Source organism: Lolium rigidum, chromosome 2, assembly GCF_022539505.1.
Source record: "Lolium rigidum isolate FL_2022 chromosome 2, APGP_CSIRO_Lrig_0.1, whole genome shotgun sequence".
NCBI lineage: Eukaryota > Viridiplantae > Streptophyta > Magnoliopsida > Poales > Poaceae > Lolium > Lolium rigidum.
This window is the reverse complement of record NC_061509.1, coordinates 272,326,750-272,398,838: the sequence shown is the minus strand read 5'-3', so window position 1 is coordinate 272,398,838 and position 72,089 is coordinate 272,326,750. Positions and strand designations below refer to the sequence as shown.

General features: G+C 45.3%; 1 pseudogene; it reads right to left on the bottom strand.

Moving 5' to 3' along the window:
* Positions 1-40,540: 40,540 nt before the first annotated feature.
* On the bottom strand, positions 40,541-66,622 carry LOC124693448 (annotated as a pseudogene).
* Between the last annotated feature and the right edge of the window lie 5,467 nt (positions 66,623-72,089).

The window sequence follows — 72,089 nt, the reverse complement described above, 5'->3', positions numbered from 1 at the left end:
CGAGTTGGTGAAGGCGGACGTCGAGGCGCCAAGGTTCGACGCTCATGTTGAGGCCGATAACTCGGGACTTGGCGCGTCGTCCTGCCCCCAGCTCGCGTCGGCGATGTACGTGGCGCCCTTGATCACGAAGCCGCCGTTGGATGTTGTCCATTTGGTCCTGCAGCTGGCGAAATTCTCGCCGCAGGTCCTCGTTGCGTGGCGCGAGTGCCTCGCTCCGAAGAACGGAGAACCTATTGTCATTGGGAAGTGACCTCCCGTCCACCGTCGACGTGTGGAGGCACGTTGCCCACGTGCCCCGCCTATAGTCTTCAAGGTTGATGGAGACCGTAGGACCTGGAAGAATGGGCTCTTTGCGTGAGCGCCGTTTCCAAAATTCCTTCATGATGGTTCGCCGCACCATCTCCTTGACCTTCAACGGCTCGTTCGCCCATTCATCGGGGAACAAGTTGTAGGGTGGGGTCAAGGTATTCGCGTAGGTGAACACCTTGTCAGCAAGGTCCTTCGCATCGAGGGACCAATCTTCCTCCGGCACCGCGCATTGAGCGATGCGGGAGCTTATCTGTTGTTGGAGGTTTTGTACCTTACAGTACTTCCTCCTGTAGTTGCGAAGCAGGTGCGGGCTATCGGACAACCGTGCGCTCGCCATAAGCCTCCGCAGGTTGTAGGATGCCGCTTCCAAGCCCTCGAGGAGCTCGACCTCAGTGCGCCTAGTTGTTGGTGCATGCAGCGCTGGAGGCGGTGTCGGGGTAGGCGCGCGCAGTGACGCCGCACCTGTTCTCCTGTTGATGGCCATGATGCGGAGGCGTTCGGCTGCCTCCACATCTCCTCGCATTTCGGCCCTTGTTGACTCCTTCAACAGGGCGCGGGCCTCAAGCATTAGCTCGCGGCGCTCCTTCTTTGCTTTGGCGGCCGCCCGCCTTTGCGCCTTCTTGGACTGCACGACTTGGAATTGTGCAGGGTCCTGCGCTTGGTGCATGTACACCTTGGCGCCAACCTCGAAGAACACAGTCGGAGGCCGCGTCCCGAAGTGGATCATCATCGGCTCCGTGTACTTGTATAGTCCTCCTGCATAAGATATCTTCAATCAGCGGAGCTCTATACCTTTACCTTGTCATGCAGCATGATGTGCAGATGGATGGACGGGCGAAGACGATTCCGACGACCACAGCGAGGCGAAGATGGGAGGAGAACCATGTCCCACCGGGCGTGCCAATTTGTTTGACACGAGAAAAACGTACGACACGACTCCCGCGAGTAGGGCGGAAGGGCGTGGTTTCTCTCATGCGCGCCGGGGATCGGTAAATGAAAGAAAGACGCGGGCGTGCCAGTGTATAATGATACACAAAGGAACAAAAGAGATGCGGGAACAGTATTTCATTAATCTTTGAGATAACAAATACAATTCCCATATGTGTGCGCTCCGTGGCCTACTAGCGCGGCCAGCCTGACTAGGGCGATTGCAGTCTCCTGATTCCCGGGGCCTCGGAAGGCTCCCGGTTAATTACTCCCGCGGGTTACGCCGCGAGACACCTCCGATTAAGCCGTGTGGTCATCTTCGTCGTCTTCGCTTCACGTCCTGCACGCATGATGGTGGTGAAGATGTGTGTGGGCAGCGGCAGAGCCCGTGTCCTCGTCGGTACACGCGCCGCTGTAAGCGTGGCCTGTGCTGCGGCCTCGCCCGCCCTCGGCGTCGCGCCTCGTCGGTCTTGAGCGGCGATGATGAGTGTTGTTGAAGTAGCATGATGCAGTCCGTTTAGCTAGGACTTCTTGACGACTTAGCGGCATCGTCGGGGTGCGCAAGGGGTACGCCTCGAGGGAGTAAATTATCGGGAGACCGGCGTTGGTGTAAAACCAACGCACGCTCTGTCAGCATGGCCGGTGTGGTCGGCGCCGTGACCGGGTCCGACGCCGAGTACACGGCAGTCAGCGCAGCTTGGGCGCCGTCTCACGAAGCCACGATGGAGTGGTATCAGAGTTGCCATCTGCCGCGGAGCAGCACCACAGCAACCTGTACGTCGTGAGCAACCTGTACGTCGCGAGCACAGAAGCTCATGGCTGGTTTGTCTCGTATTAGCCACGCGCGCACTGCCCATGTGCATGGGACCTGCATGGCTAGCTCTGCACCAGGTCAGCCGAACCTGTACGCCGGGTTGCTCCTGTACGTCAACTGCGTCGTGGTTGAGCATGTACACCGCTGAACATCGTGACCGCGGCAAGGTCCGGTGAAGTCGGCGGCAAAGGGTTGCACATCCGTAGCACCTCAACATCATCACCGAGTCGCCCAGCCGCACTTGTATGGAGGACTTCGGGCTGGCCTTGTAGATAACCTGTACGCCGGTCTGTGCGGCACCCAGATACGTCGCTTGACGGGGTCGCTCCTGTTGGTCGAGATGCGCCTGTCCGCCGGGCTTCATGGCCAGCTCCGGTACCTGTAAACCCACGTGCACATGTACGCCCATCTGCATCGACGACCGAGCCGCACCTGTACGCCATCGCTGGGTTGATCCTGTCCGTCAAAGTCCTTGGGCTGCACCTGCCCATCGAGGTCTTGGGGTTGCACCTGTACGCCAAACTCCTGGGGCTCATGGTACGGCTGACGGAGTGCACACCAACGCGAGCCGTCGCGCGTTGGCTTCTCTATGGTGTTGTCCTCCGGCTCGCAGCGAACGGATAGGCAGCGGAGAGCTTCATGGCCCAACGGTCACGCTGGCCGGCGGGCTGCACGATGGCGACCGCCATGGCGATGACGTCCGAGTCTCCTTCCGCCATGCTAGCTGGGAGAGGTAGAGAGAGGAGAGAGATGCAATTTAAGCGTGGTTCTCACCGTTGGGAAAACTCAGCTTCACCTCCATTGATCTCCTCTGATCTTGCTCCTAACCTGTACGTCAAGTGCTGCTCTTGGTTTGATGGATGGATGTATGGAGACTAGATATGCTTGCCGCCGTGTACAAGAGCTGACTGGGTGCAATCTCCCTCGACCAACTCCACCGTGCCTCCTTTGTCTCTGTCCCTTCCCGATGCCAGGTCCCTTGTATTTATAGGCGGCAGCGAGAGCAGATAAGGCCGCGTCCGTGACCTCCGGAACAACTTCCTGGTCGTTCAGTTTTCTTAAGGAGCATGTATATTATCCGCCGTTTAAAACTCTATCTGTTATGCTTCTAGAACCTCCGCGTGATACCCCGAACTCTTCTCTAGTTGAAGTTGCCACGTACAGGGTTCCATGCCGGCTGATCGATTCGTCGCGTGCGCGAGGAGCTGCCGAGCCAGACTTCGTATACGTGCCAAATCCATCAGCCTAAACTAAAGGACTCCTTGGCTGTCGGGTGGACCTGGGACACATGACGAGCCAACTCATGTAATTGTACCCAACTGATAACTTGCCTGGAGGTGGACCTCTCCGGCCGTCCGCCCAGCATGTACCGTATACGTTGTATTTAACGTCTATACATACAGCTTACAAACAATGTGAAGATTGGTTTCCATCAGCTGACGTCCACGTCGCACAGACGTTAGCTTGTATCTGTGTCTATGCTAACTACAAAATCATGTCGAACACGAACAAATGCCCCTCACCAAGTTGAGTTTGCGAGCTGAGGGAAGCGCAGAAGAGCAGACTCAACTTGGTGGACGAGGAGGACCAAAATCGCAGCTAGTGGTTCAGCCTTGGTATTCTGCTTTTCATTTTATTTGCAATAAGATGACGGCTTCTTCCATGTTTCTTGTTACTACAACTCTGATGCTGTTGTGCTACTGAGAAATTCGTGCCACATGGTTGTGGCATATGCGCAATTGTTTCCTCCAGCAATCATCCATCAGCACCTGTCATGAAAACAAGAAGGAAAAGGAAAACACCAAATTTACTTGTATCTTGTGTAATCTTCCCGATCATTATAACATGACAAGGAGTCACGTCCTTGCTTTTTTTTTTTACCCGTATCTTCAGAAACGCCAATCCGTGTCTCATCATTAGAACAAGGAACAGCCGTGAGATATGAGAGCACGACTTGCGTAAACATGTAGTCACACCATTGAGATAGTGCCCACTGTGACCTGAGCGTGCCGCGCGCGACTGGCACCACTCGCCAGTCGGCGGCTGGCCAGCCCGCAACTCTGTTGATGGGGAACGCCATTGTTTGCCACCGCCGCTTCGCTGACCGGCATGCGCTGATGGTGCGTCCGCCATGTGCCGCGCAGGCGCGCACGATCGGTGATATCATCATATGTTTGGCGCCATGGTAATGGAGTTGGAACCTGCATAAACATACAAAATTACATGCACGTCCCAGCGCCCCTTCAAGTCTTCACGCATGCCTTTGCGCCTAGGAAGGTACAAGCGAGACGGCGCACGCTTATACTCTAGGACCTTTGTGCAAGGGGCCTTGTTTCGGCGATGGTGCCGCTTAACCTCTGAGCACACTTAACACCGGCGCTGGAGCCAGCTGGTTGTGGTGGATTCCTTCTGCGCGAAAGAATGTGTCGAGGATGGTAGTCTAATCGGCATAGTGTAGGTATGTACATCTGCACTTGCATTCAACGGAGCTGGTTGGGACCATGTATGGTGCCAGCCAACCAGCTATATTTTCTTCATCTTCACTCCACGGCGAAATACCTTGCCATGTCTTGAAGAAACTTTTATGAATCTAGTCGCGACCGCCTAGCCATGCGGTGCCAGCCGACCAGGTTGAAGGGTTTCACAGCTTCACGCTAGCCGCACTGGCGCGCTGCACTGCTCCCGTAGCTTGGTGTGTTGATGTAGATGAGACACCGGTAAGCCGTCGGTCATGAACCTCGTTGCATGGAGACACCACCTGCAAGACAAAAAGAAACGTCCTGCAGCCGGTGATGTCGTAGACGAGGTGCCTCAGCGAGGAAGGCTGACCAGAGATGGAAATGCCTCTGGTGTTGTTGATGTAGGTCGGCGTAGAGACCTAAAGGCCGATAAGCTCGCCGCTGGCCCCATGGATGACTCATTGATGTTTTTTCCTGCAAAAGCTAGGATGTACCTGCGCGGGCTTATGGTGCGAAGCAACCAAGAGCGATAAAGCATGCAAAAGGCAAAAGACAAGGAGAAAAAAAAGTTTTGGGGATGTGTTTTTAAAATGTTGGCTTTCCCGTTATACACTAGCTATATGTGTGATATCCGAGAAGGCCGCCGAAAGACTTGTCATTGGGAACCGTCGAAAGACCATGACGGTCATAATCTATCCTTCTGTGTATGTGTGTGGAGACGCCGTCTTCGGAGATGCTTCCGAGAGGCAGTAGAATGTCATACCCTAGCCCATCATGATACCGAGGAGTCCCACAGCCGGACCATGCCCCTGCCTGATGCCCCACAAACCCAGAGACTTGGGCGTGGTAGGTTGAGGCTGAATGGTTTTAGGACGATGGCTTGTGGATTTCCATGCCTTGTTGAGGGGTGGTGAACGGTTACCTTCCGCCTTCTTTCCGAGTGGTCCCTTTGATGCTTCGGGCTATTGGACTTCTTCATATTTGGATATTTGCCATCTTGTGAGGACGCTTTGTACAGGCCACTTGAACGGCCATGGACTTCATGAGACTTCTTGTACTTGTTTGTGATTTTCTTGGATTGCTTGAACTTCTTTGGGATTCTTCGTTTCTTGGACTTTTTCGAGATTCTTCGTTGCTTGATGGGGGACCCACCTTGAGAACTTGGAAGGCAACCACTCACCTTGGTGGACTAAAGAACCCTCCGGCACTTTATTTGGAGCTTATGGTGGCACACCCCAGGGTTGTCACGCGGCTTCGCACCCAGTCCAACTTGCGTCGGTCAGGCGGCCGTTCAATGATCTTTTTCCTAGGGGCTTCCCTGGGGCGTGAGCCTCTGTGAGCGAGTGGCCCGCCGGGAAGCATAGGGGCGCGGAGCCTCGGTACGATGAAGTGCCCAAGTAATCTTCTCCACTGCCTCCGGAAGCATACACTTGGTACGTGTCGTGATTTGCGGGTGTGTTGGTTGCCTTGTTTGCAACACCTTGTGCTGCCCTCCGACGAGTCCTAAGGCAGCCCAATCTTCAATCACCAGCATGGGGTATGTTGAGGGAAAGCCTTTTTTTTTGAAAATGGGGAAAATGAATATCCACGCAATGCATATGTGAATGCACCGTGGATTCGAGCCGACTGAAGAGTTCCCCATCGCAAGAAACGCCAAGGGCAAAAAAAAATGGCAACAGAAGAGGCAAATTTCAACAAAAATACTTCTTGAGGAACCTTCCGTTGATTGGCGGCATTGGCCGGGATCCTTGAGAATCAACCAGCTGGTATGCACCCCCGTCGTAGACTTGCTCGATGGCGTAGGGTCCTTCCCACTTTGGCTCGAACTTACCTTTCGTCTTATGTGTGACAACGATAGGGCGCCTTAGCACAAGGACTAGTTCACCTTTTCGGAAAACGCGATGCTTGACGAGCTTGTCGTAGGCTCTCACCATGTTCTGGCGATAAAGCTCCAAGTTCTGCAGGGCATAAAGGCGCTCCTCCTCGAGGGCATCGAGCTCCTGGAATCGCAGGTGTACCTGTTCGTCCTTGGTGAGTTCATCTTGAATGGCCACCCTTAGCGAGGGTAGCTGGACCTCCAATGGAAGTACGGCTTCACTTCCATAGACGAGGGAGTAGGGAGTAGACTGAGTTGGGGTATGGACCGTGACGCGGTACGCCCATAAAGACTCGAAGAGACGGTCATGCCAGTCTCTTCTATGTCTTGTCACCGTCTTCTTGAGTATCTTGTCGAGCGTCTTGTTGAAGGCTTCAATGGCTCCATTGGCTTGAGGGTAGTAGCCGGTGGAGTAGTTCCACTTGATCTTGTACTTCGCCATGAACCTGTACATCTTCTTGGACTTGAAGGCCTTGGCGTTGTCCGAGGTGATGCGGTGTGGAATCCCAAAGCGATATATAATATTTCGCTCTAGGAAGTTGATGACGTTGTCGCTCTTCACCTCTCGTAGCGGGACAGCTTCCGCCCATTTGGAGAAGTAGTCTGTCGCTGCAAGGATAAAACGAAGACGACGATGAAGACGACCACACGGCTTAATCGGAGGTGTCTCGCGGCGTAACCCGCGGGAGTAATTAACCGGGAGCCTTCCGAGGCCCCGGGAATCAGGAGACTGCAATCGCCCTAGTCAGGCTGGCCGCGCTAGTAGGCCACGGAGCGCACACATATGGGAATTGTATTTGTTATCTCAAAGATTAATGAAATACTGTTCCCGCATCTCTTTGTTCCTTCGTGTATCATTATACACTGGCACGCCCGCGTCTTTCTTTCATTTACCGATCCCCGGCGCGCATGAGAGAAACCACGCCCTTCCGCCCTACTCGCGGGAGTCGTGTCGTACGTTTTTCTCGTGTCAAACAGTTCGACATGATTTTGTAGTTAGCATAGACACAGATACAAGCTAACGTCTGTGCGACGTGGACGTCAGCTGATGGAAACCAATCTTCACATTGTTTGTAAGCTGTATGTATACACGTTAAATACAGCGTATATGGTACATGCTGGGCGGACGGCCGGAGAGGTCCACCTCCAGGCAAGTTATCAGTTGGGTACAATTACATGAGTTGGCTCGTCATGTGTCCCAGGTCCACCCGACAGCCAAGGAGTCCTTTAGTTTAGGCTGATGGATTTGGCACGTATACGAAGTCTGGCTCGGCAGCTCCTCGCGCACGCGACGAATCGATCAGCCGGCATGGAACCCTGTACGTGGCAACTTCAACTAGAGAAGAGTTCGGGGTATCACGCGGAGGTTCTAGAAGCATAACAGATAGAGTTTTAAACGGCAGATAATATACGTGCTCCTTAAGAAAACTGAACGACCAGGAAGTTGTTCCGGAGGTCACGGACGCGGCCTTATCTGCTCTCGCTGCCGCCTATAAATACAAGGGACCTGGCATCGGGAAGGGACAGAGACAAAGGAGGCACGGTGGAGTTGGTCGAGGGAGATTGCACCCAGCCAGCTCTTGTACACGGCGGCAAGCATATCTAGTCTCCATACATCCATCCATCAAACCAAGAGCAGCACTTGACGTACAGGTTAGGAGCAAGATCGGAGGAGATCAATGGAGGCGAAGCTGAGTTTTCCCAACGGTGAGAACCACGCTTAAATTGCATCTCTCTCCTCTCTCTACCTCTCCCAGCTAGCATGGCGGAAGGAGACTCGGACGTCATCGCCATGGCGCTCGCCATCGTGCAGCCCGCCGGCCAGCGTGACCGTTGGGCCATGAAGCTCTCCGCTGCCTATCCGTTCGCTGCGAGCCGGAGGACAACACCATAGAGAAGCCAACGCGCGACGGCTCGCGTTGGTGTGCACTCCGTCAGCCGTACCATGAGCCCCAGGAGTTTGGCGTACAGGTGCAACCCCAAGACCTCGATGGGCAGGTGCAGCCCAAAGACTTTGACGGACAGGATCAACCCAGCGATGGCGTACAGGTGCGGCTCGGTCGTCGATGCAGATGGGCGTACATGTGCACGTGGGTTTATAGGTACCGGAGCTGGCCATGAAGCCCGGCGGACAGGCGCATCTCGACCAACAGGAGCGACCCCGTCAAGCGACGGATCTGGGTGCCGCACAGACCGGCGTACAGGTTATCTACAAGGCCAGCCCGAAGTCCTCCATACAAGTGCGGCTGGGCGACTCGGTGATGATGTCGAGGCGCTACGGATGTGCAACCCTTTGCCGCCGACTTCACCGGACCTTGCCGTGGTCACGATGTTCAGCGGTGTACATGCTCAACCACGACGCAGTTGACGTACAGGAGCGACCCGGCGTACAGGTTCGGCTGACCTGGTGCAGAGCTAGCCATGCAGGTCCCATGCACATGGGCAGTGCGCGCGTGGCTAATACGAGACAAACCAGCCATGAGCTTCTGTGCTCGCGACGTACAGGTTGCTCACGACGTACAGGTTGCTGTGGTGCTGCTTGATGGCGTGTAACTCACACGTTCGTTGGGAACCCCAAGAGGAAGATATGATGTGCACAGCAGCAAGTTTTCCCTCAGAAAGAAACCAAGGTTTATCGAACCAGGAGGAGCCAAGAAGCACGTTGAAGGTTGATGGCGGCGGGATGTAGTGCGGCGCAACACCAGGGATTCCGGCGCCAACGTGGAACCTGCACAACACAACCAAAGTACTTTGTCCCAACGAAACAGTGAGGTTGTCAATCTCACCGGCTTGCTGTAACAAAGGATTAACCGTATTATGTGGAAGATGATTGTTTGCGAGAAAACAAGTAGAACAAGTATTGCAGTAGATTGTATTTCGAGTAAAGAGAATTGGACCGGGGTCCACAGTTCACTAGAGGTGTCTCTCCCATAAGATAAACAGCATGTTGGGTGAACAAATTACAGTTGGGCAATTGACAAATAAAGAGGGCATGACCATGCACATACATATCATGATGAGTATAGTGAGATTTAATTGGGCATTACGACAAAATACATAGACCGCCATCCAGCATGCATCTATGCCTAAAAAGTCCACCTTCAGGTTATCATCCGAACCCCTCCGGTATTAAGTTGCTAACAACGAGACAATTGCATTAAGTATTGCGCGTAATGTAACTAGTGACTACATCCTTGAACATAGCACCAATGTTTTATCCCTAGTGGCAACAACACATCCATAACCTTAGAGGTTCTTGTCACCCCTCCAGCATTCACAGAGACATGAACCCACTATCGAGCATAAATACTCCCTCTTGGAGTTACTAGCATCAACTTGGCCAGAGCATCTACTAATAACGGAGAGCATGCAAGATCATAAACAACACATAGACATAGCTTTGATAATCAACATAACAAGTATTCTCTATTCATCGGATCCCAACAAACGCAACATATAGAATTACAGATAGATGATCTTGATCATGTTAGGCAGCTCACAAGATCCGACAATGATAGCACAATGGGGAGAAGACAACCATCTAGCTACTGCTATGGACCCATAGTCCAGGGGTAGACTACTCACACATCACTCCGGAGGCGACCATGGCGGCGTAGAGTCCTCCGGGAGATGATTCCCCTCTCCGGCGGGGTGCCGGAGGCGATCTCCTGGATCCCCGAGATGGGATCGGCGTTGGCGGCGTCTCCGGAAGGTTTTCCGTATCGTGGCTCTCGGCATCGGGGGTTTCGTCACGGAGGCTTTAAGTAGGCGGAAGGGCAAGTCAGGAGGGGGCACAGGGGCCCCACACCATAGGTCGGCGCGGCCAGGGGGGGGCCGCGCCGCCCTAGGGTTTGGGCACCTTGTGGCCCCACTTCGTTTCGTCTTCGGTCTTCTGGAAGCTTCGTGGCAAAATAGGCCCCTGGGCGTTGATTTCGTCCAATTCCGAGAATATTTCCTTACTAGGATTTCTGAAACCAAAAACAGCAGAAAACAGCGAATCGGCACTTCGGCATCTTGTTAATAGGTTAGTTCCGTAAAATGCACGAATATGACATAAAGTGTGCATAAAACATGTAGATAACATCAATAATGTGGCATGGAACATAAGAAATTATCGATACGTTGGAGACGTATCAGCATCCCCAAGCTTAGTTCTGCTCGTCCCGAGCAGGTAAAACGATAACAAAGATAATTTATGGAGTGACATGCCATCATAATCTTGATCATACTATTTGTAAAGCATATGTAGTGAATGCAGCGATCAAAACAATGTATATGACATAAGTAAACAAGTGAATCATAAAGCAAAGACTTTTCATGAATAGCACTTCAAGACAAGCATCAATAAGTCTTGCATAAGAGTTAACTCATAAAGCAATAATTCAAAGTAAAGGCATTGAAGCAACACAAAAGAAGATTAAGTTTCAGCGGTTGCTTTCAACTTGTAACATGTATATCTCATGGATATTGTCAACATAGAGTAATATAATAAGTGCAATAAGCAAATATGTAGGAATCAATGCACAGTTCACACAAATGTTTGCTTCTTGAGGTGGAGAGAAATAGGTGAACTGACTCAACATTGAAAGTAAAAGAATGGTCCTCCATAGAGGAAAAGCATCGATTGCTATATTTGTGCTAGAGCTTTGATTTTGAAAACATGAAACAATTTTGTCAACGGTAGTAATAAAGCATATATATCATGTAAATTATATCTTATAAGTTGCAAGCCTCAAGCATAGTGTACTAATAGTGCCCGCACCTTGTCCTAATTAGCTTGGACTACCGGATCATCACAATGCACATGTTTTGACCAAGTGTCACAAAGGGGTACCTCTATGCCGCCTGTACAAAGGTCTAAGGAGAAAGCTCGCATTGGATTTCTCGCTATTGATTATTCTCAACTTAGACATCCATACCGGGACAACATAGACAACAGATAATGGACTCCTCTTTTATGCATAAGCATGTAACAATAATTAATAATTTTCTCATTTGAGATTGAGGATATATGTCCAAAACTGAAACTTCCACCATGGATCATGGCTTTAGTTAGCGGCCCAATGTTCTTCTCTAACAATGTGCATGCTTAACCATAGGGTGGTAGATCGCTCTTACTTCAGACAAGACGAACATGCATAGCAACTCACATGAAATTCAACAATGAATAGTTGATGGCGTCCCCAGTGAACATGGTTATCGCACAACAAGCAACTTAATAAGAGATAAAGTGCATAATTACATATTCAATACCACAATAGTTTTTAAGCTATTTGTCCCATGAGCTATATATTGCAAAGGTGAATGATGGAATTTTAAAGGCAGCACTCAAGCAATTTACTTTGGAATGGCGGAAAATACCATGTAGTGGGTAGGTATGGTGGACACAAATGGCATAGTGGTTGGCTCAAGTATTTTGGATGCATGAGAAGTATTCCCTCTCGATATAAGGTTTAGGCTAGCAAGGCTTATTTGAAACAAACACAAGGATGAACCGGTGCAGCAAAACTCACATAAAAGACATATTGAAAACATTATAAGACTCTACACCGTCTTCCTTGTTGTTCAAACTCAATACTAGAAATTATCTAGACCTTAGAGAAACCAAATATGCAAACCAAATTTTAGCATGCTCTATGTATTTCTTCATTAATGGGTGCAAAGCATATGATGCAAGAGCTTAAACATGAGCACAACAATTGCCAAGTATCACATTACCCAAGACATTTATAGCAATTACTACATGTATCATTTTTCAATTCCAACCATATAACAATTTAACGAAGGAGAAACTTCGCCATGAATACTATGAGTAGAAACCAAGGACATACTTGTCCATATGCTACAGCGGAGCGTGTCTCTCTCCCATAAAGTGAATGCTAGGATCCATTTTATTCAAACAAAACAAAAACAAAAACAAACCGACGCTCCAAGCAAAGCACATAAGATGTGACGGAATAAAAATATAGTTTCAGGGGAGGAACCTGATAATGTTGTCGATGAAGAAGGGGATGCCTTGGGCATCCCCAAGCTTAGACGCTTGAGTCTTCTTGATATATGCAGGGGTGAACCACCAGGGCATCCCCAAGCTTAGAGCTTTCACTCTCCTTGATCATGTTGCATCATACTCCTCTCTTGATCCTTGAAAACTTCCTCCACACCAAACTCGAAACAACTCATTAGAGGGTTAGTGCACAATAAAAATTAACATATTAAGAGGTGACACAATTATTCTTAACACTTCTGGACATTGCATAATACTACTGGACATTAATGGATCAAAGAAATTCATCCAACATAGCTAAAGAGGCAATGCGAAATAAAAGGCAGAATCTGTCAAAACAGAACAGTTCGTATTGACGAATTTTAAAATGGCACCAGACTTGCTCAAATGAAAATTCTCAAATTGAATGAAAGTTGCGTACATATCTGAGGATCATGCACGTAAATTGGCTTATTTTTCTGAGCTACCTACAGGGAGGTAGACCCAGATTCGTGACAGTAAAGAAATCTGGAACTGCGCAGTAATCCAAATCTAGTACTTACTTTACTATCAAAGACTTAACTTGGCACAATAAAACACTAAACTAAGATAAGGAGAGGTTGCTACAGTAGTAAACAACTTCCAAGATACAAAATAAAAACAAAGTACTGTAGGTAAAAACATGGGTTGTCTCCCATAAGCGCTTTTCTTTAACGCCTTTCAGCTAGGCGCAGAAAGTGTGCATCAAGTATTATCGAGAGACGAAGTGTCAACATCATAATTTGTTCTCATAATAGAATCAAAAGGTACCTTCATTCTCTTTCTAGGAAAGTGTTCCATACCTTTCTTGAGAGGAAATTAATATTTTATATTACCTTCCTTCATATCAATGATAGCACCAACAAGTTCAAGAAAAGGTCTTCCCAATATAATGGGACAAGATGCATTGCATTCAATATCCAAGACAACAAAATCAACGGGGACAAGGTTATTGTTAACGGTAATGCGAACATTATCAACTTTACCCAAAGGTTTCTTTGTAGAATGATCAGCAAGATTAACATCCAAATAACAATTTTTCAGCGGTGGCAAGTCAAGCATATCATAAATTTTCTTAGGCATAACGTAAATACTTGCACCAAGATCACATAAAGCATTACAATCAAAATCTTTAACCTTCATCTTAATGATGGGCTCCCAACCATCCTCTAGCTTTTTAGGAATAGAGGCTTCGCGCTCTAGTTTCTCTTCTCTAGCTTTTATGAGAGCATTTGTAATATGATGTGTAAAAGCCAAATTTATAGCACTAGCATTAGGACTTTTAGCAAGTTTTTGCAAGAACTTTATAACTTCAGAGATGTGGCAATCATCAAAATTCAAACCATTATAATCTAAAGCAATGGGATCATCATCCCCAATGTTGGAAAAAATTTCAGCAGCTTTATCACAGTGCAATTTCAGCAGTTTTAGCAGCTTCAGCAGTTCTCGCGCTTTGCATTAGAAGTGGAAACATTGCTAACACCAATTCTTTTATTAGTATTAGTAGGAGGTGCAGCAACATGTGTAGCATTAGCATTACAAGTGGTGATAATAGTCCAAACTTTAGCTACATTCTTCTCTTTAGCTAGTTTTTCATTTTCTTCTCTATCCCACCTAGCACGCAGTTTCAGCCATTAATCTTATATTCTCATTAATTCTAACTTGGATGGCATTTGCTGTAGTAACAATTTTATTATGATTATTTTCATTAGGCATAACTTTCGATTTCAAAAGATCAACATCAGCAGCAAGACTATCGACTTTAGAAGCAAGTATATCAATTTTCCCAAGCTTTTCTTCAACAGATTTGTTAAAAGCAGTTTGTGTACTAATAAATTCTTTAAGCATGGCTTCAAGTCCAGGGGTGAATTCCTATTATTGTTGTAAGAATTACCATAAGAATTACCATAGCCGTTGCCATTATTATAAGGATATGGCCTATAGTTGTTACTAGAATTGTTCCGGTAAGCATTGTTGTTGAAATTACTATTTTTAATGAAGTTTACATCAACATGTTCTTCTTGTGCAACCAATGAAGCTAATGGAACATTATTAGGATCAATATTAGTCCTATCATTCACAAGCATAGACATAATAGCATCAATCTTATCACTCAAGGAAGAGGTTTCTTCGTCATAATTTACCTTCTTACCTTGTGGAGCTCTTTCCGTGTGCCATTCAGAGTAGTTGATCATCATATTATCAAGAAGCTTTGTTGCTTCACCAAGAGTGATGGACATAAAGGTACCTCCAGCAGCTGAATCCAATAAATTCCGTGAAGAAAAATTTAGTCCCGCATAGAAGGTTTGGATGATCATCCAAGTAGTCACTCCATGGGTTGGGCAATTTTTAACCAAAGATTTCATTCTTTCCCAAGCTTGAGCAACATGTTCAGTATCTAATTGTTTAAAATTCATTATGCTACTCCTCAAAGATATAATTTTAGCAGGGGGATAATATCTACCAATAAAAGCATCCTTGCATTTAGTCCATGAATCAATACTATTCTTAGGCAGAGATAGCAACCAATCTTTAGCTCTTCCTCTTAATGAGAAAGGAAACAATTTTAATTTTATAATGTCACCATCTACATCCTTATACTTTTGCATTTCACATAATTCAACAAAATTATTAAGATGGGCAGCAGCATCATCGTAACTAACACCGGAAAATTGCTCTCGCATAACAAGATTCAAGTAAAGCAGGTTTAATTTCAAAGAATTCTGCTGTAGTAGCAGGTGGAGCAATAGGTGTGCATAAGAAATCATTATTATTTGTGGTTGTGAAGTCACACAACTTAGTATTTTCAGGGTTGGCCATTTTAGCAACAGTAACTAAAGCAAACTAGATAAAGTAAATGCAAGTAACTAATTTTTTTGTGTTTTAGATATAGCAAACAAGATAGCAAGTAAAGTAAAACTAGCAACTAATTTTTTTGTATTTTGATTTAGTGCAGCAAACAAAGTAGTAAATAAAACTAAGCAAGACAAAAACAAAGTAAAGAGATTGAGAAGTGGAGACTCCCTTGCAGCGTGTCTTGATCTCCCCGGCAACGGCGCCGTAAATTTAGCTTGATGGCGTGTAACTCACACGTTCGTTGGGAACCCCAAGAGGAAGGTATGATGTGCACAGCAGCAAGTTTTCCCTCGTAAAGAAACCAAGGTTTATCGAACCAGGAGGAGCCAAGAAGCACGTTGAAGGTTGATGGCGGCGGGATGTAGTGCGGCGCAACACCAGGGATTCCGGCGCCAACGTGGAACCCGCACAACACAACCAAAGTACTTTGTCCCAACGAAACAGATGAGGTTGTCAATCTCACCGGCTTGCTGTAACAAAGGATTAACCGTATTGTGTGGAAGATGATTGTTTGCGGAAAACAGTAGAACGAGTATTGCAGTAGATTGTATTTCAAGTAAAGAGAATTGGACCGGGGTCCACAGCTCACTAGAGGTGTCTCTCCCATAAGATAAACAAGCATGTTGGGTGAACAAATTACAGCTTGGGCAATTGACAAATAAAGAGGGCATGACCATGCACATACATATCATGATGAGTATAGTGAGATTTAATTGGGCATTACGACAAAGTACATAGACCGCCATCCAAACATGCATCTATGCCTAAAAAGTCCACCTTCAGAGTTATCATCCGAACCCCTCCAGTATTAAGTTGCTAACAACGGACAATTGCATTAAGTATTGCGCGTAATGTAACTAGTGACTACATCCTTGAACATAGCACCAATGTTTTATCCCTAGTGGCAACAAGCACATCCATAACCTTAGAGGTTCTTGTCACCCCTCCAGATTCACGGAGACATGAACCCACTATCGAGCATAAATACTCCCTCTTGGAGTTACTAGCATCAACTTGGCCAGAGCATCTACTAATAACGGAGAGCATGCAAGATCATAAACAACACATAGACATAGCTTTGATAATCAACATAACAAGTATTCTCTATTCATCGGATCCCAACAAACGCAACATATAGAATTACAGATAGATGATCTTGATCATGTTAGGCAGCTCACAAGATCCGACAATGATAGCACAATGGGGAGAAGACAACTATCTAGCTACTGCTATGGACCCATAGTCCAGGGGTAGACTACTCACACATCACTCCGGAGGCGACCATGGCGGCGTAGAGTCCTCCGGGAGATGATTCCCCTCTCCGGCAGGGTGCCGGAGGCGATCTCCTGGATCCCCCGAGATGGGATCGGTATTGGCGGCGTCTCTGGAAGGTTTTCCGTATCGTGGCTCTCGGTACTGGGGGTTTCGTCACGGAGGCTTTAAGTAGGCGGAAGGGCAAGTCAGGAGGGGGCACAGGGGCCCCACACCATAGGCCGGCGCGGCCAGGGGGTGGGCCGCGCCGCCCTAGGGTTTGGGCACCCTGTGGCCCCACTTCGTTTCGTCTTCGGTCTTCTGGAAGCTTCGTGGCAAAATAGGACCCTGGGCGTTGATTTCGTCCAATTCCGAGAATATTTCCTTACTAGGATTTCTGAAACCAAAAACAGCAGAAAACAACGAATCGGCACTTCGGCATCTTGTTAATAGGTTAGTTCCAGAAAATGCACGAATATGACATAAAGTGTGCATAAAACATGTAGATAACATCAATAATGTGGCATGGAACATAAGAAATTATCGATACGTTGGAGACGTATCACTGCTCCGCGCCGGATGGCAACTCTGATACCACTCCATCGTGGCTTCGTGAGACGGCGCCCAAGCTGCGCTGACTGCCGTGTACTCGGCGTCGGACCCAGTCACGGCGCCGACCACACCGGCCATGCTGACAGAGCGTGCGTTGGTTTTACACCAACGCCGGTCTCCCGATAATTTACTCCCTCGAGGCGTACCCCTTGCGCACCCCGACGATGCCGCTAAGTCGTCAAGAAGTCCTAGCTAAACGGACCGCATCATGCTACTTCAACAACACTCATCATCGCCGCTCAAGACCGACGAGGCGCGACGCCGAGGGCGGGCGAGGCCGCAAGCACAGGCCACGCTTACGGCGGCGCGTGTACCGACGAGGACACGGGCTCTGCCGCTGCCCACACACATATTCACCACCATCATGCGTGCAGGACGTGAAGCGAAGACGACGAAGACGACCACATGGCTTAATCGGAGGTGTCTCGCGGCGTAACCCGCGGGAGTAATTAACCGGGAGCCTTCCGAGGCCCCGGGAATCAGGAGACTGCAATCGCCCTAGTCAGGCTGGCCGCGCTTGTAGGCCACGGAGCGCACACATATGGGAATTGTATTTGTTATCTCAAAGATTAATGAAATACTGTTCCCGTATCTCTTTTGTTCCTTCGTGTATCATTATACACTGGCACGCCCGCGTCTTTCTTTCATTTACCGATCCCCGGCGCGCATGAGAGAAACCACGCCCTTCCGCCCTACTCGCGGGAGTCGTGTCGTACGTTTTTCTCGTGTCAAACACATTGATCACATAATAAATAAGTTCTCTTCCTTTGTGCTACATATACTCTTGTTTGATAATGAACACCATTCATTGCGTAGGGCTACTAGAGCACCTCAATGCCGGAGTTAACAAGCTCCGCAACATTCGATATTCATGTTTAAGTAACCTTAGAGCATAATAGATCTTTGCAATCTAAACCGAGTACTAACATAGCATACACACTGTCACCTTTACACTATGAAGGGGGAATAAATCACATCAATACTATCATAGTAATAATTAACTCCATAACCTACAAGAGATTATGATCATAACCTACGCCAAGTACTACACGATGCACACACTGTCACCATTACACCATGAAGGAGGAATAGACTACTTTAATAACATCACAAGAGTAGCACATAGACTAATAGTGATACAATGCTCATCATATGGATCTCAATTATGCAAGGCAATTCATGAGATCATTGTATTGGGGTACATGAGAGAGAGATTAACCACATAGCTACCGGTAGAGCCCTTAGCCTCGATGGAGAACTACTCCCTCCTCATGGGAGACAAGCAGCGTTGATGAAGATGGCGGTGGTGTCGATGGAGAAGCCTTCCGGGGCACTTCCCCGTCCCGGCGGCGTGCCGCAACGGAGACTCCCGTCCCCTAGATCTTGGCTTCGCGATGGCGGCGGCTCCGGAAGGTTTCTCGTACCGTGGCTTTTTCGTATCGAGGTTTTAGGTCGAGGAGGCTTAAATAGGCGAAGAGGCGGAGTCGGAGGGCCGACGAGGCGACGACACGAGAGGGGGCGCAGCCCACCCTCGGCCGCGCCGGCCCTATCATCCGGGGCCCACAGGGCCCTCCTCTAGCGGCTCTCGGGTGTTCTGGAAGCTTCGTGTGATTCTAAGATGCTGGGCGTTGATTTCGTCCAATTCCGAGAATATTTCCTTACTAGGATTTCTGAAACCAAAAACAGCAGAAAACAGGAACTGGCACTTCGGCATCTTGTCAATAGGTTAGTTCCGGAAAACGCATAATAATGACATAAAGTGTGAACAAAACATGTAGGTATTGTCATAAAACTAGCATGGAACATAAGAAATTATAGATACGTTTGAGACGTATCAAGCATCCCCAAGCTTAGTTCCTACTCGCCCTCGAGTAGGTAAACGATAACAAGAATAATTTCTTAAGTGACATGCTACTTACATAATCTTGATCAACATTATTGTAAAGCATATGAGATGAATGCAGCGATTCGAAGCAATGATGAAGACAATGAGTAAACAACTGAACCATATAACAAAGACTTTTCATGAATAGTACTTTCGAGACAAGCATCAATAAATCTTGCATAAGAGTTAACTCATAAAGCAATAGATTCAAAGTAAAGGCATTGAAGCAACACAAAGGATGATTAAGTTTCAGCAATTGCTTTCAACTTGTAACATGTATATCTCATGGATAGTTGTCAACATAAAGCAATATAACAAGTGCAATAGGTAAACATGTAAGAATCAATGCACAGTTGACACAAGTGTTTGCTTCTAAGATAGAGAGAAATGGGTAAACTGACTCAACATAAAAGTAGAAGAATGGCCCTTCGCAGAGGGAAGCATTGATTGCTATATTTGTGCTAGAGCGTTGGTTTTGAAAACAAGAAACAATTTTGTCAACGGTAGTAATAAAGCATATGCATTATGTAAATTATATCCTACAAGTTGCAAGCCTCATGCATAGTATACTAATAGTGCTCGCACCTTGTCCTAATTAGCTTGGATTAACACGGATTATCATTGCATAGCATATGTTTCAACCAAGTGTCACAAAGGGGTACCTCTATGCCGCATGTACAAAGGTCTAAGGAGAAAGCTCGCATTGGATTTCTCGCTTTGATTATTCTCAACTTAGACATCCATACCGGGACAACATAGACAACAGATAATGGACTCCTCTTTAATGCATAAGCATTCAACAACAGATAATATTCTCATAAGAGATTGAGATTTTGTGTCCAAACTGAAACTTCCACCATGATTCATGGCTTTAGTTAGCGGCCCAATGTTCTTCTCTAACAATATGCATACTCAAACCATTTGATCATGAAAATCGCCCTTACTTCAGACAAGACGAACATGCATAGCAACTCACATGATATTCAACAAAGGTAAAAGTTGATGGCGTCCCCAAAAACATGGTTACCGCTCAACAAGCAACTTATAAGAAATAAGATACATAGCAACATATTCAATACCACAATAGTTTTTAAGCTATTTTCCCATGAGCTATATATTGCAAAGATAAAGAATGAAACTTAAAGGTAGAACTCAAGCAATTTACTTTGGAATGGCGGAGAAATACCATGTAGTAGGTAGGTATGGTGAACACAAATGGCATAGTGTTTGGCTCAAAGATTTGGATGCACGAGAAGTATTCCCTCTCAATACAAGGCTTAGGCTAGCAAGGTTATTTGAAACAAACTCAAGTATAAAACGGTGCAGCAAGACTCACATATGAACATATTGTAAGCATTATAAGACTTTACATCGTCTTCCTTGTTGTTCAAACACCTTAACCAGAAAATATCTAGACTCTAGAGACCAATCATGCAAACCAAATTTTAACAAGCTCTATGTAGTTCTTCATTAATGGGTGCAAAGTACATGATGCAAGAGCTTAAACATGATCTATATGAGCACAACAATTGCCAAGTATCAAATTATTCAAGACATTATACCAATTACCACATGCAGCGTTTTCTGTTTCCAACCATATAACAATGAACGAAGCAGTTTCAACCTTCGCCATGAACATTAAGAGTAAAGCTAAGAACACATGTGTTCATACGCAACAGAGGAGCGTGTCTCTCTCCCACACAAGCATGAATTTATTCAGAGAATGAAAATAACAAAACGAAAATAAAAACAAACAGACGCTCCAAGTAAAGCACATAAGATGTGACCGAATAAAAATATAGTTTCAATAGAAGAAACCTGATAAGTTGATGAAGAAGGGGATGCCTTGGGCATCCCCAAGCTTAGACGCTTGAGTCTTCTTGAAATATGCAGGGATGAACCACGGGGCATCCCCAAGCTTAGACTTTTCACTCTTCTTAATCATATATCATCCTCCTCTCTTGACCCTTGAAAACTTCCTCCACACCAAACTCGAAACAACTCATTAGAGGGTTAGTGCATAATCAAAATTTCACATGTTCAGAGGTGACACAATCATTCTTAACACTTCCGGACATTGCCAAAAGCTACTCGGAAGTCAATGAAACAAAGAAATCCATCCAACACAACGAAAAGAGGCAATGCGAAATAAAAGGCAGAATCTGTCAAAACAGAACAGTCCGTAAAGACGAATTTTGTAGAGGCACTCGGACTTGCTCGGATGAAAATGCTCAAATTTAATGAAAGTTGCGTACATACCCGAGGATCACGCACGTAAATTGGCAGATTTTTCTGAGTTACCTACGTAACCTTGCCCAAATTCGTGACGTACGTAAATCTGTTTCTCGCGCAATAATCCAAATCTAATATGAACCTTGCTATCAAAGACTTTACTTGGCACAATAATGCAATAAAATAAAGATAAGGAGAGGTTGCTACAGTAGTAACAACTTCCAAGACTCAAATATAAAACAAAAGTACTGTAGTAAAATAAACACATGGGTTATCTCCCAAGAAGTTCTTTCTTTATAGCCATTAAGATGGGCTCAGTAATTTCAATGATGCACTCGCAAGAAATAAGAGTTGAAGCAAAAGAGAGCATCAAGAAGAAAATTCAAAACACATTTAAGTCTAACATGCTTCCTATGCATAGGAATCTTGTAAATAAACAAGTTCATGAAGAGCAAAGTAACAAGCATAGGAAGATAAAACCAGTGTAACTTCAAAATTCTCAACATAAAGAGGGGAAACTTAATATTATTAAGATGCATATAACCATGTTTCCCTCTCTCATAATAACTTTCAGTAGCTTCATGAACAAATTCAACAATATAAGTATCACATAAAGCATTCTTATTCTCATGCATAAAAGTATCATTACTCTCCACATAAGCATAATCAATTTTATTAGTTGTAGTGGGAGCAAATTCAACAAAGTAGCTATCATTATTATTCTCATCAAGTGTAGGAGGCATAGTATAATCATAATCAAATTTACTCTCCATAGTAGGCGGCACCAAAAGACCACTATCATTATAATCATCATATATGGGAGGCATATCATAATCAACATAAACTTTCTCCTCAATACCCGGAGGGCTAAAGAGATCATTTTCATCAAAACCGACCTCCCCAAGCTTAGAATTTTCCATAGCATTAGCAACAAAAAGCATTCATACTAATAACATTCCCATTAGCATGCATAAGTTCCATGGGTTTTTTAATTTTCTCTTCAAACACATCATGTCCTAATTCAAGATAAAGTTCATAAAGATCTCTCATTGTGTTGTTGTTTTCCATTAAGCCTAACTAGTGAAAACAAGAAACAAAAAGATGCAATTGCAGGATCTAAAGGAAATAGCTTCGAGCACTCACACAATGGCAACAAAAAAGTACTTAGTTACCTGGGACCGGAGTATGAGTGCCTTTTACCTTTCCTCCCCGGCAGCAGCGCCAGAAAAGTGCTTGATGTCTACGGGTGCTTCTATTCTTGTAGACAGTGTTGGGCCTCCAAGAGCAGAGGTTTGTAGAACAGCAGCAAGTTTCCCTTAAGTGGACCACCCAAGGTTTATCGAACTCAAGGAGGAAGAGGTCAAAGATATCCCTCTCAAGCAACCCTGCAATCACGATACAAGAAGTCTCTTGTGTCCCCAACACACCTAATACACTTGTCAGATGTATAGGTGCACTAGTTTGGCAAGAGATAGTGAAATACAAGTAGTATGAATGAATATGAGCAGTAGTAACGGCGCCAGAAAAGTGCTTGCTGGCGTGCAGTTGATGGTAGTAATATTGCAGGAAGTAAAGATGCGATAGAAACAAGTAAACAAGCGATGATTGCAGTATTTGGAAACAAGGCCTAGGGATCATACTTTCACTAGTGGACACTCTCAACATTGATCACATAATAAATAAGTTCTCTTCCTTTGTGCTACATATACTCTTGTTTGATAATGAACACCATTCGTTGCGTAGGGCTACTAGAGCACCTCAATGCCGGAGTTAACAAGCTCCACAACATTCGATATTCATGTTTAAGTAACCTTAGAGCATAATAGATCTTTGCAATCTAAACCGAGTACTAACATAGCATACACACTCGTCACCTTTACACTATGAAGGGGGAATAAATCACATCAATACTATCATAGTAATAATTAACTCCATAACCTACAAGAGATTATGATCATAACCTACGCCAAGTACTACACGATGCACACACTCGTCACCATTACACCATGAAGGAGGAATAGACTACTTTAATAACATCACAAGAGTATCACATAGACTAATAGTGATACAATGCTCATCATATGGATCTCAATTATGCAAGGCAATTCATGAGATCATTGTATTGGGGTACATGAGAGAGAGATTAACCACATAGCTACCGGTAGAGCCCTTAGCCTCGATGGAGAACTACTCCCTCATGGGAGACAACAGCGTTGATGAAGATGGCGGTGGTGTCGATAGAGAAGCCTTTCGGGGGCACTTCCCTGTCCCGGCGGCGTGCCGGAACAGAGACTCCTGTCCCCCAGATCTTGGCTTCGCGATGGCGGTGGCTCTGGAAGGTTTCTCGTACCGTGACTTTTTCGTATCGAGGTTTTAGGTCGAGGAGGCTTAAATAGGCGAAGAGGCGGAGTCGGAGGGCTCACGAGGCGACGACACAGTAGGGGGGCGCGGCCCACCCCCTGGCCGCGCCAGCCTATCATCTGGGGCCCACAGGGCCCTCCTCTGGCGGCTCTCGGGTGTTCTGGAAGCTTCGTGTGATTCTAAGATGCTGGGCGTTGATTTCGTCCAATTCCGAGAATATTTCCTTACTAGGATTTATGAAACCAAAAACAGCAGAAAACAGGAACTGACACTTCGGCATCTTGTCAATAGGTTAGTTCCGGAAAACGCATAATAATGACATAAAGTGTGAACAAAACATGTAGGTATTGTCATAAAACTAGCATGGAACATAAGAAATTATAGATACGTTTGAGATGTATCAGCCCTTCACAGAGCCCTGCTGCACCGGCATCTAGCTGGCATTGTACTTGTGGAGGATGGATGCCCCAGCAGTAGCCATGGTCTGCGTCGACTAGTCGGACTCTTCGTCGGAAGAGGAGTCAACGACCTCCGCGTGGAAGTTGTCCAACATCTTCCACATGTCCATCTGTGTGGGTAGCAACTGCGGATCAATGGCCGCGCACAATAGCGCCCAAAACACGAGTAAGAAACCTACCGATGCAATTGACCGAACAGGTCATGGGAGTCGAGGCCGGGCGGCGCAAACCGGCAGATGTTTGCCCCCCAAACAGGGGACATGCAGGTGCGCGCCAGAACCTACCCCGACTGAGATTCTATTCTCCGGCGCGGCGAGGACCGAGAAGACGACGTGTACTACGGCGGTGCAGCAGGGGTGGGGTTGGGGTGGTGGTGTCGCACTAGGGCAGCAAAGAAGGGGAAAAAGAAGCAAATACGTGCGGTCGATTTCGCTGTCCCTAACGTGCGGGACCGGGTAAGAAAAGAAGGACGTGCGGCGCGACCGCACAGCGTTCGTGGAGAAGCAAACCTGCCGCATATTTGGGACGCATTTGCGTCACCGCGGACGGTCTGGTCACTTTGCATCGCCCCACTGGAGCAGGGTCCAGGCGCATTTTCGGTCCGCGCGGACGCAAACGGTCGCTCACCGTCCGTTTACGTCGCCCTGCCGGACAATTTTTCGTTCCCAGCCGCGCACCCCAAAGCCTCCTTCCATCCGGTGGGGCCTAATACGGAGTCTGGTGCCCCGAGCCCGTCCCCAGTCCACAGGGGACGGGCACGCTAGACACAACAAAAAACAAGGTTGGCTCCCACCTGTCGGTGACCACTTCCACAACAGTTGGTCCACACCTTTTATTTGTCGTCGCGCCTTCCATCCCGCGCCTCCCACCCCTCCGTCGACGCTCGATTTGTCGGCTGTTTTGATGGCAGATCTCTTCTAAGTCGGGTACCATCGTGGCGGCTAGCTCTCTGGATGGCCTTTTTCCCGCTGCCGCTTCGCCAACGCGTCCCAGAACACGCTGTCAAATCCGCCCCACCTCCATGCACATAAGTTGTTCGACGCCTTGGCAGGTAGGCGCGATAGGTCGTTGTTCGTTGCCTCGTCTGCCGCGGTTGAATTTTAACCGTTAATTTTTCTTCAGGCATGGATAGCGACGACGAGATGCTTTTCTGATTGTTGGATGACGAGCAACCCTTCGACAAGGACATTCGGGAGCATTTGCTGATCATCTTGTCCCTCCAGAACATGCTAGACGCCGAGGCGGAGAAGCGAAAGAGGCCGCGCCGCGGAGGTTCAAGGCCGGGAAGAAAGAAGTCGAAGCCCCGATAGAGGACGGAGGGGCATACCATGCTGCACAACGACTACTTCGCAGATGACGCAACACATGCCAACAATTTTTAGCGCCGGTATAGGATGAGCAAGGGTTTGTTCATGAATATCCTCCACGGCGTTCGAGAGTTCGACCCCTACTTCAAGCTGAAGCACGACGCCGTAGGCATTGTCGGGTTTCCGTCGATTCAGAAGTGCACCGCCACCGTGAGGATGCTTGCATACGGAGCACCTACCGATACACAGGACGACTGCCTTCGCATGAGTGAGTCTACTGACATTGAGTGCATGTACAAGTTTTGCCGAGCTGTGGTGGGAAAGTTTGGCAAATACTACTTGAGAGGGCCAACTGAATAAGAGACCGCAAGGATCATGGCACAAAATGCTGCGAGAGGATTCTCTGGGATGCTTGGAAGCATCGATTGCATGCACTGGTCATGGAAGAACTGCTTGTTTGCTTGGCAAGGTATATACAAAGGGCGACATGGATATTGCAGTGTGGTGCTTGAAGCTGTGGCAGATTATGACCTATGGATTTGACATTCTTTCTTTGGGAAGGCGGGATCACACAATGACATCAACGTGTTGCAGGGGTCTCCGGTGTTCAGCAAACTAGTCGAAGGTCATGCTCCACCATGCAACTATCACACAATGACATCAACGTGTTGCAGGGGTCTCCGGTGTTCTTGGAGCGTCTTTATTTTTGTTTTTAGTTTTCTTTTCTTTTGTTTGCTGTAGCATATGGTTGGATCCTAGCATTCTTGTGTGGGAGAGAGATACACTCCATTTTCATTGCATAGAACACTCTAGTTTTCACTCTTATTGTTCTACGAGTGTTCTCTTTTGCTAGTACTGCGTTTAGCTCTGGTTTTTCCACTCATATTTTGTTCAGAGCTTGTTAATTTGCTTTATTAAGGTATGATTATCTCTCTGGTCTTTATTGATTATTATTTATGAGAGTTGTTTCAAATAATTTGATTGGTGTTGGAGACAAGTAAAATGTTTCATGCTTATAGTGATGCAAAAAAGGAAGCTTGTCTAGACTATGACATAGACTTTGGCATGTCATGTTGGATGTTATTTTATCATATGCTTAGTAGTTATTGTTGTAGCATGACTTGTCTCAAATAGCTGAGAGTGCTTACTGCTTCATTGAAAGAATCTTGTTTTGTTTTCATCACAAAAAGCATAATATTGTGGTATTCTCCTTTGATGCTTTATTGGGTTGATTTGGCACATGTTTACATCATGTTACGACTTCAAACCAGTCACCTAAAGACTCTATGATCATTTAGTTTTTGACTTGTAATACCACTACATGCTTTGATTAATGTCGCTATGTATGATTATGGCCATTATTTCTCTCTTAGTTGGTCACTTCGAGTCTTTTATTAGCCTTCGCATGTACTGAGTATGAGATGTACTCGTGCATCCAACCACCAAAAACCAAAGTTTGCTAATTGTGTCCACCATACATACATATATGTGGTATTTCACCGCCACTCCAAAGTGAATTGCTTGTGTGCTACCTTTAAAACCTTCAAATATTATTACATGTTTTGTGTTTTGTTTTAGCTCATGAGAAAGTATTGAATGGTTTATTATCTTTTCATGACTTTATTTCGTGACTAGCATGAATAATGTTTGACCATGTCACGATCGTTAAAGGCCCAACAGCCCACGCCAAATCTCTCGTTCAGAATCCACAACGATCAGCGAAAGAAGTACTATTCCCTGGCGTGCCCGGTCCAATCTTTCGTTCTTCTTATCCTCTCCCCTGGCGCAAGCCAACTTACACTGGTGGAAAAAGGGGCTTTGGTCGCGGTTCGCAACTGCCATTAGTCGCGGTTGCGCAACCGCGACCAAAGTAGCGCGACTAAAGGCCCCCCTTTAGTCGCGGTTCTTTACGAACCGCGACTAAAGGCCCGTCCACGTGGGCCGCAGGCGAGCGCCAGGGCGGAGGACCTTTAGTCGCGGTTCTTCTGGCCAACCGCGACTAAAGGCCTCCGCGAGGTTTAGGGTTTAGCCCCCCTCCCCCTAAATCTGGTTTCTTTTTAATTTGTATTATTTTATTTCTTTTGGGTTTTAATTTTGAAGGAGTTTCACATATTCTACGGTACTACATACATGCATATGAATGTACAATTTCAAACAAATTTGAAATTAGAACCAAAAAGAATTCAAGAGGAATATACAATATATATTCAATATCGGATGACCATATACAATATATATTCAATATCGGATGACCATATACAATTTTGAACAAGTTAGTTACAAATTCTGGTGCATATAAAGTTCTACGTCATCGTAATGGTGTTCTCCTCTAGGATCGATGACTTCCCTCGCCAACCATCCAGCTAGTTCCTCTTGAAGTGGTCGGAAGCGAGCTTCTGGACTAAGCGTCTTCCGGAGGTTATTCCTCAGGATGTTGTTCTCACACTTCTGGTCCCGCTCATTGCAGTATCTCCGGATCCTCTCACAAACATAGTATCCACATAGATTGGTCCCCGGTGGCTGAATATCCCCGGCCGTCCGCACTGCCATTTTAAAATGTAGCTCTTTTTTGAATTCACCGACCTTGGTATCTACGAACCGTCTCCAAACCCTACGAGGCAAAGAAAATTAAATAAACAAGAGAGTTATTAATTAGTTACTTGATATTAGGAAATGATGAACGAAATAGGCCGATCGATATAGAGCGCAAATGAATGAAAATAATTACTTTTGCATCATTTTTCTCATGTCGGCCCAAAGCGCCGGATCCATATTCGGAGAGTCGTGGACGAGAACCGAGGAGGTCCGAACTTGAATTACCATAAGAATCCAGTGGAACCCGCGGACACGATACATGCACAATCATGCATAACTCATCGATTAGCCACATACCATGCATGGAGTAAACAAAAGAGAATGTGCTCAAGACGAAACACTCACCCAAAATGGTAAGGAAATAGAATATCACTTTTCTCGTTGCTGTTTTCTAATAAACCGCCACAGGTCATCCTCCACGTCGGCGGGGTGGTGTTCTAACACATGTGAATTAACGATGTGTGGGTCAATGAACCCAACATCATGGATGTTCCTTATTCGCATTTCCCGCTTCTTCATTCCGCATAATAGCGTACACAACAAGATAGTTAGGACAATATATATATATAGTGCAGGCAATGAACGAGATGGGGTAGAAATTAATAAATCACTTACGTAACGTAGCAACCGATGATAGATTTGTCGAGGTCGCGCAGATTGAACAGCTGGAACAATTCACTCAGATGAATTTGTACCCAGTAATGTTTGAAGTGATGCTCATATCTAACTTCCGCATAGATATAGTCTTTGGCGTTTTTATGTTTTATGTAACCCTTGTACCAATTTAGCGGACCTTTCATTTGTCGAGGTAGATCCTCTTCTCGCGCAGGCTCGACGAGAGGGCCATTCTTCACATATGTAAATACTACGTCCTTCATTGGCGCCTCATCAAGGCCTAGCGAGTGCACGAAGAGTGATACCTAAGTCGGCCGCTTGTTCTCTCGGCACTCGTTACGCTCAATCCATGTCGCTGCCGCAGCTGCTATGATATCGGGGGCATCCGGATCGGCGGCTTGCACTATGAGCGGGGCGATCGATTGTTTACTTTGTTCCCCGAGCTGGGCAACTTCTTTCCCCCTTTCTAAGTTTTTCTCGGCCTCCTCCAAGGCTTTCTTCTCCGCCAACTCTTGGTTCCTCTTGAACGCGAGTGCTTGCCTACGAAGTTCACGTAAATAGTCGTCGAGCGGATTCTTCGCGGCTTGGGACGGTGTGTTCAAAAATGACTTAGCCCATCGCTTTTGCTTGTCGGAATATACCGGCTTGGGCTCGCCCTCTCTTTCTTCTTGCACTCCTCCTTCCATTTCTCATGCTGAGCAGCCACGGCCGCTGCATTTTCCTCGACACTAAGTTCCCAAGGCCTCGGGATGAGAGGCTTCGGTGATGGCTCTGGTATCTTTGTGGTTCTAGGTACATAAGGGTCCGGGTTAATAACCCAGGACCGCTTCGCTTCTTCGCCGGAGGTGGATTGGGGGCGGTGTCCGCCGATCACCCGCCGGACGAGGACCGGGGGGCGGCGTCCGCTACCCGCCGGAGGTGAATTGGGGGCGGCGTCGGGCCGACGTGAAGGAGGTGTAGGTGAAGCACCACCACCACCACCGCCACCGCCACCGTCACCGCCACCGCCACCGTCACCGCCACCGCCACCACCACCACCGTACGGGGGTGGACTTGTTGGCGCCTCGCCTGGAAACTTGATAAATTTCTTCGCCATAGAATGAACCGGCGCTTGACATCTCCAAGTCTTTTCACCCCTTCGGGTGTAGCAATGTCAATGTCCGGGTCCTCAAACCCTTGGACTATCTCCTCCACCGTCACACGAGCATAGCCATCTTGAATGGGGTTGTTGTGGTGGAGTGCTCCAGTGGCAAAGCACCGCCGATGGCTACCTTCATGGACATGTTCCCGATAGGATAATACAGAAGACATGCTTTCATCTCCTTTATATCGTCCACGGGGTAGCGAGGAGGCTCCGGTGCAGTAATTTCGACCACCAGAGGCTCTGGTGCAGTAATTTCGATCGTCGGTGCACCAGCCGGTGAGGCCTCCGTGGAAGCCACGCTGCTTCTTCTTCGGTGCTGGCTTCCGAGATCCATTGGATGATCTTCATGCTGCGCCCGAGCTGCATCTCTTTCGGCGACTAGTACACTCACGGTTTTCTTCATCACATCCATTTCCGTTACCAACTTCGCCACAACATCCGCATCCCGATCCATCTTTCTCTTACGGCTTCCGTAACCGTACGGGTCATCGTTCCGGGGAACCCTACTTTCCACGGAATGGGCCCCATGCCTCGTACACGTCCTCCGTGTTCGGGATTCCCGAGGGCTTTTGTCGTGGCGTCGTTCTCTCGTTGAACTTGATCCTCCCCTCTTGAGCTTCCCTCATTGCCTCAATAAGCTTTTGGGTGGGTGTAATTATTTTGCCCCGATAAACACACTCCCCTGTCTCCGGGTTCAGCCGATCCCCCATGCCCGTACCACCAGCTTTTGGCCCTTGGGTCCCATCCCTCCGTACTCGGACGGATTCCTCGCGCCCTCAGCTCGTTCTCCATCTTCTCCCACTTAGGCTGCCAAAAGCGATACCCTCCCGGCCCCATAATATGATTGTACTCCTTCTTGGCCGCATTCTCCTTATTTTTTTTCGATATTTCAAGGAACCGCTCCGATTTCTTTTGCTTCACAAATTCTGGCCAATCATGTTGCAGTTTCTCATATTGTCCCGTGAAATCCGGAGTCTTGCCCGGCTTGACAAAGTCATGGGCTAGATTTTGCTTGTATTTCCGGAATGCGTTGGCCATCCTAGAAAGAGCGAACTCGTTTGACTAGCTTGCACCTCTCCTTGTTTTCCTGAATCTTGTTACCCGCCTCATCGTATCCGCGGTATTCCGGAGGTAGAACGAAATGTTCCATAAGCTTCTTGAAGCAATCTTTTTTGTTCTCTTATCGACAAAAGTGAAACCAAGACGTGCCTTCTTTGGCTCATTCCACTCCTGGACGGTGATCGAGACGTTGTCTCTAACAACGGCTCCGCATTGGCTGACAAACTTGGTGGCGTTCTTGCTGGGCTCCAGCGGCCTGCCGGTTTGTTCATCGACAACATCGATGGTGCATGTTTCGTTTGGTTTCATCGTCTTGGTTGCGCCACGCTTTGACGACGTACTCGATTTTTTCGACGATCCGGCCGAGGGCTAAAATAAGAGAGTCGCGCGCGTTAGTACACACACATTTATTCAAATCAGTTAGTTTGTATCACCAGACGCTCAATATGTATATATATATACCTCGGCGCCGGAGGTGGTTGCTACTTCCAATTGAAGATCGTCGTTTATCGACGTTTCTTCGGCATCATCTTGCTAACGGCGCCCTTCATCTTCACCCTCAAGGTTCAGATAAGAAGAGATATCATCTTCTTCTTCTCCGGTCGGCACATATGGAATATCGCCTTTTATGATGCCGAACATATGGTCTTCAGCGTCCGGATCATAGTTGTCCAGTAATCGGGTCAGCTCTATCGTCCGCCATATGTCGGTCCCGAAAACATGTAGTCAAAACAAATTAATTGTGTATATGCTAGCATTATCATATCTCTTCTACATATAAAGAGAGAGGGCGACGAGGGAGGCGAGAGGGGGACGCAAGTGATCGCGTGACCGAGAGAACGGTGGTGGTGGCGAAAGGGGGACGCAGTGGACCGCGTGACCGAGAGACCGGTGGCGGTGGCGAAAGGGGACGTAGTGACCGCGTGACCGAGAGACCGGTGTGGCGGTGACCGAGAGGGCGGTGGCGGTGCCGAGGACACATAACCCTCGCCGCCCCCTCTCGATCCCAAATAAAATTTTGTTAAGTTAAAATTTTACTTAACAAAATTTAGACTTAATGATCAAAATTTTGTTAAATTTTGTTACATATTACATATTTGTTAAATTTTGTTAAGTCAAAATTTTGTTAGTGTACAAATTTTTAGTTAAGTTAAAAAAACAAATTTTAGTAAAATTTTTAGTGATCAAAATTCTGTAACTTAACAAAATTTAGACTTAATGATCAAAATTTTAACTTAAGAAAACTTAATGATCAAATTTTAACTTAAGAAAACTTAATGATCAAAATTCTGTAACTTAAGAAAACTTAATGATCAAATTTTAAATGATCAAATTTTAGTAAAATTTTAGTTACATTATACTATTACATGTGTAAATTTTTGTTAAATTTTGTTACATATTACATACTTGTTAAATTTTGTTAGTGCACAAATTTTTAGTTAAGTTAAAAAAACAAAAAAAAACAAAAAAAACAGAGAGAGGCAGGGGCGCCGGCCGTGTGTAGGCGCTCCCCGCGCCCTCTCTCTCTCTCTCGGCGGCGGCGGCGGCGGGCAAGCGGCGGCGCTGCGAGAGTGGGGGCGCGCGGTGGCGCCGGCAAGCACACACAGCCGCGCGGCGCCCTCTCGCGCGGGGACGCCGGCGAGCGGCGCAGCGGCGCGCGCGGTTGTTGGCGTCGGGGCGGCGAGACGTACGGCGGCGAGCGGCGCGGTGTTGTTCGGCGGCTCGGGCGCGGCGACGGCGGCGTGAGGAGCGACGTCGACGGCGGCGTGAGGCGACGGCGACGGCGGGCAGGGCTTCGGCAGATCGGGAGTTCGTCGTTCGCGCGGAGAAGAAGATGAAGTGGCCGCTCGCGCGGCGCGCGTATTTATAATAACACCCCTTTAGTCGCGGTTGGGGAGGCGGCCCGCGACTAAAGGGTATCTTTAGTCGCGGCTGGCCACACCAACCGCGACTAAAGGGTATTTTCGCCGGTTTTCGTTTCCCGCGGAAAATACCTTTAGTCGCGGTTGGCGAGGCCAACCGCGACTAAAGGTATTTTTTGAAATTACTTTTCTTTTTTCAAATTACTTTTCTTTTTCGAATTACTTTTCTTTTTCAAATTACAAATAATATATCAAAAAGTAAAGAAAAATAAAACTAATTCATTTCAAAATCTGAAAAATACATATAATATATGAAAAAATTCAGAAAAATAAAACTAATTCATTTCTAAATCTTAAAAAATACAAATAATATATCAAAAAAATCAGAAAAATAAAACTAATTCATTTCAGTATGTTAAAAATACAAATAATATATCAAAAAATTAAGAAAAATAAATCTAATTCATTTCAAAATCTAAAAAATACATATAATATATCAATAAATTCAGAAAAATAAAACTAATTCAATTCAAAATCTTAAAAATACAAATATTATATCAAAAAATTCAGAAAATTAAAACTAATTCATTTCTAAATGCTAAAAATACAAATAATGTATGAAAAAATTCAGGAAAATAAAACTAATTCATTTCAATATGTTAAAAATACAAATAATATATCAAAAAATTAAGAAAAATAAAACTAATTCAATTCAAAATGTTTAAAATACATATAATATATCAAAAAATTCATAAAAATAAAACTAATTCAATTCAAAATTTTAAAAATACAAATTATCAAAAATTCATAAAAATAAAACTAATTCAATTCAAAAGTTCGTTGGCCCCCTCTTCCCGCCTCTTTCCGCCGACCCCCTCTTCCCTCCTCGTCTTCCCGCCATTTCTTCCATGTCTTCCCGCCTCTTTCTTCCCGCCAATTGTTTCCCGCCAATTTCTTCCGGCCTCTTTCTTCCCGCCAATTTTTTCCCCGCCAATTTCTTCCCGCCACTTTCTCCCCGCCTCTTTCTTCCCGCCTCCCGTCTTCCCGCTCCCATTTTTCCCGCCATTTGTCACTACATATAGGTAGCCCGGCTTGGCCAGCATTATCACATCTCTACAATCTCTCATCACTCTCTCATGGCTTCCACCGCACCCACTCTAACCTACCAGCAGGGTGGAGGAGCTTTGCGCCTCGAACTACCCTTGCCCTCCGGGCTACCGCGTCCCCGCCGGCCGGAGCCTAAGCGCCGGCGGCGTGCCGGTCCCTCCCGTCCCTCGTGGTACCGCGCGCCGGCGGCCATCACGAACCACTACTACCTCGACCTCACGCCGGAGCAGCGGATGAATCCCGCCGGCATCCCGATAACCAAGCATACTTGGGACGCCTTTCTTCATCAATCGGCGTGAGAGGGCGCTCGCCAGGTATGAGGAGGACGGTCCGCCTCCCGGAAACTTCCACGAGGCCGGCCGTCGGCTATGGTGGTACGGCCGGACTCGCAGAGCGTCATGGACTACATCACGGCCGGCGATATCCCCCGCCCGCGCTACCCTCGCTCGAGCCACGAGCGCCGCCCGACGACGGCGCCGACGGCAAGCAGCGACGACGACGCCGGCAACTTAGAAGGCGACGACTACCGGCACAACGGCGGCGGCTATGAAGACTACGAGTATGCATATTATACGCCTAGGCAGTGAGTATGACTAAATCACTCCAAAATTCATGTATGCAGGAGTATGACTTAGTCACTCCAAATTTCCTATATGCAGGAGTATGACTTAGTCACTCCAAATTTCATGTATGCAGGAGTATGACTTAGTCACTCCAAATTTCATGTATCATCAGTGCTATCTCGAGTCAATTGAATCATTCGAAAATGGACACCAAACACATCACGGGTAATATAATTCACATGATTCATTCAACAAAGTTTGGTACAATAAATTATTACACATCATTTCTTCCCTTGTGTCCCCGCTTGCTTACGATTGTGCCGTATCCATGGAGCATCCTCATCATTTAACTTAATGCTTGGGTCGGTGTTCACTTTGAAGGGCGGAATTTCAGCAAACATATTATAATCTTCTCGACATGTCCGTCTTGTCCTCCACTCCCACGATGTTTCTTTTCCCTGAAAGAACAATGTGGCGCTTTGGATCATCGCATGATGTACTCGATCGTTTTCTTATCTTTCCGTTTCCTCGGTTTGCTACTCATGTCCTTCACATAGAAAACCCGAGCGACATCTTTCGCTAGGACGAATGGTTCGTCAAGATAACCAAGATTGTTGAAATCCACCATTGTCATTCCGTATTGCTGGTCCACCTTTACCCCACCTCCCGTTAGCTTGAACCATTTGCACCGGAACAAAGGGACCCTAAAGGAGGGTCCATAGTCAAGTTCCCATATCTCCTCTATGTAACCATAATATGTGACCTTTTGCCCATTCTCGGTTGCTCGCATCAAAGCGGACACCACTGTTTTGGTTGGTGCTCTTTTTATCTTGGGCGATCGTGTAAAATGTATTCCCATTTATCTCGTACCCTTGGAAAGTCGTTATAGTCGAAGATGGTGTCTTGGCCAACATGTACAGCTGATCTACAACCTTATTGTCACTCATTAAATGTTTTCTCAACCAACTGCCGAAAGTCTCCATGTGGGCCTTCCTAATCCAGGATTCAGGCTTCCCAGGGTTGTCCGAGCGTAAAATATTCTTGTGTTTCTCAAAGTACGGAGCCACCAAGCTGGAATTGGTCAGAACTGTGTGGTGTGCTTCGACCGGAGAATGGCCGTCCATACATATCATTGATTTCCTTCCGATCGTGCCTTTTCCACTTAGTCTCCCCTCGTGCCGCGATTGAGGAAGACCAATCGGCTTAAGGTCGGGAACAAAGTCAACACAAAACTCAATTACCTCCTCATTTCCATAGCCCTTGGCGATGCTTCCTTCCGGCCTAGCACGGTTACGAACATATTTCTTTAATACTCCCATGAACCTCTCGAAGGGGAACATATTGTGTAGAAATACAGGACCGAGAATGGAAATCTCATCGACTAGGTGAACCAGGAGGTGCGTCATAATATTGAAGAAGGATGGCGGGAACACCAACTCGAAACCGACAAGACATTGGATCACATCGTTCAGTAACCGTGGTAGAACTTCTGGATTGATTACCTTCCGAGAGATTGCATTGAGGAATGCACATAGCTTCACAATGGCTACTCGAACATTTTCCGGCAGGAGCCCCTCAAAGCAATCGGAAGCAATTGCGTCATAATCACGTGGCAGTCGTGAGACTTCAGGTTTTGGAACTTTTTCTCCGCCATGTTGATTATTCCCTTTATATTGGACGAGAATCCCGACGGGACCTTCATACTGCTCAGGCATTCAAAAAAGATGACCTTCTCTTCTTTGGTCGAGCGTAGGCCGGCACGACCTTGAAACCGTTCCGGATGCCGGTCATCGTGGTCTTTCAAACTTTGCTCGGTCCTGCCGTGCTTCCTTTGTATCATTTGACTTCCCATACACGCCCAAGAAGCTTAGGATGTTCACGCAAATATTCTTCGTAACGTGCATCACGTCGATTGCAGAGCGGACTTCTAGAACTTTCCAATATTCTAGCTCCCAGAATATAGATTTCTTCTTCCACATGGCTACGTGCCCGTCAGCTCCCTTCGGAACTGATTGTCCGCCAGGACCCTTTCCAAAGATGACTTTCAAATCCTTGACCATATCAAATACCTCAGCACCAGTAGTGTTCCGCAGGCTTCGGCCGGTGATCTGCCTTGCCGTTGTAATGCTTGCCTTTCTTTCTTACTCGGATGACCTTTCGGAAGAAATCGACGATGCCCAAGGTACACGTTCTTCTTACAATTTGGCAAATGTACACTTTCGGTCTCATGTAAGCAGTGCGTGCATGCATTGTATCCCTTATTTGACGAGTCCCGAAAGGTTACTAAGAGCAGGCCAATCGTTGATGGTTACGAAAAGCAACGCTCGTAGGTCAAATTCCTCTTCTTTGTGCTCATCCCACACACGGACACCAGGTCTGCCCCACAGCTGTAAAAGTTCATCAACTAATGGCCTTAGGTACACATCGATGTCGTTGCCGGGTTGCTTCGGACCTTGGATGAGCACTCGACATCATAATGAACTTCCGCTTCATGCACAACCAAGGAGGAAGGTTGTAGATGCATAGAGTCACGGGCCAGGTACTATGGCTGGAGCTCGCTCGCCAAAAGGATTCATGCCATCCGTACTTAGACCAAATCTTATGTTCCTTGCGTCAGCCTGCAAAATCTTTGAACTCTCTGTCGATCTTTCTCCATTGCGTTCCATCCGCGGGGTGTCTCAACTCCCCGTCCGACTTACGGTCCTCTTTGTGCCATCGCAACAACTTGGCATGCTCTTTGTTCCCGAACGGACGTTTCAATCGTGATATTATAGGAGCATACCACATCACCTTGGCGGGAACCCTCTTCCGGGTTTCGGCCCTCAACATCGTCACCGGGGTCATCGCCTCTGATCTTATAACGCAATGCGAGTGCATACCGGGCATTCATTCAAATTCTCGTATTCACCGCGGTAGAGGATGCGGTCGTTGATGCATGCATGTATCTTCGAACCTCTAAACCTAGAGGGCGTACAACCTTCTTTGCTTCGTACGTAGTGGCGGGCAACTCGTTATTCTTTGGAAACATATTCTTCAACATTTTCAGCAAGTTTTCAAATGCCGAGTCAGCTACACCTGCTCGTGCCTTCCATCTCAGCAAATCCAAGTGTGCAGCCCAGCTTTTTCAGACCATCATCGCATCCGAGGTACAGCGCCTTCCTCGTGATCCTCTAACATGCGATCCAAATTCTCCCTCTCTTTTTCAGTTTCGCAGCGTCTCCGTGCATCAGCAATGGTCCGACCAAGATCATCAACGGGATCATCACGTGCCTCTTCTTCACCTTCCCCTTCACCTTCCCCTTCACCTTCGAGCATCCTCCATGAAAGTATCACCGAAATGAGCAAGATAGCTTTCATCGATGAAATCATCCCCTTCTTCATCTTCTTCCATTATAACCCCTCTTTCTCCATGCTTGGTCCAACAATTATAGCTTGGCATGAAACCGTGCCGAAGCAGGTGCATGTGAACATCTCTTGAGGAAGAGTAACCCTTCCGATTCTTACGAGTTAACACATGGACAGATAACAAAACCCCCCTGCTTGTTCGCATTAGCCACTACGAGGAAATCTTTCAAACCCGCACTGAACTCGCCGGAGAGTCGGTTACCGTACATCCATTGTCGATTCATCTGCATTATTATAATATAAAATATATAATTAACCATCATGCATTTGTTAAACTAACTAGCTACAAACAATATAAATTAAACAATGAACTACACACACATGCACATTTTATCAACGACACATCAAAGGTTCAAGTTGCTAACCGCGATCGAGGAGGAAAAAATAAATGAGAAAGCTCAAGTGTGGCTCCAACACTTCATATCATGTTTGTTTCATGCTCTTGGGGCATTTCATCAAACACCTTATGTGCATAAGAGGAACCAAAAGCAAACCTAACACCCACTTGTGAAGCTTGTGAAGAGAATGGCACCAAATGGCTAAGTGTTGGCTGCTGGATGGGTATATATAGGGGAGGGGCTTTAGTCCCGGTTGGCCTGGCCAACCGCGACTAAAGACCCCCACGTGCACCGGCTGGCCACCGAGCGCCCTGGGCCCAGGCCTTTGGTCGCGGTTCGCCTCCCGAACCGCGACTAAAGGTACCATTAGTCGCGGTTCCTGCAGCTTCGCGACTTATGGGGCTCACCCGAAGCCTGTTTTTCCACCAGTGTTATACGCGCGCCCAAGCCTGTCGATCAATCCAAGTGCGGCGCTGGCCTCTGCTGCGGCCGTCGCGACCGAGACAAGCAAGTTGCAGATCGAGGGGATGAGCGGGTGGCCAAGCAGGTGCTCGCCGTCCGCTGACAAATATTCTGTAGGCCGCTGCGAGCTGCTCGCTTGACAACATTACAACAGCCTCGAACGCTTGCTGCTCATCCCATGTCCTAAGGAGGAGCTAATCCTCGCCCTCCCCCTGAGGAACTTCACAGCCGCGCGCCGGAGATGGCCGATGACCGCAACTTATTTTATCTCCCCAGGACGAAAGGCAATTGAAGACACCATACCTCTGATTCAATCTTTGCTCCTGCGAGGTAGTTCAGCAGTTGTAATCGATTGAGGTTTGTAGTTCATTAGGTATACTCGAATTTAAGATCAGGACGAAATAAAAGCTTCCGATCATCTCCTGTGTATCAATTGATGGTTAGATAATTAGTTCCGTGATGCATTGCTCTGGTTGATTTCTACTTATGTCTTAATCCTGTCTAATCTGTTCTTAATCTTTGGCACGATGATGCACATGGGTCAAGGTACTGCACGAGCTTTTGTTCTCATACATATGAGAAATTGTTGTTCGCCGAGTTCTGCACTATTCGATCCGGACAAAAGAACAACGTCATGTTTCTATATGTGGCCGGTCCTCCTTGATGAGCTCTCATCACATCCAGATCTTAGTAGAGATCAAGCGAGAGAAGATTGATTAACTACATATCCACTCTCCATCCGTGACAGCCGAGGCGGCCACAAGCCCCTTCACAAGACATGGACAGAGGTAAGATTGACGTGCAGAGATTCGTGAATCCATGGGCGTTGTGGCTGTTGGACAAGACATGTTGCCTTTGCCGATGAAGATAGATTAGATTAGTACCGACCCAACATAGCTTAAAATTGCCAAATTTACACCGTTGGTTGACGCCATGAAAATTGACAAAGATATGTGGCCGCGCTAATTAAAGCTGCAGCGCAGCGATTGATCCTACATGCTACTTCTGGTCAAGAACGGCCCCATGAAACCTTGTGTTATCTGTTGTCATGGTGTATCTACCACATATTAGACTACTCATAGTGGGAGTAACTTCACTAGTAACTAAGTGTCCAACTCAGCAAATTTGCTTATGTGGCAGTGAGTTAATGATGAGAGAAGAGGATGGAGTAACATAGCTAGTTACTGTAACATCACACTTTTCAAGATACAATGAGTCTATAAGCTAATTAATGAAGACATATATGATACTACTTTGATGTTACTAACCACTATGTTACTTCCCACTATGACTAGTCTTAGTATCAAGACAATGTACACGGCGAGATGAAAAGGGGCACAATACCGATAGATGATACAAGGAAGGAATCTCCATATTACTAAAAGAAAAATCCGCTGCAACGCGCGGGGCATCGTGCTAGTCCTTCATAAGAATTTCATGGTACAGAGCTCGATTCCTAATCATGCATAAACGACCCACTTTGGTTATCTTCCGTATTCTCCGGTTCTCCTCCTCAATTTCACGGCTAGCATCAAAATGATGTCCTTGATATATTTATCGTCAAACAAATCATTGTTCAAATTTCTTGACATTGTCGAGTATTCAAAAAAGAGCTCCCGACAAACACATGACCATGGACGAACTCATTTACAACGTTACAAGCAATATTATTTACAATTCCTTTTGTCTAAAAACTAAACCAATCGAACAAAAATATATATCTTGGTATTTACCCGAATGCTTGGTAGCCCGAATAGGGGCATGTCGCGTAGTCGGCAAATCGGGCACGCCGGCCTCGAATCAGCCCTAACTTGATTGAGCGGCCGAACTGGTGGCAGCACCCTCCACCTCGATTCACCTCGCGCGAAACAAGCCGAGACGAAAGGAAGGTGGCTCAAGAATAGACGACGGCGACCATTCCGAAGATTTTATTTCCGCCTCAACAGCAAATCAAACAACAAGACTACCAGGGTCAGCGTACAATTCCTGGAACTCTGATCCTAAATTCCCTTGATATTGGACTCTGTTTCTTTTCAGTCAGTTTCAAGCTCACGAAATGGTAATGGGACAGTCTTCACCGCTCTGAATTTGCCAACATTGTTCAAGTGTTCATTCTCCAGCCTGCGGTCAGCGATGTGCCCAAGTTATAACTAAAACACTGAACTTTTTAAACCAGGTAGAAAACTAAACTGAAGAGAATGATTCCATCTCTATACTAGTTTCAAATACCTGTAGAAGTTCCAGTGTCCTCGCCGAATTATTTCTAGTGAAGCAAGGGAGAAATCCAGTAGACGAGTCTGGTTCTTACTTTTTTTTTCGATAAGGGGCACTTTATTACTTAAGAGTTTTAAGCCATTACACCCGGCCTCTGCATATCTTAGATGCACACAGCCGTTGTTTAGTCTTGACACAAAAAAAGGCGAGATTACATATCATATTGATAAAATGTAAAGACGCCTAAACTGGAGGAGCTTCGATCCTTAGATTATGCTGCCATCCATGTAGGGAGAAAGTATCCCTCGCCGTAGCTTCCAACCGTGAACAGACCTCCGTAAATAGGTCTCGGTGCTCCACACGCTGGAGCGACGACCATAAGCGGAGGGTGTTGGTACACCGGTATATAACCTGCAACAGAGAAGAATTAGTACCATTAAACAATTTATCATTTCTACATAGCCAAAGCGACCAAATAATGGCAATCGCTCCCACCCTAATATGCTTCTTAAACCTAGGATCAATGCCATTTAGCCAATTCCCGAAGATATTGGTAACACTATGTGGCTGATACAAGCTCGAAGCTAACTGGATGACTGACCATATAGACCTAGCGAACCTGCAATTAAAAAACAAGTGCTTTATTGTCTCCTCCTGGTGACAGAAAGCACATTGTTTACTCCCTTGCCAATTCCGCTTAGCTAGATTATCTTTGGTGAGAATAACGCCTTTGCGGAGGTACCATCCAAATACCTTTATCCGCAAAGGGATTTTCAACTTCCAAAGTTTATTGTTATTAGGTGTATCGATTGGAACATCTGGATGAATTAGTGCATTGTACATGGAAGCTACCGAAAATTTACCATTTTCATGTAGATTCCAACGAAATTCGTCATGACCAGGTTGTAGATGAACATTCGCCAAACGTTGAAGTAAGGCGTTCCAGTCCAACAACCTCTGTCCTAACAAATCCCTACGGAATGTTACATTTGGAGGAGAATTGTCCATCACCTTAGCGATGGTCTCATTTTTGTAACGCACTATAGAATACAAAGCGGGATATTGTTCTCGGAGGGGTGTGCCATCAAGCCACCTATCCTCCCAGAAACGAATTTCCGATCCATCCTTAATGGAAAATGTACCATGACAGAAGAAATGATTCTTCGTTGCCATTAGTCCAGCCCAAAAATGAGAATCACCTGGTTTCCAAGTAACCTGTGATAATGCTTTTGTGCCAATATATTTCCTTTTAAGCATTGTTTGCCAGGTCCCTTCCTCCGTAAGCAGCCTGAACAACCATTTACCTAGGAGAGCAGTATTCTTGACCTCTAGGTCATGAATACCCAGCCCTCCTTGGTCTTTAGGACAGCAAACAACACTCCATTTTGTCAATCGATATTTCTTCTTCTCATTATCTCCTTGCCAAAAGAATCTTGACCGGTAGTAGTCCAGTTTTTGTAAGACTCCTTTCGGCAAGAGGAAGAAAGAGACCATATGCAGTACCAAATTCGTTAGTACTGAATTAATAAGAATCAATCTTCCTCCAATGGATAATAACTTGCCTTTCCAACTGCTAAGACGTTTCTGAAGTCTTTCCTCGACTAATTTCCATTCGGCAATCGTGAGTCTCCGAAAATGAACCGGAATACCCAAATACCTCATTGGAAACTGGCCCTGCCCACAACCGAACAACTCGGTGTAAGCGTGGACTTCATTCTGTGCCTCACCGAAACAAAACAATTCACTTTTATGGAAGTTAATTTTTAGACCTGATAATTGCTCAAACGCCGAAATAATCAATTTCAGGTTTGTGGCTTTCAGAAGGTCGTGTTCCATGAAAAGAATTGTATCATCGGCGTACTGAAGAATAGAAAGTCCCCCATCCACAAGATGTGGGACTACCCCTTCAATCAGGCCGTCCATCTTAGCACGTTCAATCATAATAGCAAGCATATCAGCTACTATATTAAATAGCATTGGTGATAAGGGATCACCTTGTCTGAGACCTTTTAGTGTTTGAAAGTATTTGCCAACATCGTCATTGACTTTGATGGCTACACTACCCCCAGACACAAAGGAATTAATCAAAGCACGCCATTCAACAGAGAAGCCTTTCATGCGGAGTGTCTGGTCGAGAAAAGACCATTTCACTTTGTCATATGCTTTCTCAAAATCAAGCTTTAAAATAACCCCATTCAACTTTTTGGTATGTAATTCATGGACCGTTTCATGCAAAGTGACCACCCCATCCAGGATGTTTCTCCCTTGCATAAAAGCAGTCTGAGACGGTCGAACTACATGATCCGCAACTGAGTTTAGTCTAATAGTGGCCACTTTCGTGAAGATTTTGAAACTGACATTAAGAAGGCATATGGGTCTGTATTGTTGTATCCTTTCTGCCTCATTAACTTTCGGTAACAAAATTATCTCTCCAAAATTTAGACGAAATAACTCTAGTTGTCCGTCGTGAAGACAACTGAATAAAGCAAGAAGGTCCGATTTAATGGTGTCCCAAAAGATTTGATAGAATTCAGCTGGGAAACCATCCGGACCTGGAGCTTTGTTGTGTTCCATTTGGAAAACGGCCCTTCTTACCTCCTCTTCAGAGTATTGAGCAGTAAGAAGGTTATTCTCCTCCATAGACACTTGGGGTATATCATCCGTTCGGGATTCATCCAAAGAGAAGGATCCTTCCTCTGGAGCTCCAAACAGATCTTTATAATAACTGGTAATATAAGCCTTAAGATGTTCCTGACCTTCAATGATACCTTCGTCCTGAATAAGATTATGAATACGTTTCTTCCTATGCTTGCCATTGGCAATGCTATGGAAGTACCTTGTATTCGAATCTCCTTCAAGGATGAACTGGCTTTTAGACCTTTGGTACCATTTGATTTCCTCCTCACGGAGTAATCTCGCAATCTCAGCATTTGATTGATTTTTGAGTTCAATCTCTTGCGTAGAAAGAGGCCTCATCTCAGCCAAAGCTTCTAAACCATCAATAATGGTTGAAAGCCTTAGCTTTTCTTTTTTAAGAATGCCTGTTATCTGACGTGCCCATCCAGTAAGGTGACTGCGTAACAAACGCATCTTTTTGTTCCACCTTATTATGGGAGAGGACGCTCGTACAGGTCTGCTCCATACATTTTTAACCATCTCATGGAAGCCTTCCCGCTGTAACCAACCCAATTCAAATTTGAAACGGTGGTTAATTGGCGGTCTGGATGCTTCAGTGGTTAAAAGTATTGGTGCATGATCAGAAAGACGTTCGAGTCGCTCGAGAGCCCTTACAGATACCATAGGGAATTTAGATTCCCATTCAACATCCATAAGAACTCTATCAAGTTTTTCAAACGTGGGGTTAGGGAGACTATTTGCCCATGTGAATTGTCTCCCAATCATCTCGACTTCCTTCAATTCAAGGCTGTCAATAACAGCATTGAAAATGAAGGGCCAATGATCATCGAACCGGCCTTTACTTTTCTCGTGGCGAAACCTAAGCAAATTGAAGTCTCCCCAATTAAAATTGGATGTGGATTATCTTTTGCTAGGTTTACCAGCTCACGCAGAAAGTCGGCCTTAAATTCATCCTGAGCAGCCCCATAAATAGAAACTAGACTCCAATGGAAATTGTTAGCTCTGTTCCGAATATGGATCTTAATATGATAATCTCCACTCGAACTTGCTAGAACTTCCATGGTATCTGATCTTACTCCTACCAGAATACCTCCCGACCGACCGCGGGGAGGAGTAGATATCCACTCAAAGTCCAAACCGCCAGAAAGACGATTAAGTAGACTTTGAGAGAAATCACGTCTGCCAGTTTCAGAAATAGCAACAAAATCTAAATTGTGATCTCGTATACAGTGAGCGATATGTAGATGTTTAGCCAAGTCTCCAAGACCTCTGCTATTTAAAAACATACCATTCATTGAGCAACAATTGTAGATTTTGAAACCTTTACCCGCTTCTTGGGTTTTTTATTGGATGAAGATTTTGACTTACGGCAAGACGCTTGCAGTTCATACAAAGAACCTAGCATCGCCTCATTCATATCTCCCTCCGAGACAATACCCACTAGATTAGAGATAAGCTGACCATCCATTGTGGCATTCGCTTCCTCATCATCTAGATCAGTATCATCAACCACATCATGAAGCTTAGGACTGACTTTGAGTCTGTCAAATTCCATGTACCTCAAGACGTTGGTGGAAAGATTAATTTCAGCTAAGTTATTACCAAGTTTCACGCCTACACTAGATAGTTTAGAATAAACATCTGGAGTGGAGAAATTGAGGTATGATCTAGCTAAAGGTGACGTACCAGCTCCATCCAGATTTTGGATGGCTTTGCGACGCATGGCCTTCTTGAGCGTGTCCTCGTCTGTCGCCGAAGACCCATCAGCTGCCACCGCATGTCGACCACTCCGACGTGAGAGTGGTGGCGGTGCAGCCGAAGCCTTTGGCGGAGGAGATGGAGTGCAACATCCAACGTCCCTGGAGAACGGCACCTCGACACCCTCACGTGACAGCTCAGTCGAAGTAGACGCTGCCACGAAAGGTGGAGGAACCGGCCCGACGAAGGTGGACGAAGCATGGACGGCTGTCGAAGGGGCAGCATCCATACCGGTCCGAAGTCCTGGAGACGCCGAAGAAGTCGCGCTCGACGCCGCCTGCTCGACCGCCTCCCGGGGCAGAGATGGGCCAGCGCACGGTGGCGGGGTGATAGTCGAGGTCGAACCCGCCACCCTGGGAGCCTCGGCAGCACGTCCAGCCGGAGCTGGTCCCGCTACGTCGCGAGACGCGCCGACAGCGGTGTCTTCCCTCCGTGTCACAGCCGTAGAGGGGGAGGCTGCCTCCGAGCGACTTGGCTCAACAGTGTCGGCCATTGCCTGCTGCAGCCCAGGCGTAGAAAGCGTAAAAGGAGCAGCCTCCCTTGCAACCACATCAAGAACAGCAGCTGCGGGTGGGCGAGGCTGCACCAGCGAAGAGCTCTCCACAACGGAAACAATAGGCAGACGAGGCGCCGCAACCAAGCCGGGAGAAACAACACGAGCCCTGCTAACAATCTCAATCGCCTTGGGAGTCTTCGGAAACGGGTTGAAAGGAGTAACAGCATAGATGGTAGCATGGTTCTCCCCAAGACAAGCTGCAACACCCTTCCCATGCGACGAAGAAGCGGAAGATGGTGGGAGAGAAGGGTCCACATCCATGTTATTCGAAGGAGAGGTATCCTGATTACTAACACGAATCTTCATTACACTTACCGTCCAGGGTAGACGAAGTGCCAGATTTAGCACCTGCATTGTAAAGGAATAAGTGCTCCTAAATTGTATTGATGATGTACTATAAATTAGTTTAACAAAGTACAATACCATTGAAACATAGTAGATAGACTTATTCTCGAGGATTAGCTCATCTCGAAGCCATCGGTTCTTGGATTTTGGGGTGAAGAAGCCCCAGTCCTTGACGAAGTCCCAGTAGAGCTGGTAAGTAGTGGCACTTGAGGATGATATGATAACCATCAACTTCCAGAATGGCGTTGGTGTAGCAGTGTACTTGAACCTGGCAGCAGCTGCAACCATCGCTGACACGTACTTGCCGGCATTGGCAAGCTGATTTGTGTCGTGTTCTTCTACGTACCTTCTTAAACACTTCAAAACATGTTCGCAATGTTAAGTGTGAAAATGATTAACAACTAGAAATTTTTCTGTTGTTCATATGTAGATTTATACCTGCATAGCTCTCCAATAGTAAGGGAGAAAGGAAATCACATAGGCTAGGTGCTTGTATTGCTGGCTATCTGTACACGTCTCAGATGGGATAGACCTAAATCTTCCCGCCATGAAGTAGCACGCTGCAAACTCCATGTGCCTTAATAACGGAATCTGCAACAGATACCATTTAACCCATAAGTGCTTGCATTTTAAGACTCCCAGTTAAAGATAATTGTGCAAGTCTAATTATTACCTGGCTAGTTAACTGATCAGCCATGAAGAAATCGGCCATCAGAACCTTCATCAATAGGAAGGCATGTCAAATAGATGTTCATATCAGCGTGTGTGTAAGTCATAAAACATTGTATGTATAATTTACCTTGTAGAATGGAGAGAGTACGATGTTCCGCATGACGCGCATGAAGCAGTACCGCGTCGAGCGATAGAACACGTTAAACGGACATACTAAAAGTCCCATTGACAACTAAAATGGTATTTGAGAAATGACATCAGTTCCAACACAACCTGACTTATGTATTGCCGTCCCATATATGGTTGTGTTGCTTACCACTATGAGTGCGCCAGGCACAACATTGGCGTAGGACGCACCAGCGTTTCTGAGGAACAGGTTGATCACTAGCGCTGCAACCGCCATGCATATTATCGACGCAGACATGAGGAAGGCATCTTGGTGCTTGAGAGCGGTGTTTGGGGTGAAATCAAAGATGAAATTTTGGTTTATCCTGGTCCTCTTCCACATGAATAGGTTGCATCCGTAGAGGAAGCAATGCAGGCTGATGAGCGCAAACATGCTACAAAAGAGCGAAAGCACGAACTAGTGTCAGTCTGAACTAAAATTGCACCCTTGATTATCAACTATTAAATCCAGATAGTATAAAATAAGTAAAAACACTGAGCTCATGCCAGTAATATAGCACCCTTGAGCTTACCTGAAAACATTGTAAACTACATCCATGTAGGCAGTATTTCCAGCAGAGGCAAAAATGCCAAAAACATGGGCCAAAATACCATATATGATGAACAGACTCACAAATGTGCCCGTGAACAAACCTGAAAACACGAAACGAAAAACAACAATTAGAATTCGTAAACCATAGATGACACATATATAGATGAATCTGGTATCTGAAATCTACGCGCCTACGAGGAAGGTGATCATGTGGGTGCTCCTGGGAAGCTTCGGCTTGAGGTACTTCATGGCCATCATCTTGTCGTTGTCTGCGAAGTGCTTCATGAAGAGGAACTCCACCTCATCCGCTAGCTGAAGTACCTGCTCAAGATTCCACAGTACTTACATTGAAGTTTGTACTCAGTCTGAAACTGTTAAAAAATCTTGTAAGATGATGGTATACCTTGTCGGATGTGCTGAACAACGATCTCTTCATCTTCTCCGAAAACAAGTCCGTTCCTCGTTGTTGCTCCGACACCTGAGAGCTGTTACTGTTAGTTGTGTTGGATATGGTGCCTAGAGGCAAATAATAAAGAGTATTTATTATTATATCAATAGTTCATAGTAAGTTTTATGTCATGCTATAACTGTATCAATCAGAAACATTTGTACGCATGTGGTATGTAAACCATGGTCCCTAGTGAGTATATGTGCGAACTAGCTCATTGTGATCATTCGATGATTGAGGTTTCCCGTCATAGACATATACGTCATTTGACAATGGGATCATATCATGGGTGAATGATATGATGGACATTCCAATATAAGTATTGCAACACGATTATGTTACAAAGTTCATCATTGCGATAAGTATGAAAGCGTAGTACCTAATACTTAAACCATGGGATTATACTAATCACTATCACCAGATGCTGCTTTGACTACATCAACCGTCACACAGTAGCATGGTAATCATAAAAGTGTGCGTTGGGTATTTTGAATGGATATGTTGAGACGTATGTATCAAGAATGAGATTTGTTCATCCACGTGACGGAAGATACTCTCGGCCCACTCGGTGAGATTACATCCAAGTTGTAACACATGACTAGGTCATGAGGACGGAATCACACGTGAACAAGTTGAATAGTCTTGTCGGTAGCAAGATCCAACTAGGTATGATGATGCCGATGATCACATCACAAACAAGTCTAGTATCGAAGTAACAAAGCCAATTGGACTTGACGTTTGCGGTTCAACAACTTCATATATTCGTAGAACACACGGGGATCATCATGGTTATCATTGGTCGGAGCTGTGTCTCGATCATGTATGTTTCGTTCTCGAACCGTAGGGAAACACACTTAAGGGTTCAACGAAATTTAATTAAGGTAGTTTTGGATTCTTTGGAAACACTGTAGAATAGAGAAGAGATAACTAAAAATGGTTCCAAGATTATCCAAAGTTGTTCGGAGTGGTTCGAGAGGTGTCTCGGATCCTCAGGAATTAAATTATATATTAATTAAGTATTCTATTAAATAATAAAAGGCAACCCACCTTTAATGGGCCCATTTCGAAAGGAAGCCTAATAGGGAGCCGTCCGACCCCCCACATGGACAATGTGCCGGGGCGGCTAGGATTTAGGTTTTTGGGGCGTGGGACCCATCTTGGCCCAGCCGCCCCCCTCTCTAGGGATGGCCAGCCACCCCTGCCCCCCCTATATAAGGTGGAGGGTTGAGGGAGGAGGAGCACACAATCCCCCCTTGAGGTAAAAGGGAGAGCCCCCTTTGGGCGCCTCTCCTCCCCCTCTCCCTAGTTCTCTCCCCCACACGCAGTTCTTCGAAGAACTGTGCACGGAGGGAGGCTACTCCACCTAGTACGCGGGAGCTCTGTTGGGATTTGTATCCAGAAGATCTACCTCCACACTCTGCTGGAACGGAGACGGGAGCGTCGTTGAGCATCGTATGTGTGTGAAACTACGAGGTGTTGCACTTGCAACACTTGATGTCGTACCAGGAGGATTGAACACGACCTGAGGTCGGCAACAAGTACGACTATATCATCCATGTTCTAGTGAAACGTTAACCTCTTTCGATGTCACCGAAACCATCTCCGTTACAACATTATTCCTAGATAGATCTGGGCAATCGGGATGCGGTAGTTAGATTTTATTTGTTTTCTGGTATGAACCTCTACAAGTTGTCGATAGCGAAACACATCGGTTTAAACATGTATGTCAATCAATTCTATCACTAATTCCTTTTTCTTAGAGCTGGGCTAGTTTTTCTTCTATTGTTTACGTTGTTGCAAAGTTTGTATCTGCTTGCCGCCCGTTCACTAGGACTGGACCTTCACTAGATGTGTGTTATTTGGTTATACTCAGTTGATACTACATGATGACCAGTATATACTCTCCTAGCAAGAAGTGTAAATTTAAGATTATTGTTTAAGACTATACTCGGTTCCTGTCCATCAATTGAGTAAAGCGCACATGTGATTGCTAGTGGGCAGTGTGTTATATGACGTACCTTGACGAATTTCTTGAGAATCTTGGTGAATGCCTTTACATTCAGAGAGCTGCATCCATTCAAACGGCAACAGAAAAAGCAGTCAGACAAACCACACCAGGTAGTAAAAGAAAATGAAAACTGAATAACTGAGAATCAGTCGTGCATGGTGCCCAGGTCAGCTGGCAGGCGCATGACGTCGCGCGAGGGCGATGGCGCGCGTACCTGAACTTTTTTGTTTTTTTTTTAACATAGTACCTGAACTTCTTGAGGAGCTCGAGGCCGCGGTGGAGCGGCAATGCTACACATACGGAAAAGATTTACGGAAAACACTTACGGACGCAGCGTGGCATCAGCCAATTGGACGCACAAATCATGGTGGGTCCAAGTACTCGGCCCAGGAGAAACATATGCGCGCCACGCATGTCCGTAACACATCTTCCGTAACAAATTGTCCGTAGACCCAGCATTATTAGCGGTGGAGCGCCATGAAGGCGTCACGGATGTTCTTCTCGGCGTGCTGGATTTTCCTGCGGTAGACGAAGGCGGCGGCGGGGTCCTTGCGCAGCACGTTCACCAGCTCCTCCCACACCTTGAGCGCCGCCCGCCCCGGGTTGGTCGCCGGGATGTCGATCCGCACCGTCGACGGCATCTGCAGCGCGCCGGCGCCTCTGCCCTTGGAACCGTCCTTCTTGCCCGGCAGGCCCACGAAGCTGACGCCGCTGCGCTCCAGCGCTGCCATCACCTCGTCGGCCACCGCCGCGCCCTCCGTCATCTGCGTCTGCTGCAGCTCATCCACGCTCCCGTCTGCAAAGGTGGAGTTTGTCACGTGTTTGTATGTGCGTGCGTGCATGCATAAAGGACGTGACGTTTGGGTTGGCTGGACTGGAGGAGGTGATCGAGCCGTTGACACGAACGAACCAACGAACGGACACGTGCGTGCGTGTGTGTGCATAGACCTACCTGACATGGAGTGCGGCGAGGCGAGGCCCGAGACCGAGGGCAGGAACCTGCCGGAGCCGCTTAGCGCCGGCGGGAGCGGCGCCGTCGCTGACACGTAGCGGGCGCGGTTCAGGAGGCTCTGGGCGTGGCGGGAGGCGGCGTGGTCGGCGAGGATGCGCTTGACGTCGGCGAGGATGCGGAGCTGGTCGATGAGCGCCTCGCCGCGGCCCAGCAGCTCCGCCTCCTGCGTCTCGTAGAAGCAGTCCACCTTCTCCAGCTCCTCGCCCTCTCCAGGAACTCCCGCTCATGCCTGGCCGCGGGCCGCACGAACTCCCCCGACGAATCCGAGCTCTCCTCGTCCTCCTGCCGAAATGCACGTCGATCAGAAACACACATCAGCAGTTCAGCACCGTGCACGCGCGTAGTGAGAATGAACTTGCCAAACAAGGACAGAGGCACGCACCGGAGAAGCATGTACTTTGGGGGGCGCGAACCATGCGGCGAGGGCGCGTACAGGGTCGAGGACGGAGAAGCCAGCGGCGGCACCAGCGACGAGCGCATCGGCGTCGGAGGTCTCATCCTCGTCGTGGCGCGCGACCTTGATCTTCTTGACGAGCTTCTTGAGTGTAATATCCCAGGTATTGGGGTTACAAAAATAGAGGAAATAGATGTGTGCATCGCATTCATGCATAGAAAATCTGGGGAATTTTCGCGCTTTAAAGTAAAACAGTCAAAGCAAAACAGTCACAGTAATTGAAGTTTCACTTGACCTTGGTGGAATTGAAGTAGCTCATCAAGTTAAGCGCTATAAACTTCACTATGATCTTTGGTTAAACCCATCAAGGTGATCGAGGTTTCTCTTACGTCGGTGGAATTGAGTTAGTACTCGACGTGAGTGCAATAAACTTCGACATGACCTTTGTTGAACTATTTGATTTAAGGGAACACAATTGGAATCCAATTTAAATATGAGTGATAAGAATTCAAATTGAAATTGGAATTGGAATTTGAATTCTAGACCATTATATAACATACAACATGTTTAATCAAACAAAATACAAAACTCAAAAATAAATAAAGTATTTAACATTTAATTACATCATCCAATATTACAAGGTTCATAAAGACAAGTAATTCAAGAATAAGGATATTATACAACAAGGAAACAAAATTCTTTATTGATATTCACACAATAATACAATGTCTTTATAAATGAATAAAATAATATTACAAAAATAATTACATGTTCTGAAAAAGGAAAAATAAAAGCCCAAACTAAGTCTTGATCATCCTTTTCTTATCAATTGGGAAACCTGCACAACAAAGTAAAATGGTATTGCCGACTGGCAATGGATCAAAGATTAAAGGTTAAAATAGAGGTAGATCTTTTCTCAGGCATGCTCATCCACAAGGGGAGCCGAACCAGGCCAGCATTGACAGCCTAGCAAGCACACATCACACACACAGGTCTGCATGGATGTGCTGTCCACGCATGGTTGTGTTGTCAACCAAAGGGCAACATCAGGCCACCATATAAAAGCAAGTTACTTGCAGACCCAAACAGTTGCTAAGCACAACAATTCTTCTCACACCCATCGACCAGCCTAAGAACACCCAGGAAAAGCAACTATTCTTCATCCAAAACCGTATAGATCTATCTGAGAACAAAACAGAGTAGTAGTAGCTCATCATCAAACCCAAACTAGAACAAGAAAAATGATTGTGGCGACATAGCAGGAGCCAGGAGGAGCACGCTCAACTCAAGGAGGTGAAGAGCAACAAGAACAAGAATTACTTCAGATCCATAATCAATTTATCCAGGAGATGGAATCAGGTATACATCCTATCCAGGATAAGAGCATACAAGATCTATTCCCAAAAAGGCATCATATCATCCAGATCAAATAGCTTATCAAACATGAATTGTTTGTGATGATTTTAACATCATCTGATCATAGTTATGATCCAAGTCTAATAAATCACCCTACAAAACTACCCACAACACTAATCTTGCTAAGTAAGAAATATCCCTGTGCACACTCTTAAGAGGCACCACAGAGAGTATCAAATCTTAAAAGATAGCACATGGGCAGTATTTGCAAGCAATAAAATAGACTAAGATCAAACTATAAATCATCAGTTTTCATGAGAAGTGATTCCTCTCAGATCTGCACGTAGGTGCTATGCAAGATTCATCATAGAGAATTTCAGGCACCATAGTATCTGTGCTTATTTCAATCTGTGCCTCAATTTATGTATCATTGGCTAGAGCAAGCATACTTCTGTTCTTACCAGTGAATAGTAGAAAGAGAGAGACTCTCAGTGAAGCCAGCAAGCAAACCAGGTCCACGAAACTAGCAAGGTACTCACTTTGCACAACCACATACACATGGATCATCTAGATCCAGCAACTAGGCCACACTAGCATGCCTACAAATTCACGTCCAAACCACAAGTGGTTAATAACCAAGTAATGCATACAACCAACGTATCATAAAACAGACTTTTAAGCCAACAGACTTGAATTCATATTTGAGCATGTTCAATAGCTCAAGATTGAAATTAACTGAAGACTGAAGTTAATCTTCAGTTTCATTACTAATAATATGACTGAAAGCACACATGTCTGGGATGATTAAATCATACAAAGTGAGATACCACAGCTAGCAGTAATCAGCAATCTTGCAGCACATAATGCTATAGGCAGAGTAGTGGAGAGAGGATTAGCTCACATCGCAGTAGGGGTAGTAGATAATGTAGTCGATGCCGGGGTTGAGCCCGCGGCACAATTCCGCCGGCGTCGAGGAGGAGGAAGCTGAAGACGCGACGGCGCGGGCACCATGCCGGCGGCGACCAAGCCAACGGCGGACTAGGTTTTGCCGTGGGCGTGCAGGCGAAGCCGTAGTCGAGGGAGGCTGCGAGGTCGTCGAAGCAGAGGTCGGCCGACCGCACCATGGTGCGACGGTCAGCGGGCAGCAGCAACACCACACCACACCATCAGACCACCATAGAATCGAGTAGGCCGACACAGCAAGGTCGAGCTACGGCTCGAGGTGGAAGTCAAGGTCGCCGAGGAGGAACCATCCGGAGGCGCAGCAGCGCGGAATCACGCCGGCGGCGAGCCGAATTGTGGCGGGCTAGGGTTGGCCACGGGGTGATTGCGAGTGCTAGGGGGCGTCGCGGTGGGGTGGAGCTGGTGGAGGAGAAGGGCGAGCTGGTGGTGGAACAGCTCCAGCGGGCAGCGGCGTCGGATGCGGCCAACATCGGCCGGAGCGGCGCCGGGAAGCAACTAGGGTTCTCTGGTTGGGGGCGGCTGAGTAAGACCATGAGGATCAAATCGACCGGGAGGAGGCGGTAGAGAGCAGCATGGCGGAGCAAAGCCCCATCACGCCGGCGGTGGAGAGGGCCGGAGGCGGCCGGAGTGAAGCGGCGGCGGGCACATCGCCGGGAGGGAGTCAATGCGAGAGGGGAACGAACTAGTCTCGTGGGCGTGTTGAGAGAAGAGGCGGAGAGAGTCGTGCGCGTGCGTGTGTGGTGGAGCCGGTCCGGCTCAGTATGCGCGTGTGTTGTGTTCGTGTATGGGTTTGACCCAACCCGATCGACCACCCTCTCAATGTGTGCTAATTGCCTAGTTGAATCCCAGTGAATCAACGAACCCATTAGCTCTAGCCAAAATATAACTAGCCTATCAAAATGCACTCATGTGTCTAGTTAGTACTAATATGTATACACTTATGTGTTTAATATTCACACATTATATTAATTACCTACTAATCTAATATTGCATAGATAACTTATGTAATTGTTTGATTATGATTTGGAGAATATAAAATAACTCTGAGGTATCAAACAGACATTATAAAAATACAAATTGTAGATTGAACTCTAAAAATATATTATATGCATAATTTGAATTTGTACTTGTTTAAAATATTAATCCAACCTTAAGCATGTTATAAATATGTTTTCACAATTACTTAACACGGTTTAGGAAATAAAACTTAAGATGTGATTTTAATTAAGAAAAATCATGTAGAATTCACAAGATATATAATGTAAAATGATTCTAAATTATATTAGAGCACTTAATTATATTTTGATAAATATTTTCTCTATCTTAAAGTAGTTAAATAAATTCTAAACAATTTAATACTTTAGGAAATTCCTAAAAACCTAAACATAAATTCTTTAAACCTAACCATGGTATAAAGTGTTATGACTATATATTCTAAAAACATTTTTTTAAGCTTGTACTCACATATAAAACTAAATATGGCCAACCACAAATAAACCACATGAGTTGCACATCCTTGATCCAAATCCAATTGTTTAGCTAACTATGCATGACATGTAACAACTTTATGAATTAAACCTTAAATAGGGGTCATACCTTGTTAGTTGTATCATCCAATACCGTGCCATTACAAGCTTGATATACTAAACCTATTAACCATTAGTAATCATCCCTAGTCCAACTCATCTAAGTTGTTACCACTTACTAATAGTGTCCTCTTATTGGATAAGTTCCATATACCACATATCTAAGCCATAGCCTTGGCTTATGAGTAGAGTTCACGTTTTTAAAATTGATTGAATAGTATTCATTTCCAAATCATATACCCAGTTAAACACATTGACTTACAAGTCAACCTTATCACATCAACCACTTACCTTGAGAGTTGTTGATCACATATCCTTAACCACAATATATGGAACCTAGGACTTTCCATTACTAGAAGATTTTGAACCCATCTTGTTTAAGACCCATCTAATAATTACTTAGTGAACCAACTAAAAAAGAGTAGTAAACCCTAGAAACTAATATCCCCATTTGGAATACTTATTGTTCATTAAGCATCAGGTTCTTTAAAAGTTATTATTTGTGAAGTAAATAATAAGTAATATTTAGTCATGTCTTATAAGACTTAAAACTGACAACTGATTCTTGCGTATTAAGATTATGTCAACTACTATTTCCTTGTATGTGTATATGATTCATTGTACCACTTGTTTATGATACTAATACAATCCAACCCTAATAAGAACCTTGTTTGAGAACCATTCTAAAAGTGCAACACACTCTAAAGAAATCTTCACAACTCACTAATCCTAAATCATCGGGGTTAGGTCACGCTTAGAGCAATTGCATCTCATACTTATGCATTATTGCATCCTTGCCAATCTTTTAAACATCGTCCTTACCGGACGATGATGCTATTTCAGAATTTGGAGTTATTGCGTATCGAAGACCTTGTATGCATAATCTTGCAGCCAAGAAAGGCAAGTTCATCACTTGCTCATGTCATTTGAGTATTTTTATCAAATTACTTGCAAAGTATTATGGTTATCACTATTGCACAAAAATCAAAACCACTACTTTCATAACTATGAATATGACTATGTGGTGGGCAATGGAACCATGGATTGTGTTGATATGGTGGAGGTTCCATTGCACGGGCTTATATCCATCTAGGATTAAACAACAAATGTCGCCAGTGATTCTTGTGCCGTAATATCCGTGTTAACCATAAGATCCGGAGTGGGACGGAGTAGTCAAAAGTGTTTCCACCTCTCGTTCATCAACGGATGCGCTTTACCGTAGACACTTGTATCCGTCGGGGCAAGCGGTGGGCTGGGGAAGCCTTAAGTCCCCACGGCATAGTCCGTAGACACTTGTCGCTCGAAGTGCAAGCGGTGGGCTGGGGAAGCCTAAAGTCCCCACGGTATTGCGGTCTATGATGGGTTGCAGCTACCGGCGAAGGAGTTTGGTTAACGAGTCCCAAACTGTTGTCGTGGTCGGGGTCCATCCTTAAGTGGTATAAGAGGACCGACGAGGACCCAGGGTCGGGGTATGCAACAAAGGGTGGGTGTTCGAGGTAGCGGAGGAACATGATTGGCTAGACCTTATACCGGGCCTCACACCAAAGGAAGTGTGGACGAGCACCGCAACTCGGTTGGCACCAAGGTTAAGATCTCTTATGGGTAAAGCAACACACCTCTGCGAGTGTAAATAACCGTGACCTGTCACTCCCTGTTCCGGGATATGGAACTACGAACGCGGCCGGAAAGGAGCTCCATGAAGTTCTAGTAAACCGGTGAAGGCTGACGGACATAGTTCTTCTGAATAAAAGCAATCTTTTGAAGAAATGGTTATGAAAACTTGCATTGGTATTAGACTTTCTGGTCTAATGCCGTAGCTAGTGCATTAAACACCTCTTTCCTATAATGAACTTGTTGAGTACGCTCGTACTCATCCCACTCTTAAATCCCCTGCTTAGATATGGAGGCATCAACGGAGGATCTACAGTGCAACTCAAAGGCCGAGGAGTCAACAACTACTTCAAGAGACAGGACCGTGTCAGAGGAGTCAGATACCACATCCAACAAGGAGAAAACCTAGTTTAGTCATAGAAGGGAACTAGCTTCCTAAACCTAACTCCTATTTAGCTAGAATCTATTCACAGCCCCTATAGCTAGTCAAATACTCTACAAATAGAGTTCGTGATAGGATTAGACTACGAGTCGTTCTTCTGGAGTTTATTTGAAGATTTACCTCATTGTAAAGTAGGAGGCTGTGCTGATCTTATGTAATAGAGTCGATGTTGTAATTCTATAGACATGCCTTGGACCCGCATATGTTTCTGTTGTACCACTCTGAGCGATATGATACCCGTGGAACTGTGTTTCATTGGTGTTATATCGGACTTGCATACTACACCATGCGGTGGTATGCCGGGTCACCACGAGTTGGTATCAGAGCAAATGCTTTGACCTTAGGATTAAAACCCTTTAAAGGAGACCTATAGGATTGGTAGTGTCTATAGGAAGTTGTCTTAGTTAAACCAAATACTTCTTATGACTTGAGATGGATATTCACTTGAGAATAATCCTGACACACTTAAGTCAACCTTTATTATCTATCTTTACTAAGAGAAGTTAGTTAGTTAATCCCAAGATGGTAGTATACCATTAAGTCCTTAAAACAATAGATGAGTAGATCATAGTTGGTATACAATACATGGTAGTCCAAAGAGAGGATACAACCATAAGGAAGATATCCTATTGGAAGATGTGTACCAACACATGTTATGGTTTAAATAAGAATTACTCAGACCTGCACTAGAAGTAATATCAAGTGATGAAGATAATTAAGATATCCTAATAGAAGATGTAGACCCAGACAAGTAATAGGGTAAGTAAAATTTATCTAAACTTGTGAAACAACTGATAGTAAGTGATACAAACAAGTGATATGAGTAGTATAGACCATGATGAGTCAACCATGGGAAATAAGGAAGAGTGATAGGAATAATATATGTCTATTTACATGGTAGAGTTGCTAATCATATATGATTCACCTGAGAATCGTTATGTGATGGACTAGAATATCATAAATACTTAGGAGGAGTTTGATAAGAAGTTAGACGCGAAACAATAGAGTAAGATTTGTGTTTCAAAACCATGGGAACTATGTCAAGTACATCAGAACCTAGTTATATGGTAAGAACATATGGAAGTATATGAGCTATATTTCCATAGTTATGTGTTTAAGAACCTAGACATATCATGTGAGATAGTCCTCAATAAAATGAAAGTTAAGTAGTACTTCCAAAGAAAATTAGGTTAACCTTAACTATCCTAGACAACTTTGTGTCAAGTTTATCTCATTGCAATTGGGCAATTAAGGTAAATGTTGAGACAAATAGTAGAATCCCATCTATTCGTGCTAAGTATCACGATATAAACCCATCTTATGTGGTGTTATATACTACACATCAGAGCCTGATATTTAGAGATGTCTTACTCAACTATTATATTCAGGCTTATGATGGTGTGTATTATAAGCACAAATCTGAATCTTCTTGGATTTTATTGGATTTTCATTGTTTGACTAGATCCATACATGAAGTTCAACTTTGATATGCAAATGCATGTTGCAATATCAAGTTCTGACTTGATGATATAGATCTAGAGGGTAATAGTATTCGTGTGAGGAAGCGACGAATTCTGGAAGATTCCGAAGACAAGATGAAGGTTCATCGGAGAAATGAAGTAAAGTTGTGGGAAGTAACCACAATACTCTGAAAGAAGTACAATCAGAAACTCATGCTTACCTCAACAGAGGAGTACTTTAGTACATAAGAAGCATGAAGGTGAGAAATATGATGATTATGGTGAAGCTCAAGCAGATCCCTAGTCATCATGGAAGAGGGAATGCATGGGAAATCACTTCGGATACTATATTCATAGTGTCAGTTAGTGGTTCTCTTGCAAAATAAACCCTGGCAGAAGGAAGATGACCTATGAAACCATAGTAGTTATAAGAAGACCATAGTTGGTATGAGAAGACCACAATTGGTATAATATCAATACTGCGAGATAAAGTAGAGGATGTCTCGTCCAATTGATCGGAACCTATAATAAGATCCAGTTTTAGATAACAAATAGCCATAATTGGTATCAAGTAGTCCATCATTGTATTAATTGTACCAAGAAGTTGTAAATAAATAAAATTTTGCCAGCCAAATAACAATAGCCTATAATCATTTAGTCGAAGGATTCGCATTGGATGTCCACAATTGAGTGGATACACCACAAGGATTCTTCACAAGACCTTAGAAGAATATAAACCATAAGCTACACCAAGACCAATATTCTAACCATCAATTCAATGGTTGGAATAAAAGGAGTTGAAGACCATAAGAAAACTCAAAGGGGTAGAGTAAAGATTGAGATGGATGTACAATAACTCAATACTTTAAGCTAGATAGAAGCAGAAGGTCTGAACTGAGAGGAAGTTCGATCTTATTTTTCATAAGATTGTTGAACATTACTTTCAGAAGGATGTCAGACCAGAAGCCGAGGTTCATACCTCGAGGAAGTAAGAAGTGGACTATAACTTGAGAAAGTGAGTAAAAGTTACTCAGGAGTACGGAAACTCAAGTAAGCTAAGTATAATGAAGTTGGACGAAGGAAATACCATAGACCAATAAAGCCCAAGATGGTCAAAGAATGAAGAAGATTGAACATACCAATATCAAAGACTAATAGAATGATTCCTTTCATGGAACCTAAATAACCCAAAATAGATATAGGTATCAACTATAACCATGATTGGATGGACTAAATGAGTCTAATCCATTCCTAGGGAAGTAAACCATTAAGACCACTCCATGGTAAGTACCTTACCAAGTACCATTATTGCACTTTTGGTAGTAATGGAAAACAAAGACCTATTTATCAATTAGGAGTGTATTATCAAATCAGTCTTCAGTTAAGACTAGCAGCACCAGAAGAAGTCCCATCATTGATTCTTAAATGAAGAAGGAAAACAAGTTTATAGAGTTCGAAGAACTGAAAGGATTGAAGTAAGAAGTCATGATTCAGAGGCAGATACTATTAGATTCCAGAGAAAAATCATAGAACTCGAGTAAGAAACTAATGTTCAGAGACAAACCATAATGGATTCCAGGAAGAATCTGGACAAGGGATATATTCAATTATATCCAGTAAAATCACCACGGAGTTCGAGAGAAGTCGTAGTCTGCACAAGTCGGATCCACATTCCGAAACGTGAGAGAGTTCAAACTTCGAGGACGAAGTTTAGTTTAAGGGGTAGAGACTGTAATATCCCAGGTATTGGGGTTACAAAAATAGAGGAAATAGATGTGTGCATCGCATTCATGCATAGAAAATCCGGGGAATTTTCGCGCTTTAAAGTAAAACAGTCACAGTAACTGAAGTTTCACTTGACCTTGGTGGAATTGAAGTAGCTCATCAAGTTAAGCGCTATAAACTTCACTATGATCTTTGCTTAAACCCATCAAGGTGATCGAGGTTTCTCTTACGTCGGTGGAATTGAGTTAGTACTCGACGTGAGTGCAATAAACTTCGACATGACCTTTGTTGAACTATTTGATTTAAGGGAACACAATTGGAATCCAATTTAAATATGAGTGATAAGAATTCAAATTGAAATTGGAATTGGAATTTGAATTCTAGACCATTATATAACATACAACATGTTTAATCAAACAAAATACAAAACTCAAAAATAAATAAAGTATTTAACATTTAATTACATCATCCAATATTACAAGGTTCATAAAGACAAGTAATTCAAGAATAAGGATATTATACAACAAGGAAACAAAATTCTTTATTGATATTCACACAATAATACAATGTCTTTATAAATGAATAAAATAATATTACAAAAATAATTACATGTTACGAAAAAGGAAAAATAAAAGCCCAAACTAAGTCTTGATCATCCTTTTCTTATCAATTGGGAAACCCGCACAACAAAGTAAAATGGTATTGCCGACTGGCAATGGATCAAAGATTAAAGGTTAAAATAGAGGTAGATCTTTTCTCGGGCATGCTCATCCACAAGGGGAGCCGAACCGAGGCCGGCATTGACGAGCCTAGCAAGCACACATCACACACACGAGTCCGCATGGATGTGCTGTCCATGCATGGTTGTGTTGTCAACCAAAGGGCAACATCAGAGCCACCATATAAAAGCAAGTTACTTGCGGACCCAAACAGTTGCTAAGCACAACAATTCTTCTCACACCCATCGACCAGACCTAAGAACACCCGGGAAAAGCAACTATTCTTCATCCAAAACCGTATAGATCTATCCGAGAACAAAACGAGTAGTAGTAGCTCATCATCAAACCCAAACTAGAACAAGAAAAATGATTGTGGCGACATAGCGAGGAGCCGGGAGGAGCACGCTCAACTCAAGGAGGTGAAGAGCAACAAGAACAAGAATTACTTCGGATCCATAATCAATTTATCCAGGAGATGGAATCGGGTATACATCCTATCCAGGATAAGAGCATACAAGATCTATTCCCAAAAAGGCATCATATCATCCGGATCAAATAGCTTATCAAACATGAATTGTTTGTGATGATTTTAACATCATCTGATCATAGTTATGATCCAAGTCTAATAAATCACCCTACAAAACTACCCACAACACTAATCTTGCTAAGTAAGAAATATCCCTGTGCACACTCTTAAGAGGCACCACAGAGAGTATCAAATCTTAAAAGATAGCACATGGGCAGTATTTGCAAGCAATAAAATAGACTAAGATCAAACTATAAATCATCAGTTTTCATGAGAAGTGATTCCTCTCGGATCCGCACGTAGGTGCTATGCAAGATTCATCATAGAGAATTTCGGGCACCATAGTATACGTGCTTATTTCAATCTGTGCCTCAATTTATGTATCATTGGCTAGAGCAAGCATACTTCGTTCTTACCGAGTGAATAGTAGAAAGAGAGAGACTCTCGATGAAGCCGACAAGCAAACCGAGGTCCACGAAACTAGCAAGGTACTCACTTTGCACAACCACATACACATGGATCATCTAGATCCGAGCAACTAGGCCACACTAGCATGCCTACAAATTCACGTCCAAACCACAAGTGGTTAATAACCAAGTAATGCATACAACCAACGTATCATAAAACGAGACTTTTAAGCCAACAGACTTGAATTCATATTTGAGCATGTTCAATAGCTCAAGATTGAAATTAACCGAAGAGCGAAGTTAATCTTCGGTTTCATTACTAATAATATGACTGAAAGCACACATGTCCGGGATGATTAAATCATACAAAGTGAGATACCACAGCTAGCGATGATCAGCAATCTTGCAGCACATAATGCTATAGGCAGAGTAGTGGAGAGAGGATTAGCTCACATCGCAGTAGGGGTAGTAGATAATGTAGTCGATGCCGGGGTTGAGCCCGCGGCACAATTCCGCCGGCGTCGAGGAGGAGGAAGCTGAAGACGCGACGGCGCGGGCACCATGCCGGCGGCGACCAAGCCAACGGCGGACTAGGTTTTGCCGTGGGCGTGCAGGCGAAGCCGTAGTCGAGGAGGCTGCGAGGTCGTCGAAGCGGAGGTCGGCCGACCGCACCATGGTGCGACGGTCGGCGGGCAGCAGCAACACCACACCACACCATCGGACCACCATAGAATCGAGTAGGCCGACACGAGCAAGGTCGAGCTACGGCTCGAGGTGGAAGTCAAGGTCGCCGAGGAGGAACCATCCGGAGCGCAGCAGCGCGGAATCACGCCGGCGGCGAGCCGAATTGTGGCGGGCTAGGGTTGGCCACGGGGTGATTGCGAGTGCTAGGGGCGTCGCGGTGGGGTGGAGCTGGTGGAGGAGAAGGGCGAGCTGGTGGTGGAACAGCTCCAGCGGGCAGCGGCGTCGGATGCGGCCAACATCGGCCGGAGCGGCGCCGGGAAGCAACTAGGGTTCTCTCGGTTGGGGGCGGCTGAGTAAGACCATGAGGATCAAATCGACCGGGAGGAGGCGGTAGAGAGCAGCATGGCGGAGCAAAGCCCCATCACGCCGGCGGTGGAGAGGGCCGGAGGCGGCCGGAATTGAAGCGGCGGCGGGCACATCGCCAGGAGGGAGTCAATGCGAGAGGGGAACGAACTAGTCTCGTGGGCGTGTTGAGAGAAGAGGCGGAGAGAGTCGTGCGCGTGCGTGTGTGGTGGAGCCGGTCCGGCTCAGTATGCGCGTGTGTTGTGTTCGTGTATGGGTTTGACCCAACCCGATCGACCACCCTCTCAATGTGTGCTAATTGCCTAGTTGAATCCAGTGAATCAACGAACCCATTAGCTCTAGCCAAAATATAACTAGCCTATCAAAATGCACTCATGTGTCTAGTTAGTACTAATATGTATACACTTATGTGTTTAATATTCACACATTATATTAATTACCTACTAATCTAATATTGCATAGATAACTTATGTAATTGTTTGATTATGATTTGGAGAATATAAAATAACTCCGAGGTATCAAACGGACATTATAAAAATACAAATTGTAGATTGAACTCTAAAAATATATTATATGCATAATTTGAATTTGTACTTGTTTAAAATATTAATCCAACCTTAAGCATGTTATAAATATGTTTTCACAATTACTTAACACGGTTTAGGAAATAAAACTTAAGATGTGATTTTAATTAAGAAAAATCATGTAGAATTCACAAGATATATAATGTAAAATGATTCTAAATTATATTAGAGCACTTAATTATATTTTGATAAATATTTTCTCTATCTTAAAGTAGTTAAATAAATTCTAAACAATTTAATACTTTAGGAAATTCCTAAAAACCTAAACATAAATTCTTTAAACCTAACCATGGTATAAAGTGTTATGACTATATATTCTAAAAACATTTTTTTAAGCTTGTACTCACATATAAAACTAAATATGGCCAACCACAAATAAACCACATGAGTTGCACATCCTTGATCCAAATCCAATTGTTTAGCTAACTATGCATGACATGTAACAACTTTATGAATTAAACCTTAAATAGGGGTCATACCTTGTTAGTTGTATCATCCAATACCGTGCCATTACAAGCTTGATATACTAAACCTATTAACCATTAGTAATCATCCCTAGTCCAACTCATCTAAGTTGTTACCACTTACTAATAGTGTCCTCTTATTGGATAAGTTCCATATACCACATATCTAAGCCATAGCCTTGGCTTATGAGTAGAGTTCACGTTTTTAAAATTGATTGAATAGTATTCATTTCCAAATCATATACCCAGTTAAACACATTGACTTACAAGTCAACTTTATCACATCAACCACTTACCTTGAGAGTTGTTGATCACATATCCTTAACCACAATATATGGAACCTAGGACTTTCCATTACTAGAAGATTTTGAACCCATCTTGTTTAAGACCCATCTAATAATTACTTAGTGAACCAACTAAAAAAGAGTAGTAAACCCTAGAAACTAATATCCCCATTTGGAATACTTATTGTTCATTAAGCATCAGTGTTCTTTAAAAGTTATTATTTGTGAAGTAAATAATAAGTAATATTTAGTCATGTCTTATAAGACTTAAAACCGACAACCGATTCTTGCGTATTAAGATTATGTCAACTACTATTTCCTTGTATGTGTATATGATTCATTGTACCACTTGTTTATGATACTAATACAATCCAACCCTAATAAGAACCTTGTTTGAGAACCATTCTAAAAGTGCAACACACTCTAAAGAAATCTTCACAACTAACTAATCCTAAATCATCGGGGTTAGGTCACGCTTAGAGCAATTGCATCTCATACTTATGCATTATTGCATCCTTGCCAATCTTTTAAACATCGTCCTTACGGACGATGATGCTATTTCAGAATTTGGAGTTATTGCGTATCGAAGACCTTGTCCGCATAATCTTGCAGCCAAGAAAGGCAAGTTCATCACTTGCTCATGTCATTTGAGTATTTTTATCAAATTACTTGCAAAGTATTATGGTTATCACTATTGCACAAAAATCAAAACCACTACTTTCATAACTATGAATATGACTATGTGGTGGGCAATGGAACCATGGATTGTGTTGATATGGTGGAGGTTCCATTGCACGGGCTTATATCCATCTAGGATTAAACAACAAATGTCGCCGATGATTCTTGTGCCGTAATATCCGTGTTAACCATAAGATCCGGAGTGGGACGGAGTAGTCAAAAGTGTTTCCACCTCTCGTTCATCAACGTATGCGCTTTACCGTAGACACTTGTATCCGTCGGGGCAAGCGGTGGGGCTGGGAAGCCTTAAGTCCCCACGGCATAGTCCGTAGACACTTGTCGCTCGAAGTGCAAGCGGTGGGTCGGGGAAGCCTAAAGTCCCCACGGTATTGCGGTCTATGATGGGTTGCGACTACCGACGAAGGAGTTTGGTTAACGAGTCCCAAACCGTTGTCGTGGTCGGGGTCCATCCTTAAGTGGTATAAGAGGACCGACGAGGACCCGGGGTCGGGGTATGCAACAAAGGGTGGGTGTTCGAGGTAGCGGAGGAACATGACCGGCTAGACCTTATACCGGGCCTCACACCAAAGGAAGTGTGGACGAGCACCGCAACTCGGTTGGCACCAAGGTTAAGATCTCTTATGGGTAAAGCAACACACCTCTCGCGAGTGTAAAGAACCGTGACTGTCACTCACTGTTCCGGGATATGGAACTCGCGAACGCGGCCGGAAAGGAGCTCCATGAAGTTCTAGTAAACCGGTGAAGGCTAACGGACATAGTTCTTCTGAATAAAAGCAATCTTTTGAAGAAATGGTTATGAAAACTTGCATTGGTATTAGACTTTCTGGTCTAATGCCGTAGCTAGTGCATTAAACACCTCTTTCCTATAATGAACTTGTTGAGTACGCTCGTACTCATCCCACTCTTAAATCCCCTGCTTAGATATGGAGGCATCAACGGAGGATCTACAGTGCAACTCAAAGGCCGAGGAGTCAACAACTACTTCAAGAGACAGGACCGTGTCAGAGGAGTCAGATACCACATCCAACAAGGAGAAAACCTAGTTTAGTCATAGAAGGGAACTAGCTTCCTAAACCTAACTCCTATTTAGCTAGAATCTATTCACAGCCCCTATAGCTAGTCAAATACTCTACAAATAGAGTTCGTGATAGGATTAGACTACGAGTCGTTCTTCTGGAGTTTATTTGAAGATTTACCTCATTGTAAAGTAGGAGGCTGTGCTGATCTTATGTAATAGAGTCGATGTTGTAATTCTATAGACATGCCTTGGACCCGCATATGTTTCTGTTGTACCACTCTGAGCGATATGATACCCGTGGAACTGTGTTTCATTGGTGTTATATCAGACTTGCATACTACACCATGCAGTGGTATGCCGGGTCACCACATTGAGGCACTTGTAGTCGACGAAGGCGCGCTTCCACTCCGGGATGATGCTGGCCTCGTACTCCCGCGAGAACTTCACCATGTCCGCTCGCCGCCTCCGTACTCTCTATATATACGTACTACCGGCCGTCTGCTCCTCGACGATGAACTCGGTGGAATATATGTGCGAGTTGCTTCTTGTCCGGGACGAGCTTACATGGGAGGGGGGCAGGGACAGACAGGAGTCATGGCACAAGCCATCCGGAAATCACTCTCTACATATACGTGGGGGTCACGGGCTTATCCTGGACATCCAATCCAGCTTTGAGATTCGTACAGGCAGTCTGGTATATTGCAAGAAAACACCCTACTTTAGATCTAATTTTAATCGACCAGTCCTTCTATATCTAGCCTGCATGCCCTGCACACCATCTACAGATCCAGGATAAAATTAAATTATGGTGGGCAATTAATGGTGAACACCTAAATCAATGGCATTATGTTCCGAAATTTAGGATAAATTCATGTCCTTCTGTTTCTCATTAGGCTACATTCTTTTACAAATACAGTATTATTCAGACCACCAATCACGAAACAAATCACCTAGTGGTACAAATTTGTTTAGAACATAACAAAGAACAAAATCTGGACAGGGTAAAAATACACGGAATTCCACTTCGTTTCCATCATCATACTACTTACACGCATCATTAGCATCTGGTAAAGGCAAAAAAAAATAGACAAATGGTGAACAAATTTGGAGCAAATCCCATCCAGGACCAGATCAAATCAACCATGAATAGGAATTGGAAATAAATCTGAAACTAATCTCATGACCAGATCCGTACATATATGGAGATTTGCAGAAGTTAATACAAGAATCACATAAAAATCCATACATATGTCTTCACAAAATCGAGATTTCAGAGAAACATCTCAGATCCAATAGTATTCGAATCCAAACAAAAAAAATGCCTCGGATGGGCAGATCATGGCCAAGGAGGTAGCCGACAGTGGCCATGAACAGCGAGCTCCTCGTCCGGCCGGAGGGGAACCGATCCAAGCGGATCTAGATGGGGGCGACGAGGATCCGCACGGCAGCCTACGGAGGACGTGATGAGGCAGGCTCGTATAAACGTTGAGCTCGAGCGCGGCGGCCATGGACGGAGGGAAAATTGAAAAGAAGATCTAAGAAGAATCCTGTGAACCAAAACATCTGGGGTGGCTACGGATCAGAAAGGAGACGACCTTTAAGGTTAGCTCCGGTGAGTCGGCCTGGCATACGCCGGGTTCCTGTCCAGTCACAGCCAGCGGCCAGCAAACGGAGGAAGTTTGAAGGAGGTGCAGGAGAGGAGAGGGCGGCGCATGAGAGGATAAGGAGGAGAAAGTCACGGGAGGCAGACAAAGTGGACCGTGTACATGTTGGTTGCTATAGAGGTGGGAAGATGTACTATGTTCAGGATGTGGATGCAAAATGTGCATGCACGAATCTTGAAGCTTCCGTGACCTTTGGATAAGACGGTGACGCCCACGTGTATGGAGAAAAACTGCGTTGCAAGCCATCGTGCTTATATAGATGGACGACACACACACACACGATGGAGAGAGAAGCAACGATACTTTTCCCATTCATGGATGGACGCACACAAATTTTTTTAAACATAATGTTGGACTTCGCCCATCACTACAGGAATGGCGACGTACGCCCATCGTGCTTATCGTGGACTTCGCCCATCGTGCTTATATCGGGACTGTCGGGGCCGTCGGCGTATGGCCCGGCATGGCCAGCCAGCCGTCTGACCCTCGGCGTATTGTGGCTGTCGGCGTAGCGAAGTCTACGCCGAGGGCAGCCCTCGGCATATGTTTGGCCCTAGGCGTAGACAGGGCTACGCCGACGGCCACCCTCGGCGTAGACTATTTTTCAAATTTGTCTAATTTTGTAAAAATCATAACTAATTCATATGATGTCAGAAAAATGCGTATAAGGTATCAAAATATTGAGAAAAACATCCTCTATCCGTTTATGTCAAAATCATGCATATTTGAATCATGTACAGTACCATGTTAACATAGTAACAATTCAAACACTTTCTTATATGTTCTCGGGTTCCTGTTTTGGTCAGATGACAATTTAAACTAAGTCAGAAAATCCGGCGGAGCTGCATGGCGTCATTTTATGTGTCCTAATAACCACTCCAAAAGACGGAATTGGGATACGGTAGTTATTTTAGAAAACCCATCACAAACAGGGCTATCAAGTCCGGAGTTCTATGGCTTTTAGGGGAAATGAGTAAGATACGGCCCGTGACACCGCATAGTTTGTCAGAACGAGGTCATATTTGGCACGTGTGTGGTCCCTGGGATGGGAAGCAAGGTCCCGGAAGCGGATTTCCAATCCGACACATGGCCGATGGTTTTTTCATTTTCGGGGTGCCAAAACGGTTTTTTTTTGTGAAGCAGCTACATGGGGCATATTTTTGTATTGCGCGAGACCTCCGCGTAGTAGGTAACTAAGCTACATGGGGCGTTTTTTCATATCCCTTTTTTTCTTATTTCTCAATCTCTTCCAGTACAATCCTTGGGATCTTGGTATGCATTTATACCGTATAGGTAACTAAGCCACACAGACGGACCGACCTAAACCTACCTTAAACTAGCCTTGTACTAGTTCATCTCTTAATCAAACTAGTCACAGTGAAGAAGTTCCCTAGCCCCTGCAGCCCACATCAGCCTAGCAATGGGGCATGAGAAGAAGATGTGGTTACAATCCTCTATCTCCGAGCACAAGGCACACTATTAGAGGGGCCGCGGCGCTTGGCGATATGCTCGCAAGAAGGGAGGCGTCCCGTGATAAGCTGCATGAGAAACACCTTGATCTTAGGTGGGACCCTATTTGCCACACTTCCTTAAAGAAGGTGACTGCCGCCCCCTACGACAGACTGAGGTAAACCGACCTCGAGGAGAAAGTCCCGGACGGCTCAAGTGGCCATGACACCGTGTCCGCATCGGTGGATGCCCACCGGGAATCGATTTTGCGGCTAAGGTTGTCCCACTCAACCGCCTCCACCAGACCAAACTGTCTCCTTAACGCTAGTTCCCAAACCCCGGGTGTCCCCACCCGAGGTCTCGCATCGTGCACTAAGATGTACGGGTTAGTGCAACAGCTAAATAGACGTGGAAACCTTCCCATGAAGGGGGCCGTCCTATCCACCAGTCTAGCCAGAAGCGAGTGCGCTTCCCATTGCGCAGATCGTGTTTGGCTCCAAGCTTGAAATACCATTTGATATTCTGAATGACATTCTAGAACTGAGAGTCACGGGTTGGAACTCTGTTGTCAAAGAGGTCCCGGCTGCCCAGATATGTTGCACGAATAAGATCTTCCCATAGACCTTCCACGTCTTGGTATAGTTTCCAAATCCATTGGAGCATGCATCAGAGCGATGTTCATAAGTTTGGTGTTTAGAATCCCCAAACCCCAATATGCCTTAGGCTTTTACACCCTGGTCTAGTCCACCATGTGGTACTTACGCTAGTTCCCTACTCCATCCTGATGCATGTAAAATGCACACATGAACTTTATCCTTTATCATATTGTATTCCCACATATTTGCAACATATATGATGATAATACCATGTTTTATATTGATTTATGGGGATCCTCAAATGATTCCCTTTATTTGGTTTATAACCCTGCAGAACAGGAAAACCCTGTTTTGTGTATTTTTCACTTTCAGAGACCTATATAGAATCAAATTGACCTGAAATTTTTGGATCGTCATTTTTTCATCGCGAGAAGCACCTTAGAGCTTTGGAGGAGGTCTGGATGGGCCTGAGGCCCAAAAGAGTACAGGCGGCGCTCCTAAACATGTAAGGCGCGCCACCCATGCTCTTTCGACCGTCGATCATCCAATTGAACTGATTCTTTCGCCCACCGACGTATTTTGACCTAAAAATCACTATATATATGGCCCCGAAGAGTTCTCGGGAGGAGGGCCGCAAAAAAGACAGAAACACAAAAACGGAGGCTGCAACAGAGAAGATTGGAGGGGGAAAACTCCCCCGGGATCACCACCGGAGGGATCTCCACCTTCTCCAACGTCTTTATCATCATCACCACGATCAAGGGAGAGTAGTCCACCTTTGGACTACGCGTTTGTGGCAGTAGTTTGATCTATTTCTCTCATGTTCTTCATAGTTCTTAGTGCCATATGAGCCGCCTCACATGATTATGGTCATATTTGTAATACCTATGTGGTGAATCCTTATTCTATGATATTGTGCTATGAGATCTGATCGTATTATGTGTAAGATGTATAGATAGATGCATATTATGTATCCCGTTGATACGTCTCCAACGTATCTATAATTTCTGATGTTCCATGCTTGTTTTATGACAATACCTACTTGTTTTGCTCACACTTTATAATGATTTTATGCATTTTCTGGAACTAACCTATTAACAAGATGCCGAAGTGCCAGTTCCTGTTTTCTGCTGTTTTTGGTTCCAGAAAGGCTGTTCGGGCAATACTCTCGAAATTCGACGAAACGAAGATCAAACATCATAATTCACCGAGACGGACCAGGGCACCGAAGGGGAGTCAGAGGGGAGGCCTGGGGCCCCCAGACCATAGGCCGGCGCGACCTGGAAGGGGGGCGCGCCGCCCTATGGGGTGGGACCCCCAGGCGCCCTCCTGCGCCGCCTCTTCACCTATATAAGCCCTTTCGACCTAAAAACGCGATACCAATTGACGAAACTCCAGAAAGACTCCAGGGCGCCGCCGCCATCGCGAAACTCCAATTCGGGGGACAGAATCTCTGTTCCGGCACGCCGCCGGGATGGGGAAGTGCCCCCGGAAGCCATCTCCATCGACGCCACCGCCTCCATCATGCTCCGTGAGTAGTTCCCCCATGGACTACGGGTTCTAGCTGTAGCTAGTTGGTACTCTCTCTCTCCCATGTACTTCAATACAATGATCTCATGAGCTGCCTTACATGATTGAGATTGATCTGATGTAATCGGTGTTGTGTTTGTTGGGATCCGATGGATTGTTACATTATGATTAGTCTATCTATAAAGTTTATGAATTTATTGTTGCTGCAATCTTGTTGTGTTTAATGCTTGTCACTAGGACCCGAGTGGCATGATCTTAGATTTAAGCTCTATACTTATTGCTTAGATTGTACCTACAAGTTGTTTGCACATGTCTATGTCCGGAACCCGAGGCCCCGAGTGACAGAGAATCGGGATAACTGGAGGGGAAGGCTTAGATATGAGGATCACATGTTTTCACGGAGTGTTAATGCTTTGCTCCGGTGCTCTATTAAAAGGAGTACCTTAATTTCCAGTAGATTCCCTAGAGGCCCGGCTGCCACCGACTGGTAGGACAAAAGATGTTATGCAAGTTTCTCATTGCGAGCACGTATGACTATATATGGAAAACATGCCTACATGATTAATAATCTTGATGTTCTGTCTTAATGCTATTTCAATCCTATCAATTACCCAACTGTAATTTGTTCACCCAACACTTGTTATTGGAGAGTTACCACTAGTGTAGATAGCCGGGAAC